Genomic DNA, 60,000 nt, shown 5'->3' with positions numbered 1-60,000 from the left:
TTTCTGTTCAGCAATTAAAGCTGCATTTTTTAGTTAAGTTCCCGCTCTGGTGAGTTTGCGTTTGGGTCCTTCTCCTGCTTGCACACAACTGTTTTGTGACACACATTTACCCAAAACTTCTTTTCAAATGGGCCCCGTTGCCTAACGTTCGCTCCCCCAGCCTCGCCAACTGATCGAAGTGAGTACTCCCGAACATTAAGCACGTCTGGGTCCACACAGTGTGCAGTGACCAGCAGCCCAACAATGGCTGCCATTGTTGGGCTGCCAGCAGGAGGGTCTCTCGTGGCGGCCACCAACTACTATCAAAGGTGCATCAGCTCTACGTGCAGCAGCAGCTCATGTGGTGAAGTCATCCCTCACATCCAGGACTGCAGCACCTGGTAGTCCAGCTTCTTCTTTGATAAGCAGCCCCACTGGGATGACCCCACTGACTGAGGAGGCACAGCACAAGGCGGGGGTCTTGGGTGTGGTGACGAACAGTCAGATCACCTGTGTTTCCTGGGAGATGGTGATGTAGCAGCAGGCGACTGGGAGCATTGATGCGGGTAGCCCCACCTCCTCGTGATCCTGTGTTCTCTCTTGGTCCACGCCACCACACTTGATGGGGAATCGAACCATCAGCCAATGCTAGGTGACGGGAGGAAGTCGTGTTTACAGCCTTACTTTCTGTTTTTCCTTCTTTCGTCATAGTGTGGCTGCGTCTTCTGTTCCTCTAACCTCACTTTTTAAATTAACAACCAATAATAAACTTAAAAAAAAAACAGAAGCAGCCAATAATGACCTCTCTGTTGGTGCTCGAGCCTGCTTTGGGTTTCTTGGGTTACTGGTGTGGTGCGGATGGCCTAAGCCGGCAGCACAGGCCCTGGTGTAATTTAGATGACCATCCATGTAGGCTCTAATGGGAGGAAGACGAAGGCCACTCTTGAGTCTCTCACCTCCCACTACCCACTGGAATGCCCTCATGACCAACTCCATTGCCGTGATAAATGCCAGAGGGGAAATCGTGCAGCCTGCCATAACTCCAATTCCCAGGTGTTGCCAGGCTGTGGTGGTGTTCTCAGCTGTCACACAAAACTGTAAATCCTTAAAGTGGGTCTTGACCAGTCCTGTGATGTGGTTTGGTACGCTGAAATAGTTGAAGGCCATCCACAAGATCTAATGCAGAACTGACCAAAAGGCATTGGCAAGGTCTAAAAAGACCACGTGATGGTCTCTTTGTTCTTTCTCAGCAGTTTGAATCTGGTGCCAGACGACGCTGGCATGCTCCAGACATCCAGAGAAGCCCCGCCTTCTGCACTGATGTGTCAATATAGTTGTTTCTTTGCAGGAAAGCAGATAGTCTTTGGGCCAAGACACTGAAGGAGATTTTTCCCTCTACGTTCAGCAGGCTGATCTGGCGAAACTGTCTGATGGATGAGGAGTTCTTCTCCTTAGGGATCAGAATACCTCTTTCTCTTCTCCAAGCCTTTGGAATCACTCCTTTCTGCCACGCTACCTTTATCAGCGTCCACAGGTATTTGAGGACTCGTGGGGTGTTTTTGTAGAGCCTATATGAGATGCCATTAGGTCCTGGGGCCGATGCTGCTCTTGCCTGCTTCACTACCTTCTCCACTTCACTCCATGTTGGTGGTCTTATGTCCATTTGGTGTTCAGGTGCCTGGATAGGTGGCATATCAGTCGGAATGATAACTGGTTCATGCCTCTATCAATTTCCTGCTGTCTCCTGGAATTTAACTGGTTGAAATGGCCTTTCTGCTCTGAGTCTTGTTCTTTACCCCACATCGCTCAGCCCCATAGCTGTAGATGATGGTTCCCAGGTTCTCCAGCTTCCTTTCAACTGGACCCTTTTGTTGATCTAGTATAAGAGCCAGACCCACTCTCTTTTCTCACTGGATCTGGGCCACAGAATCTGATCTTTCCTACCTTCCATCTTCCTTTCCCTTGCTGGTAGTGGTTGGCTAGACTCAGTGTTGGAAGACTCTGTTAGCTGTTTCTGAATGAGCTCTGGGCTGGTTGATGGTGTTGATTGTGGCTGGCTTGGAAATGTGTTGCTAGCTGTTGGTGGCTAAACTCCAAGCTAGCGGCTGATATTAAGCTAGAGCTAGAATCTAATATTTCAAGGCCCATGTCAGTTGTTAGTTTTGGCCAGCCACAAATGCAGTCCTGCAGCTTCTTTCCTACCATCATTGATGGTCCATTATTTGCAATGCTGGTTGATCTATTCATCGGTGGTACCGTTCCGTGGTTCGTTGCCATTAAATCCGTCCGGAAAGGGTCTTCTTTCACCCCTGCTCTCGCAGACCCTTCTCTTTTGAGACTTCTGTAGCAATAATGGGTGTACCCAGGTACGCTAAAAAACGCTGGGTCCTGCTGGTATGAGGCACTAACCCACACCAGCCCCATTAGGGTCTATTCCCTCCTGTCAGCAGTCTTTCCAGGCTGTCATCTGGTCTTTCCCTGATTCTCAGCTGCCCATTCGCAGCGGTCACTGGTGGTAAAAAACTACATTTCCGCGAAAATGACGTCACTTCCAATTTCGGGCAGAACATGGCGGACATGCGATAGTTCGTGCTGATGGACGGAGGAAGTGTTATGAACAGCTGATCGGATCGGCAAAGCGTGTTTCTGGAATATTATGTTTTTGTTGCTGCAAGTGCTTTTTATGCAGTTTTTGCAAAGCTTTATGTGGAAGGAAACTGTGACCGAGGACAAGCTGATGGCATAAGATGTAAGTACAACTCCTCCGGTTTCATATGCAAAAAAATTTTTTGCGCTAGCTCACGTGGTTGCAGTGCTACCGGGATTTAAAAATAGTTACGCAAAACGGAGCGTGCTGCTCTGACCGGTTTTAAAGGGTTAAAATCTCCACATATCCTTTCTTCAGGACTCCTTCCACCTTAACAAGAATCTCAGTTCCAGATGTACTGACGCATAATACTCATACTATAATGTTTCACTGTGCTGCACTGTGTCCTGTTGAACTGTGTTTGATCTGTGTACAGTCAACAAGGTAATAAAGATGCAGTCCTGTATGATTAGGACCTGTTTACTCTGTCTGTGCGCGCGTATGTGTGTGTATCTGTCGGTGCACAAGCACCTACCAATGACCCTGGCCTGGAGTCTGACCTTTAGACTGCTGTCTTTTCTCCCTCTGGTTACCATGGTGATCTCCTCCTGTTGCACCCCCTCCTGGTGAGTTCTGTATTCACATGTTACCTTTACACCTCCTAAAGAGAACGAGGGAGTGAGGAAGGAGACAAGTTATTCATACGCAGTCTGCACCACGCTGAGTCCAATGAACTTTAGAAACATCATCAATGCAGTTAAAGGAATACTTTAGCCCCAGGTGTACCAACCCTGTGCTGCGGCATATCTATGTCTAATGTATCAAAGACTGCATTTACCTCAAGCAGCAAAGAACAAAACATTCAGCACTCCTAACTCTAACAAGCACAGACTCAGTAACTCTGATGCCATCTTAACCCTGAGTGACGATGTTCTAATGTAATGCTTAAATAAGTTGTAGACAGTCTTCTTCAAACGTTTTGCTATAAAAGGAAACTTTGAGATTGGTATTCGGCTCGACGGCCGTCTGGTTTTTTTTAGGTGTGGTTGCACAAAAGCTGAAGTATTCTGGGACACAGCCAGAGGACAGACAGTTGGTAAGTGCAGAAACAAACAGTGACATCCAAAGCTTGAAGAACGTTTTCGTTGCACCACAGATCTTTAAAGCTCGTCCTCAGAGACTCAGTCTGTTCACTGAAAGCCATCAGTGCTTTCATTTCTTGTTATTGTAGCTGAACACTCTTCTCCTTACCCTCCCTCTTATCTTTTATGATTGAAAATGTCTTTATTCATCCAGGGTAGCCATTTTGGACACTGTGGACCGGCATGTCTATTACACACTTTGCTGTGACAGTGGGTTGAACGTCCACACTCCAGTGAACTCATGTGTTGGTATCTTCCCCTCTAATTACAACCCAGTTCTTGCTTATCCAGGACATTGAAGCTGTTCCTGGACGGGGAAATTCAGGAATGTGGTTGATTTATTTTTTTGTGGCTGTTCCTTTGAAGACTAGATCCATGCAGCTGCAATGAAGGAGAGCTGACTGGTTTGTTTGGTTTAGCTCCTTAGTGCTAAACCAAGCCTGGGAGGTGTTGAGCTGCTAGAGAGATGAATCCAGCTGTTTCTGCTGAGACACTGGCAACAGCAGTCAGCTGACTCTTGATCTCAAACCTGCTCGAGAGCAGAGATCTGTTATTGCGGTACTGAGATGCTTGGGTCAGGCAGAGACAGTGTCACAGCTGTATGGAGAGCTGAGCTTTGGCATACTATTACAGACGAGAGCTCAAATACTGGGCCTGCTGACACGAGGCAGACTCGAGTTTTGTTCTACGTAGGCTTCCAGGATCGCTTTTAACCCAAGATGGCTTATGCTCAGTTTATTCACACGGGCTAATCAGTGTAATGTAATACAATCATTCAGTTACTCAGGGTTTTAATTTAGGTTCGTACTTTCAAAAATAGCAAGGTGTTACCAATATTCTCAGCACAGAGACGCAGACGCTGCCACAGACAGTAGACACTAACGCCATATTTTGGTTTCGTTTTTAGGTTTTCACTTCCTGGTGTTGGGAAATGTGACCATGCATATACATTTTCCTTAGGATGTCTTTCTCCCCTAACCCCAATCAGTCGCAGCAGATGGCCCCGCCCCTCCCTGAGCCTGGTTCTGCCGGAGGTTTCTTCCTGTTAAAAGGGAGTTTTTCCTTCCCACTGTCACCAAAGTGCTTGCTCATAGGGGGTCATATGATTATTGTGGGGTCTTTACCTTATAATATAAAGCACCTTGAGGCGACTGTCGTGATTTGGTGATATATAAATTGGAATTTCAAAATACATTTCTTGGTTACAGACTTGTGTTGTGCTCGTGTGAAAAGATTCCACAGAAACATTAGTCCCAAAAAGTAATCTTCAATTCAATTCAATTCTATTTTATTTATATAGCGCCAAATCACAACATAAGTCGCCTCAAGGCGCCTCATAGATACAGAGAAAAACCCAACAATCATATGACCCCCTATGAGCAGCACTTTGGCGACAGTGGGAAGGAAAAACTCCCTTTTAACAGGAAGAAACCTCCAGCAGAACCAGGCTCAGGGAGGGGCGGGGCCATCTGCTGCGACTGGTTGGGGTGAGAGAAGGAAGACAGGATAAAGACATGCTGTGGAAGAGAGACAGAGGTTAATAACAGATATGATTCAATGCAGAGAGGTCTGTTAACACATAGTGAGTGAGAAAGGTGACTGGAAAGGAAAAACTCAATGCATCATGGGAATCCCCGGCAGCCTACGTCTATTGCAGCATAACTAAGGGAGGATTCAGGGTCACCTGGTCCAGCCCTAACTATATGCTTTAGCACAAGTGAGGACGCTGGTGGACAGAGTCTAAGGAGCTCCTTAGACTAGCATGACCTGGATTACTGAGAACCTACAGACTTACTGCTGGGCAGAGAACCTAACCCACCATGGTCACCTGCTCTGTGCAGCAACAGTCTGCTCCACAACACTGCAGGTTAGACATATGTGCAAGCATGTCCTGAAGGATGCCTGTACACCTATACTTACCCTCCAGTGTGGAGTTAATACGCTGGACCCGCAGGCTGGGCGACCTCCGAGATGGAGAAGAGGAGGGAAGACATGAGAGCTCTTTGCCCAGTGTGGGGACATCTGGGACAGTGAAGACAATCTCATAACAGTGGTGGCTCTTCAGGAAACCAGCCTTGACAGAGGAGCGACGTGTTAGAGGCAAAGAGTAGAAAACATTGGATCAAATAGCTCAGGAGGATGTGGGCTAACACAGCCCGTGGTGTCACATTTTCATGGCTCAGTTTAATGTTGTTTTGTTGTTCCACCATTCCTCAGCCGGACTTTACATTTTACAAATGTATCCGGATGAAACATCCATGAACATGGAAATCAATCAAATCGTAAACCAGGAGACTTTCTCTGCTCATTCATGAAAACACCTTGTGGTCATTTTATCAACACTTCACCTGAAAAATCGCTTACAATGATGAAATCATGACGAACAACTGTGTTCGTTTGACGGTGTGCAGACACACCTTCACCAAGTAGCTGCCATCCTTCTCTGAGACAGCAATGAGCGTAGCGACGTTCGACTGGTCATCTCTCCGTGTTGGAGAGCCAGGGGGCTCGTCATCGTCAGGGAAACGCACCCCACCTGCTTTGGACGTAGAGCCTGGGGACAGACAGGTAACATCAAACCACGGCAACCGTAGAAATGAACACAACTGCTGTCAACGTGTTTGCTGAGATGGAGAACAGCAAACCGATACAATCTGAGAGCATAACACCAACTACTGTACTGTCACATTATTAGGTACACCTGTTCCACTGCTCATCACAGCAATCCAAACATCTAATCAGCCTTTGACATCAGCAGGAATTTAAAGCATTTAGACAGGACGGCCTGCTGGAGCTCAAACTGAGCATCAAAGTAAGAAAGATGAACGTGGCATGGTTCATGATGTCAGGCGGGCTGCTGTGAGTATTTCAGACATTGTCGATGGGCTGGGTTTATCCTGCATAATCATGTCTGCTATCACCAAGGTTAGACAAGAGGAGACGGACTCCAACAGCCTCGACAGTCACCAGATTTCAGTCCAGCACAGCATCCTTGGGATGTGCATGAAAGGGAAATTTGGATGAGCAGGAATTTGATTGAAAGCATAAATGCAATGCTGGACTGTATTCAGGAAAGTGAGCGATCTGGAGCTGTGGCTGACAAAAGTACAAAATGCTTAAGTGAGAAGTGCATCAACACAGTAGCAAATGAAAATCTTTAGTAGTGAAGCACGTGTAGAGACAGCAAAGGTGTGTGTGAAGACAATAAGATTGTTTGATGTGGGTGAGGAGGTGTGTTACTGACTTTTGTGCTGTGGGCCAGTTGAGCCAAAACAACCTAAAAAATTGTAGTAAAACAATTCAGTTCCATTTTATACAGTGGCGACTCACAGCAACAGCTGCTTCAAAGAAACATCTGGATGGACTATGTGCTGGACCAGTGCTTCCTACAGCACAGCACCAACTGCAACTCATCAGATGCAGAACGATGCAGCACAGACACAATGTGATAGTCCCATGTGTGTCTCAGTTAGACATTACAGCTTTCTCTACAGTTTGTGAATCAATATGAAAAATGCTTCCAAACTGGTTGTAGGACACACACCGATTGTCATGTGGTACTTTTCTACTCTGCTTAAGCACTCAGAGAACAGCTGGTAGCAGCTGTGGCTCAGCAGACCATCGACAAATCAGAAGGTAGGTGATTTAGATTCTCCTGCTCTTAGATTGCAAAGACGAGCAGAAGGTGCGAGGCTGATGAGAATCTGTGACCAAAACAACACAAGTGACAGACGGACCAAAGGACCCCGTCATTGTGATTCACTGATGCTAAAACTTCAGTGTTGGATGGGTTACAGCAGAGAGAATGTAAACTACATGGCATAACGCAGTCAGAACATTTTGATGAGCTGGATTGTTTTTGGTGCTCATTTTCAGTGCAGACACATATTTTTAGAAACATACAGGAAAAAAACAACAAACACAAACAGAGCCGTTAAAAGCACAGTGAGAAAATATCATGTGCTTTCTGCATTTGCCAGGCCCTCTGCTCATTCAAATCACCTGTACCTGTACTACTTGCCACTTTATCACGAAACGGGATACAGCGCCCCCTGGTGGTTTCAAATAAAGGCCAGTCACAAGTAGCATTCATAAACACACAAGCAGCATCACACTCACCTTTTCTTCCTGTTGCCATGGTGATGTGGTTAGGCTTTAGGTTAGACAAAACCCGAGTACTGTCATCACTGACCTGAGTGTGAGAGCACAGGGAGACAGAGAGCACGGTGTCACAGCTCTGTGGTGGAGATGGACAGTACAGACCGATATCACATGGTCTCTTCCTCCACGTCCTTCTTTGTCCTGTTGTCCCATTTTTACTTTAGTCTATTATATCCCTTGGATATGAATACCAGTCAAATATAATCTGTCACTGATTTTTTTTTCATCAGTCCGAGACCACAAATTGATTATTTGAATAGAGTACAACTGCCACTCTGATTTTTAAAGCTCAGTCACTGCAACCTGACCAGGCTCTCCTTTATGACCTGCAGCTGGTCTGATCTGGAGAACTAAGGAGCAGGAGCCGAAGTTCATTTTGATCAATTTCTAATTTCAGCACAAAGCAACAGCCTTGTAAAGGAAAAGTATGTGCAGAGATAAAACTGGTGACAGAAAAGAGCCACAGGACGAGCCCTGGAGCCATGGGCAGAGAGGGGAACAAGAACAAGCGCGCACAAAAGTTTGCTGTTGCTTTCAGTAGTTTTTCTACAGAGTCAGATAAACACACAACACGGAGACATGCACAGCACATGACACTGTGTGCTGTTCTGGCCCACAGACAGGTGAGCTGTCAGCATCACAGGTCATGGGTTGTCTTATTTCACTGCTAGTAAAAAAATAAATATGATCCATGTATTTATTGCTATTTCACTGTCACATAGGCGTTTTTATTATGGTAGTTTTTGTTTTTTATTGCACATGATGAAAACTCTTTGCTGCCACAGGTTTTCACTGTTGTGTGGTCTGATTACCAGCACTGATATCTCCTCTCTTCTACTATGTAAAGCTTCCCTATTTAAATTAAATAAATGAGAAAATATTCTTTTAAAAAATTAGTAAAATTCAAGAAATTCAACTGAAATGAGTTGAATGATGATTACTCGATATTGTAGCCTGCCCATTAAATTATTAGAGGCTTTCTTCTAATTCCAAGATTATCAGTAACAATTACAACACAGTAATCCAGCGATTATTTGTCTTACAATACATTTAAATGGCTTTTTGCTGCAGTGCTTTACAAATGAAGCTGGATCCCGTACAGCGCGCTGCTGTGTCCGCGCTACACACAGAAATCAAAAAGGTGAAAATCCTCTGTGCTGTTTTTATCACAGCGTGTCCAGAAGTCACAAAGCTTTTGGAAGCACTTTAATATCGAGAGCTGAAACGTCTCAGTGTCACGGGAGCTTAAAGAGGACAACACCCATCCTGCTCAGCTGTACGGAGGGACGCAGGCACCTGAGGGCTTTGTAACACTGGGCAATAATGCGCTACATAACCATTCGGGATGCATAATAATAAAAGCAGGGTGCTACTTACAGGGACTGTGTCAACCCGTCAAACACAGATCCACACCCATCCAGGCTGCATCCTGCACCAACCTGCTGGTATAGCTAAACGCACGCAGTCACATAGGAAGTACGTACCGCTTAGTTCAGATCATCCGAGCTGCGCGCTTCCCGCTCTGGCGTCCGTCTTTGGGCAGCTGGCAGGATGCTGCTGTGCTCTACATGCACACTCACGTGTCCCGCGCGCGGACTGCTCGGCGGACACGCGCGTGTAGCAGACAGCCACACAGCGGGCACAGATGGTCACCGTTACATAACAAGGCGCGTCAGATGGGTCCAAATGTCCGGTTTCCACCGCGGCGTTAAGGCCTCACACGTGTAAGACTCAAAGCAGAGTGTACCTGGTAAAATGTCTGTTTCTACTATTTCCATCTATTATTTCAGGATTTTACTCAGAAATGTTAACTGTATGTTAACCAAGTCTTGCCACTTACATATGATCAAACCTCCAACCTTGCCATTAGTAGATGACCTGCCCAAATCTCCTGAGACACAGCCATCCCATTTATGTAGAATGTATCATTTAGAGGCACTCTGAACAACCTGAAGATGTGCCGAGTCAAAAGTCACCCAAGGTAGGCACGAATCTGTCAGTGGCACAAACACAAACAATGACTTCTTTTTTCACTTCATTAAGTTGGAGAAAGCTGCACTCTAAAAAGTAACCAGGCCTTTTACCTCCACTTGATTAAATCCATGGCTGCAACATAAAAATTCTAATTTATTGATTAAGACAGACCTTCTAAGTTGCAAACTTTCTTTTTTGGTTGTGTTGAAATAATAATGTTGGTAATTACATTAAATTAATTTTATATGTAATTTCAAATTAAATCCCAATGTTAGTGGGTTCAAAATAAAATTCAAGCTGTAATTACTTAAAGAAATTGAATAGATAACTTATTTTATTTCCACTGTAACTTCTGATTTCAAGTTCCCACTTAACTAGCCCGGACAAATTCACATACGGTGCGTTGCATGGTGGACTTGCAAGCTTTTGTAAAAGACATTTCCAGGTAAATAACATGTGCTGCTTATAAGATTGAAACCTGCAGTCAGCTGAGACTGAAGACGTCAGTAGGATGATGACGAAACATTTGTCCCACTGAAAACATCCAGATGAACAGAATCAACCTTTTGGGATTTCCTGCCCTGGATGATTGAGCGTGCATCGAGACATTCCAGAGCAGTTAGCTGGCTCCGGTTGCTTAGAGCAGTCCGTCTCTGGTTGCTCAGGTTGTGGTGTGGGCAGAGTCTCTAGGGCAGGGCTGCCCAATCCCAGTCCTCGAGAGCTACTATCCTGCAGCTTTTAGATGCATCCCTACTCCAACACAGCTGAATCAAATGGTTTGATTACCTCTTCAGCATGCCATCATGTTTGGCAAAGGCCTGATAACAAGCCATTCATTTGATTCGGGTGTGTGGGAACAAGGATGCATCTAAAAGCTGCAGGACGGTAGCTCTCGAGGACTGGGATTGGGCAGCCCTGCTCTAGGGCAACTCCTGCAGATTCAAACTGCTCCAGCTCAGTTCGTGAGGCGGCGCTGGATGGAGCCATCTCAGGGATTCCCTGCTGAAAACACTCTGAAAGTCTCTTTACTTTGACCAACACTGAAACTCAAAACTAATTTTCACTATTTGCTAGCTGAGACGTCTGAGATGGCTTGCATAAACAGTGGAAGAGTGCGAGGTAATAACTTATCTTTACTATCTTTACAGAGCACCCGGCACTGGCAGATCCAGTCCAACAGGCTGTTGAACCATGCTTCCTTTCCATTATAGGCTGGAAGACAGTATTGTACTGGCTGCTGCAGCATTGGCGGTGATCCACATGAGCTTGGTTGCAGAGGTGAAGAAATGTGTTTTTCAACAAGGCTGCTAAACAGTTCATACCCAATGATACTCTTTAAAAAATACAAGAACCAGGAACTATAAAGGAAGACACATTTAATCTACGATTTACTTTAGAATAAACTGAAAGTAAAAACTAAGAATATGTGTCTCATGGGCTGTCAGAATGGGGTCATTAGGCCCAGATACGACACCACAGCTCTGTGCAAAACACACCTCAACATGAAAACACAGGGAGAGCAGACAGACATGTGGACATGACCAGGGAGAAAGATGACAAAACACAGAGACGAGACTAGAGACAGACTGGACACAAAAGGGAACTAAGGTAATAAAACAAGAACCAGGAACCAGAGAAAAACATAAACTTTTATTTAATGTTGAATTAACTGAAAGTAAAAACTAAAAATGTATTACTCATAGCTCCTTAGGCCCAGGTACAAGTGCAAAACACACCTGAACACAAGCAAGGTAAAGAGAGAGGAAGCATACAGCAAGAATACAAAGGAAATGTGACTATCAAAATAAAATAGGAAATAACTAGACTGGGAAACATAAAACAGGACTGATACAGGAGGGAGAACAATTAACAAATAACTGTAACCACAACTAGAAACTTATTCTCTCCCTTTGATCATGATTATTTATTAATTATCATCGTTATCATTTTATCCTAACACTTTCACAGATCGTCACATTTATATGACACCACAATGTAATGTATAACGTACACAAAACATATACTGCTGGATATCAGATTCCATCAACTACCAAGCAGAAAACAAAAGGCAGCTCCTCGATACTTTATTATGAAATCAGCAGAAAGTAGCTTATGTCCTGTGGAAAACGTAAACATACACAGTACCTTACAATAACAGCACTAAATAAACAAACAAACAAAACATGAAATATGAATTTGTAAGTTTATTCAGACTCCGGGCGTAGCACTTAAACAGAACCTTTAAATGGGCAACAATGATTAGTGTAACAAGGGTTTAGTCTTGTCAGCATATCTTTATTTTAAGTTCAGGTCAGCACGTGAACACATCAAAGTGATTCATAACTAGGTTTTTAACGAGACGTACAGTAAACATTTCCTTGGAATTAATTTTAAAATATGCACTGTGAACACTAGGTGGCAGTGTGGGACAATGACTGCATGTCATTAGATATAAGTGAGCCTCGGTCTTTAAATCTGTGACATTCCTGCTTTTATTTGAACAGGCTGCTCTTCCCAGTTGTTTCATTTCTCCAACAATCTTCTTCCCGCATCAACTACTAATTTTAACAAGTGAAACTGTTCGCTGGTGTTTCCTTGTCTGGTCCATCACTGGCCTTGGGAGACCCTACCAGGAGGTGCGGCTATCAAGATCAGCAGCACAGGTCAGCTCCACAGACTTCAAAGACCAAAACAAAGGATTATGTGAATGATTACTGAAAAGTAAATATATTTATTAGTTAATTATACTGGGTGATTTAACTAATTTCTTTATATGAACTGAGAATACAGGAAAATGAAAATGTGAGTATGGGGCACTTAGGCTACGTTCACACTGCAGATCTTAATGCTCAATTCCGATTTTTAGATCAAATCCGATTATTTTGTCTGCTCCGGCGCTGATAATTGGCGTCTGTCTTGTGACGTAAAAAACAGATTTAATGCGACGTGACCATCAAACAGCAGCTTTCTAAAACATCAGATATGTATCGGATTCAGCACCACATACGAAAGTGACCCAGATCGGATTTGAAAATATCGGATTTGTGCCGTTCACGCTGTCAGACCATGACCGGATATGGGTCGCAGAGGGTCAGAAAAGTCGGATTTGATGCGCTTTCGCCTGCAGTGGGAACGTAGCCTATGAGACCAAAAAAAAGGCTTTCCAAGAAATTTGAACTCTTCCGGTTTTTGGTTTATTACCTACACAGCAAAATCTCCAGTGTTAAATTAACACTATAGAGTGTCTATATGGGTCCACACCTCTGAGTGTTAAATTAACACTTTTGACAGTGTTATATGTTTGAAAGTAACCTAGTCAGTTTTGAAGATTAACAAAGGCTAACACTGAGCAGTGCTGATTTTCTAACACTGGAAAATAACTCAAAATGTTAGAAATATTCCAGTGTTAGAAAATCAGCACTGCTCATTGTTAGCCTTTGTTAATCAGACCCATATAGACACTCTATAGTGTTAATTTAACACTGGAGATTTTGCTGTGTAAAAACAACCAGAGTGAATGTTGCTGGTTGCAAAACCTCCCATGCCTCCAGCAGATCATATCGACATATAATATTTGTATAGGCTCCAAAGCACCTTAAGACTTTGTTTTTCCCTTAAAGACCTCCAAGAGTCATCCCCTCCTCCACTATGTCATCTCCCCACAGCAAAGGTTAAAAAGCAGCACTCAAAGAATCCACAGTTATATTTGTTTATTACCAGATGATTGCACACAGGGTTCTAGCTGTACAGCAGGAACAGAACTTGGAAATAAGGTAAGAAATTAAGGGATAAAAGATTATCCTGTGAGTATACATCACTCTACCTTTCGCTCCAAAGCACATACACACACACAGTGTGTGAAATGATTTGTATAATAAATATGCATACCGGTTTCATGTTTTCCAGTTACAACAGTGTAATCAAAATGAACATGTAGATAAGTAACATGCACTGGAGGATATCTGAGCTGGGTAGTTTGTTGAGCCAGAAATACATGCACACGCAGATAAACATAAAAAAATCAGCTGTAGCACAGATTTAAATAAAGCCCCATCTAACAGAAGCCTGGTGTCTTACTGCAAAGTGCTCCACGCTCAAGTGCAAAAATAAAGAGTCTAAATGAAGAGCTTCTTCCTTCAACAAATACCAGTCTCTCCATCTCAAACACACATACACACAAATGTGTACTTCTGTAAAAAACAAAACATAGGAAGCAGGTCATCTTTATTAACTTTATAAATACTCCCCGTCAGCTACAGTCACACAAAGTCAAAAGCATGTGGTTATCTTCCTGCGTCCAGACTGCTGGGAGCAGTAAGGCTCATCACATCTTCCAGTTTGTGGCCACTCCGTAGCAGCGCTGTACTGTTTCCATCAGGGATGCTGCATCAGAGCTGCAACGCACGTTCATCTTCCTCTTTACATGTCAGCAAAATGAGGTGTACAAATACAGCTCCTCCCTACCACACCAAAAACTACAACACAGTTTAGAAGAGCGTCCTGGTTTAAGTCTTTTCTGTAATAATACGTCGTCTAAATCTCTTACAGTCGTCTGACTCACAGCATGTGGACATTTCATTCTTTATACCATCTGCTTGTCACCACACTCAAAATCTACCAACCACACATCAAATGGTTTTTGACAATGGTTTGGAAACTATTCATAAAAGCAAATATTTTGGTCTCTATGGATCGTTCCTACCTTCATAGCTGTATTGCAAGTGAATTTCCGAATAACTCCAGTTTTATTAAGGCTTAATGTTAGAGGTAAGGTCGCTTTCACTATGTGCTGACACAACCGGCTGTAGCTGGTATCTGTCTGTTCGACCTTACTTCCCCCAGCTGAGTCACTAAAACTGGACCTCTCAGCCGTGAGCGTGCTAATAAAATGATCATGCGGTACAGACTGTATCAGAAGTTCATCCTCCAGCTTTAGTGACTGGAATTCTAATAATATTATAGCCTCTTAATTAGCAAGTATGTGTATCAATGCACCGCATCTATGCATTTTAGCTGATATCTTATTACAAAAGTCTCAGGTCTAAATATGCTAACGTCTGGCTCCAAAGAATCAACATGGCACCAGCCAAAGCACTATAGCTAAAGGCTTTAAAATGAAGAATCCACAAACCAATGGTTGATATCACAGTTGCTTCATCCATCTTTTATATACAATATAAATTAAAGATCGGTGTGTATAAATTGCAGAAAACCAATCCCTACCAACACTCTTTTGCAGGGATTAGTGGTGTCCAAGTTAGTTTGAAGAAATGCAGACATGAATTTTTGCCCTACACTGAACGATAATGGTTGCAGCTGACCATACTCCAGTGGTGCACAGTGCTAGGGATGTAGGTCTGGATATACAAATAATCCTCCAGCATCACACTAGCTAATAGAGGCTAGTATATATTCTATACCTGAGTATCAGCATCATGAAAACTACATTTGGGGCAACCAATGCTAGGAATGGGCTACATAGCTTATAGTAAGGTTAGGATTATGAATCACATTCCTTGGTAAAGCAATTTGACAAACTAACCAGCTGTAACAAACACTTTAGTTACTAAAGCTGATAAAGTAATTTTAAGTTAAGTTCAGCTAAGTTACCATCAGCCCGAGGAGTTTGAATGCATCACTCATCCTTATCCAAATCAAACTAGCATTTTGTTACATGGGCTAGCTTGCAATTTGCACATGTTAGCAGGAACGCTAGTACTGATAAAAAAAAAAAAAAAAAAAAAAACAGAGGAAAGACAGAAAAAACAAATGTTCCTACTATAAACTGAATGCCCTGGCAGTAGAATACTGCCAGTAGTTTCAGAGTTTACATTTGTGAGAGAGAACTAACATTCCTCTAGCTAATGTTAGCTCACGTTAGCATCCCTGCCAAATTTCTTGTTACTAAGTATAAAAGCTAGTTGTTTAGCCTCAGCTGATTTGCTATTGTCACTAGCAAAATATTATGTGAAGTTACATAAATGTTTTTTTTGTCTTTATGTGAAGTTTGTGAAGACCTTGATGTTTGTTGACATTCCTGGATTTGACTTCTAAGCTAGCACCAGCAGCTCTATATGTAGTGGTTTACACATTTGCCTAACACGTGAATGGTTGTTGGTATGAGACCAAGAGTACAGTCTATCTCTGCCTCATAAAGGGTATAAAATTCTGCCAAATCAGAAACACAGAGCCATCTGCTGTGGCGACCCCTGGTTAATAAGGGAGCAGCAAAAAGGAGCTGTTTCTTTAAAGCTACCCTTAGCTAGTGTTGGCACTAGGAAGGGAAAACAAGCAAGGCACTTGGGAGTATAAGCATCTCATCTTATGGACTTCTGCAGAAAATGGAGGTCTGGATTAAAAAAAGAAGAAGGTGGTAATTTTAATAATATTATTATCAAAATTGGCAGCACTATTGCCTTTCAGCAAGAAGGTCCTGAGTTCAATTCCACCATCAGGCCGGGGTCTTCCTATGTGGGTTCTCCTTAGGTAGAGGCTCCTTCCTCCCATAGTTCAAACACATGCAGTTAGTGGGGTTAGGTTAACTGGTAACTCTAAATTGCCCATAGGTGTGAATGTGAATGGTTGTCTGTCTCTATGTGTTTGTCCTCTGACAGACTGGTGACCTGTCCAGGGTGTACCCTGCCCTTTGCCCTAAGACAGCTGTGATAGGCTCCAGCGACCCTGACAAAGAATAAGAGGATGGATGGATAACCAACATCTAACTTTCTGCATTGGAGACGTTACAGTCCTACAAGGTGTGACATCAGCTGCTTGCACATGAAAATTTCAAGTTTCTAATTAATGTTAGGATACATGTGTCATCAAGGGAGTATGCCAAGTTATAAATCATTTACTGATTAATTACTACTCATAAACACAGTTAGCTAATTTACACTTATTTTATTAGAAAACTGATTTTTCCCAATTCAAATGTATTATTGACACAATCTTTGTGAAAACTAAAACATCTAGAAATTGTCTATACAGAGATGTAAATAAATAATTTAAATAATTTAGCCATTTAGCTCTCGTCACTCATCACTGAGGACACAGTATAAAATATGGATGTAGCTTCCTGTTAGGAAAAATGAAGCCAATGTGGAAGTGCCTGTAAACCTGCATTCATCTCAAGGGAGCCGATGATGATAGCTGTGGTTGCAAAAAAGATTTCCAGTCCTCTGGAGGCACTTTGCTGCCGAGTTCAGTCACTCGATTTGACGTCATACTGAATAAAAAATGGAATCGATTTTGTAAGGTGATTATGCCACGTTTCAAAAAGGAGGATTAGCTCGTTGGCTAATGACTGCCCAGTTGGCAAGTGGATTCAGTCAGGCCTGCCCCTCTTTGTCACATGTCTGGAAACCAGTTCCACATAGAGCGTGTTTGCTTCAGTGGAGATGGGAGTTCAGTGTAAGCCAGACTAGCTGCTCTGTCTGAACGAGCACCATCCCAGAGGCAGTAACGTTAACCCTGACTGGTTAGATGTATAGATCTGCTCAGCATACAATGTTGGAAGTAATAAAGTAAGCAGCTAAACCCTGGCCACCTCTTCCTTTATGCCACCATGCTTCTCACTGTGACAGTTATGTTTAATCCTCCAGCCCAATAGATGGCGCTCTAATCAGCAGTGTGTTAGCACAGGCTACAGTGACTGCACAGCTGCTAGAGTCAGTATTAAGCATTGAGTACCCACTACATTTATTGTTTATGCCTTTGTCCACTTCACTTTGCCACGAGTTCAAAACAAGCACCTTCGAGGATTCTTACGACTGGGCTTCTGGCAGGGAGCGGCCGGGCTCACACGACACAGAGGGCCCCGCACCCACTAATCCATTTGTGTTGTGACACAGTAATGTTTTGGTTGTGACTGCTGACGACGAAGCGCTGCCACCAGTTATGGTACCGTTGAGGTTCCGGTAGGGCCGCTGCCGTGGTAACGAAGCCCTTCTGCGGGGGGCAGGTATGGCAGCTGAACCACGGAGGCACACCGAAGGGAAACTCAGGCCTACCAGGCAGCAGCCTGGACAGGAAATTGCCTCGTCCTGCTCAGAGGGCCCCCTTGGGTCTGAGGACAGGGCTCCACTGTAGTCACTTGAGCGGCCTCCTCGACCCCACTGCACTTGCTGACTGATTACCAGGCCTGAGCCGTTGTTGTTGTTGAGTCGTGGCAGAGGAGGCAAGGCAGACGTTGAGAAGGGAAGCCGCCAGCCCTTGGTCCGTATGGAGTTGCAGGAGGTAGAGGTGAGCAATGGTCTTTCAGGTGTAGCGTTCACGATCCTGTCTGTTGCCTCAGGAGATTTGGTGCAGTCCATGGCTTCTGTAAAACTTATGCTCTCCTCCTCTTCTTCGTCATCTTCCTCTTCCAATCGCTCCAGAGACACCATTTCCAATTCTACAGGAAAACCAGGATCCTCTGCCACCTGTATTTCCTTTCCAAAAGACTCTCTCCTCACACTTGGCTCATGTCTCATGTCTGCATGGTCAACGTGCAGCCTTCCTTGTATTCTCTCTGAAACCTTCGTCCCCTTCCTTGTGTCATCCTTCATATCCTCCCACGTCCTGTGCTTCATGGCCGCCTCTCGAGCGTCCTCATCCTTTTTTTCTTCCTCCCCCGCTGCGTGTCTGGGCAGAGCCACAGTCCGGCTGAGCTCTGGGGTGCAGGGCAGAGACTGGCACCTTCTTGGAGGCACTCTCATCCCTGACGCTTTTTTAAGAAGGTGGGGGGAGGTGCACATGTCAGGAAGTGCAGGTAGGGTAAAGGTCAGCGAGATGACGGACTTGCTGGGAGTGTCCAACAGTTTGCACCGTCCTCCGTTTAAGTCCTGTCTGAGAGAGAACGGGTTGACCCTTGCTGGGGTCCCGAGTAAAGGAGAAGGCAGGCTTCCTGGAGGTATCGTGTCTGACTGGCTCCTGGCCAAGCCTTGCCATAGCTGAGTGTGGTCCGCAGGGTGATAGGGAGAGCTTCGGCATCGGTACGGGCTGACGTCTGCTGCCACAGGCTCTAACCAAGGGAAACAAGGTGGAAGATGGAACAAGAGTCAGAGAGCACGACAGGTCACGAACCACAGAAAATACAAAGACAACATAACGTGTAAGAACATTCTTTTTTTCACTGGCAGCAAGGCGGCATCACCCCGTGACAAGGTCTCGCTATGCTCCTCTGTCTTCTCTTTGCCCTCACCTCCTACCAGCTGCAGCCAACGGCTGCTCTGTCCTCAGCCTCGTTCTGCTGGAGCTCATTATTATTGCACTGGTATCATTATCCCTCGTGTCACTCACAGGGTAACGTCACATCGTTGGGTTCTTTTTAAATTTTTGACAGGAGATAGATAAAACGGAAAATAATACCTCACTGTAACTGCTCTTTACCTGCCTCTTCTACAGTGCTGCAGCTCCAGTGGTGGCCAATGAGCCGGCCCCAAAAGTGAGGCAAAAAGTACATAAAGTACATGCAAATGAAAAATACATGAGTCTGAAAAACAGTCTGCAGTGTAAAGACCTGACTAGGCTCCATCCTGCAAAGCTGATCCATCAGCTTCATTGGTCAGAACACCCTGAGGTCTGTTTGTTTTAATCCGTGTCTCAAAGTATTCAGACCAGCATAAAGGTTTGAGGACCGAGCTACAAACATGTTTATTATTCTGTAAGGTCTTTCCTTGATGTGAAAAAAATATGAGCTATAATTTCATAGTTTCATGTATGTTTCAGACAGCAACTCAACATATATAGCTGTGACTTATTTATGTGCTACAAACATCCTTAAACATCCTTTAAGACTAACGATAGCATGTTAAAGCTTTACGGTCAATCAAAGGCAGCAGGTGAGGTTTTGTCTCCTTGTTCAGAATCCAGCTGTAGTAAATAAAACTAAGTAGAAGCTCAGTTTTCACAAAAACTACAGTTTTACTTTGGATTTTTACTTTTCGAGTTTTTGCTAGAACATGTTAGCATCCCTAACATCATCAGCAGCCTCGTTCCAATGCAGTGCAGTTTTCAGCAGCAGCATGGCAGCTGGGCTCAAGCGGTGACAGCATGTGTAGTTCTGTATTATACATCTTTGTTGATTAAAACATGAGAACAACAATGCAGCAAGATGAAACACGAAACCCGGTTAGCTGTGGCCGTGATGTCTGAACATGCTTCAAAGCATCGCAGGGACACATCAGGGGGTCGGGCTTTAACCTGCTCTAAGACCCAGAGAGAGTGAAACATTCAGAACAGTAGAACTTTAAAAATAAGTAGATAAAAAGGGTCTTTTTACCAAGTGCAACAGGCGTCTCTCCCTGCTGCTCTCTCTCCAGGGCCTCCAACGTGAAGACGATGTCAGAGAACGAGGGTCGACTCTCTGCATTCATCTGAAACGACACAGACGAACAGAGCCACGGTTTAGGATGCAGACAAAGCTTCAGTAGCTCCCGGTCGTGTTTGGGTTGTGACACGCTGTGCGTATACTTACGTTACAGCAGGTCACGGCGAGATTAAAGAATGCTGGTGGGCAGTCCCCGGCCATGTTCTCGAATGCATCCACATCCAAACCAAAGTCCTAGAGACAAACACACAGCTGGGAGAGTTAGCAGTTTCAAAATGCTTCAGGTCAAAGCTTTAGCCTGGATTAGGTCTGACATGTCCCACGCCGTATGACTGGTTTTGGGTATACGTGAGCTAACCCTGTGTATCTCTAGCTCAGGTGGGCCGACTACTAATTGGCAGGTTGGTGTTCAGCCTGCATATCACAGGACGCTGAACCTCCAGTTCCTCGATTGCATCCCTCACAGTGTGAATGTTAGATAAGGTGCAGAGCAAAGTGCTGTATGAATGTGCGTGACTGTGGGGACAGATTTATTTCCTACCTCTGTCCTCGGTAAAAAATCAGGATCAGCTTCAATCCGGCCAATGATCTCACACAGGATGATGCCATAAGCAAACACATCCACCTAAGAGAGAGGAGGTCCCGTTAGTTCTGGCTGTGTTAGGGCTCCAACTAGATTTCATACAGAAGTAAAATTCAAAACCAGACGGATGAAACTAACTCTTAACATCATCAGATGAACATGATGTCTTTGATCAGTTCCATGTGAAACAGGCAGGTATTCACTCATACAGGTCGAGGTGGCAGCATCGTGCCCTGGAGCTAGGTTGCTGCCAGTTGTACTGGAAACAACCTGCTAATAACAAATTATTCAACTTCACCAGTTGAAACATGGATAACAAACATACACCAAAGCTACTTTTGGAATTGATAAAACAGGAGACTAAGCTTCTGGAACAGCATTCCCAAAGCCCTGAAATCAACCTTATTGGAAACGTGTGGACTAAGCTTAAAAGCGGGACTTTGGCAGGAAACCAACTCACTTAAATGAGCTCTATGAAGTCTGCCAAGACCAAAAACAAACAACCTGGAGAATTTGGGGGCAGAGTCTAATGGTTGGTAACTTTAAATGCAATTACACAAACATGACCTTATGATTGACAGTTACACTGTGGTAGATTTCATTTTACAGTAAGTTTGTCTGGGAAAGTTGTTAGGCTGCTTTGGTACAGTTAATGTTAAGTAGAAGTATCCATTCAGTGTAGCCCTTATTAAGGTTTCCCCAGTCTCACGTTTGGATCGATATCTGTGATCCGGACGTAAACGAACTGATCAGGTCTTTGATGACGTGCTATGATGTGTGCATTGATTCTGACATGGAGAGCTAAGATGAGACGACGGCAAAGGGCTGTATAAATGTTATTTATACAGCGTCAAATCAGAACAACAACTGCCTCAGGGTGCTTTATATTATAAGGTAGAGACCCTACAATGATATGACCTCTATGAGCAACAGTGCTTTGGCAACAGTGGGGGAAAACCCTCCTTTTTAACAGGAAGAAACCTACAACAGAACAACGCTCTGGTAGCAATCTGCCGTGACTGGGTGGGTGGGGGGTAAGACAAACATACAAAGGGATCTTTTAGCTGCTTTGTATGTTTGCAATAATGTCTGCAATAAATTTCATCTTAACTGCAAACTCGACGTGGCTGAAAGAGGAAACGGCAACGATGCGTTTCCTATCAGCGTCTGACTCTGACTGGGGTCCCTGTCAGCTCAACTCCACATGCAATTGGTGAACGGTGTTGAACTCAGAGTGAGATTAAGAAGGAACATTTCAAACTAAGAGAAAGGAATAACCTTCATTTTTGGTCATCTGTTGGAAGAACGCTCAGCCACAGACTGTGGAAACACTTCACACATGCTTTTATGGTTTCAGGGGGAGTCAGAACTGAATTCTGAATCTATTACTTGTTGTAACTTTGTTGCGATTTATTGTTTTGATAACAGCATTTTGGTTATGTGGTAAATGATTTCTTGCCAGCCACATATTTAGCGAGAGCTGTTAATTATAGATTTCATTTTCTGCCAAAAAAGAGCATTTAATACTTATTTTCATTCGAGACTTCATTTCCCAGGATCCTTTGTTGTAGAGATGGAAGTTATTCATATTTAACTAAAAGGTTTGCGGGACCCATTATGATATGTTGCTCTGATGTTGGTCAGTTTTTGTGTTGTACACCCTTTTTCGAAGTCTTATATAAAGACTATCGCTTCTATAACTGATGTCTGACCCATTTTTCTTGGATCAGTGGATTTGCCACAACATTATGTGGCTTTGCTTGGCTGCTTATACTGAGAAATGTTCCTATAGTTACACATTGTTGTAGCAGCTGCTAGTTACAGCACACAGTTAGCACAGTTGTAAGCTAGCCCCAACCCATCATATGTGACTGTGTGAAAGGATACTGGTCACTCAGTATCCTGCGTTTCTACAAACGCACAAAGACAACACAAATACCAACATATTCAAAATAACAAGTTCAAATAAAAAAAGAAGAGAAAACAGAGGGTAAGACAAACACGAGGAATCCAGACAGTCTGTTAACATCAGCTAATATTAGCCACTGGCTCGTACCGAGTAAAGAGTTCATTGCTTATAATTAAATAAAGGAAGGAGGGTCACAAAAAGATTACACTCTAATACTGTACTCCAGTTTTACAGAAGCAAAGACGCTCACCTTCTCGTTGTAAAGTTCTCCTCTCAGAACCTCAGGGGCCATCCAGTACGGAGAGCCCACAATGGCCAGAGGCTGCTTCTCTGAACCTTCACTGTAAAGAGAGGGGAGTGGACCGGTCTGTCATTAGGAACCTAATGTGAATGCTCTTCATGATCTATCTAATCACACTTAAAAAAATCCTGCCAATGATCACTTTGTAGATCATACATGAAAACAAGGAATATAACGTTTGAATATTAATTCCCGTTTATTTTAACGTGAGAACGATCAGAGCTGGAGTGGAGAATCGCTGGATTTGACTTTTTAATAGAAGGTTACGATGTTTCCACTTTCCTTTTAATGTCTGGGACACATTCTGGTACCTGTGCACAAACAGACCACGCTCTCTAACACAGACAAAACAGCTGCTTTGATCAAATTTATAGAAGCTCAGGAGAGAAAAGATTTGTCCTGCACCTGTAATCAGGGATCTTCTCTGCCAGGCCAAAGTCTCCCACCACAGCAGTGAACGTGCCATTCTCACAGCGAACCAGACAATTCTGCAACAGATAAACAGTCGAGAAATGAATATATGCAAACAACAGCTGGTAAAAACAGTCTCATTCTATAAAGAACAATGAGAGAGACAGAAGTACAATTTAAAAAGTTTCATTTTTGTCGTCGCTTTCATCAGTGCAGGTACGCGACTCGTGTGCCGTACCTTAGATGTGAGGTCCCTGTGGAATATGCCCTTACTGTGCAGGTACTGCAGTCCTCGGGCGATATCCAGAGACAGAGCCATCCTGACTCCCCACGACAGATACAGGTCACTGTCCAACAGCTGCTCCAGGTTACCCCCGTTTATGTACTGCACAGAAAGAGACGATAGGGTGAGCCAGACACAAGCAAGATCCAGAAATGCTGCAAGCTCATTTATCTCAAGAGGGAAGCTGTCCTGTGGTCTGACCAACTCAGGTGCCATGTCTCCCACTGTAAACCAGTCAGGGGATTCTTCCCAGCACACAGTTTAAAACATGTGTCCCAACCTCAGACCTGCTACCCAGTGCAAGAATTCACTGCATTAAGGAAAATATATGAATCAGGAAAGCTGCCCAAACACATGCAGAGCTGCTAAACGTGGGCTGGTTTAATCCCCTGGTCCTCCGGGGACCCTGATGGGCCTCTCTAAATGGGACTTAGCATTTCTTGCTTTTGAATGTTTGAATGTCGTCTTTGCACAACTTCTAAATGAATATAGGAGGAGAGACATGAGAATAAGGTGTAGCTGTGGAAACCTGGAAATGTTGTCAGCACGAAGAGGACAAAACAAAAGTCTTACCTCAGTCAAAGCGTGCAGCTGACCTTCATGCACACAAACCCCGAGAAACCTGACAGGAAGTCAAGAAACACGATTTAATCACTTCTACGTGTCAGTAACCATGGCGCCCATCCATCGATGGACAGCTTGGAATGTGTTGATGTGGCACCCCCTTGTGTCCCTCAGAGGAACGACAGAACATTTGTGTCACAACTTCAAAACTTTAGACTTTGTAAATTGTTATTATTACACATTTTAAGCTTCAATATGATTTGTTTTTGATCGGCCTTTTATGAGGGGAAATGAGATTTCCATTTTAAAGTCTACAAAAATAAAGTGTAAAAAACCTTTTTTTGATTTTTTCTTTTGAGTGAACCTGTTAAAATGTGCTGAAGTTAACTCTGGCAAAGGTCTTATTCATGCAATAAATATAGAACAAACATTAATGTACAACATATACACAGTGCTTTTAAAAGCTATTTGCCCCCTTGCTCATTTGTATCTTTTTGGTATATGTCACACTTACATATTTCAGATTATCGAACAGATGTTAATATTAGACAAAGATCAGCAGAGTAAATACAAAAAGCATTTTTTAAAGGATGATTTTATTTATTTAAGGGGCAAAATGTTCTTCGAATCTCACTGTAATCAAAATCGAACATTGAATTTTTAATCAGCACATTTACACCTACCTAAGAATGTTGGGATGGCACAGCCTGTTCATAAGCTGCACTTCTCGTAGCATGTTAGCTTTGTTGCTAGCCAGCGTGTTCATTTTCAGTGCCATGACCTGCCCTGTGATCCTGTGCTGCACCTGGTACAGAGAAAGAGAAAGCCAAAGGCAGAGAATGATTGTTCACAGACTAACAGTGTGAACGTCTCTCCACCTCTGCTTCAACAAAGTCTGCCACAAAACCTCAAGTTGTGAAATTTAAGACCAGCATGTAACACAATCCTGTAACGTTGGACCCCGAGAACGCTGATTCTGTTCATCTGAATGTTTCATTGGGAGAAACGTTTGGTACAAGTGACTCGTCACAGCTGCACATTTTAGCACAATAGCCTCACGAGGCCATAAACTCGGTCTCCCTCGCCTTATTTTGATACGTACAGTTTGAGCTGCAGCTACAGTAGGTCATGTGGTCACCAGGGTCACTGACTGGTGCTTGCAAAGTTGATACAGTGTCTGCACCTCCAAGCACTTGCATGCGTTTGTGTTTGTGTGCGTATATTAATAGTACAGCTAATAGGCTTTCTGGATTTCCCATCACTCCTCCTGATCTGCACAAATCCACTGGGCTGCTACTGAGCAGAGCGCATGTGTGTGCACGCACGCACACACATACACACAACCAGTGCTTGTTAACAGTCTGAATGGCCCGGGAGTCTGGAGGTGTGGGACCTGATTGACCTAAAGCCAACCAGGGGGCAGCGGGTCAAACAGGTGGTGGGCGGGGTGTAGGGGACACCTGTGATGGCCCTGGTTTACCTGAGACAGGAGGACCTGGTGATGGCCTCCAGGGGGGGCAGAGGGCAGCCAATGACTTTTTAGGCGGTGTTAATGACTCTCTGTGCAGCCTTCCTGTTCTCAGTCGTGGCTCCTGAGTATCAAACACCACTGAGGAGCTGTAGAAGGCCAGCAGCAGCTCCTGGTCCAGGTTATTTTTCCTCGGGGGAGGTGCAGTCCCTGTAAGGCCTTCTTTACTGGGTGATAGTGTTGTGGGTCCAGCTGAGATCAGCAGAGATGTGGGTGCCCAGAACCCACCAGTTCTCCACTTATAATGAGAGGGGAGTGGACCTGTCTGTGCCTCCTGAAGTCCATTATGAGTTCTTTGGTTTTAAGGATGTTTAGCTTCAGGTTGTTCTCTACCTCCACCCTGTACGCCAGCTCACCTCCATCAGAGATGCTACTGTTGAGTTGGGTGCTGTGATTGGACCTTCAAACTGACAAGAAGGAGACTTAAGTCCTGATACTGATAGAACGTGTTTATTGTAAAGTAAAAGTGAAAACATATGAAATAAAAACTGTTAAAGACTAACACTGCAGCAGCTGTCTCTGCTCCTCTGGTTGCATTTTGTGTGGTCTTTGTGCTGTTGTTGCTTATTGTGCACTGTAATGGAGTTCTTACACGAATAATATGCTCTGCTGTGTGACACAGAAAATCCAAGAACTCTACTGTAGTTTTATTGGGTGAAATTAGTTAGTAAACATGTTATTACTGTGTTTGCCACTTTCCTAATTTACTTTTTTGTATGTTTGTCACACTTAAATGCTTCAGACCATCAAACAAATTTAAATATTAGACAAAGATAACACAAGTAAACACAAAATGCAGTTTCCAGATGAAGGTGTTTAGCCCTGTGTTAAAGAGTGATCGCCTTCCAAACCTAATAAGTGGTTGGGCCACCCTTAGCAGAAGAACTGCAATCAAGCGTTTGCAGTAACTGTTAATGAGTCTCTTGCAGCACTGCTGGCCCACTCATCTTTGCAGATTTGTTGTAATTCAGCCACATTGGGGGGTTTTCAAGGACAAACCACCTTTCAAAGGTCATGCCACAGCATCTCAATCGGATACAGGTCAGGACTCAGCCATGCAGAGGACTCAGAGGACTCAGCCATGCACAGGTAGACTTGCTGGTGTGTTTCGGATCATTGTCAAGTGAGCTTCAGCTTGAGGTCATGAACAGATGTGCGGACATTCTCCATCATGTTTTGGTAAACAGCAGAACTCGTGCTTCCATTTACCACAGCAAGTCTTCCAGGTGCTGATGCAGCAAAACAGCCCCAGACCATCACACTGACACCAACAAATGTTACTGTGGTATGATGTTTTCTGAAATGCTGTTACTGTTACTCCAGATGTAATGGGACACACACCTTCAACATTTGTCTCGTCAGTCCACAGAGTGTTTTTCCAAAAGTCTGGGCTAGGGCTGGGCCATATCATACCGTTCACGGTAATACCAGTATAATGTTGGGCAACGATAGGAAAATGAAACATGGCGATAGAATATGGGTAAAATGCACAGGCGCAGTGCCTTTGTTTACATACGCACACGGTGGCAAAAGCATGCCGGCGACGCAGAATGAGGAGGGTGAAAGTGGATCGTTGAATGAAACCATGAACCTGAACTGGTTTGTAAAAATGCTGCAGCTTCACTGGTGTGGAACTGGTTTAGCTTTTGTCCATCAGATACACAACAAAGCACTATTTTTGGTAGCGCATGCTAGCGGGCCGTCGTTATTACCGTGTTGTTTGGAAAATACGGCACACTTAAAATCAATCCTTTGATTTTTCTGAAAGTCGACAGAGCCCCTTATAATCCCGTGTGCCTTATGTATGAACTCTGGTTGTGTTTACTGACCTCGAAACGATTTTATGTACACGGCGCTCGAAAATCTGTCAAATGTTTTAGTACGACTTTGCTAAGCTACGAAGCCGCACCGCTTGATGGATTGTGGGAGCGTTACGGCTATCGTAGGCGGAGCCTCGCGGAGTGATACGTGCTGTGCTTCAACATAATGTTACCGTATTGTGTGTGTATAAGCTCTTTTTAAGTTTTGTGGATGTTATACAAGGTTATGCTGAGGATGTGTCGGCCAGTTTCCACTGGAAATGCCTTTTGGTTAAACTGTCAGCGAGGAATTTGCACTGTTACATTTTTATATAACTTTAATGCAGATAAAAAACAGCTGCTTGTTTAAGTAAAAATACATTGATGGTTTTTGCACTAATAAAGTTGTGGAGTTGTAAAGTATTTTGTCTCGTGTCGATTATATCATCAGTTATATCGTTATCGCAAAATATCGTGATAAATATTTTTGGTCACATCGCCCTGCTCTAGTCTGGGGGATCATCAAGATGTTTTCTGGTAAACGAGTCTTTATGGTTCTTTTGCTCAGCAGTGGGTTTCGTCTTTGAACTCTGCCATAAGAAAGACTCTGGGCAATAATGGCCTGGAGTCATGAACACTGACCATAACTCTCTCCTGTACTCACTCTACACCTACGGCTGCACGGCCACTAGCAACTCCAACATCATTGTGAAGTAGGGCTGAACGATTATGGAAAATAATCTAATTGCGATTTTTTGCCCCAATATTGCGATTGCGATGCGATATGCGATTATTTTTTAAGGTCTTTGTCTTCTGTATTATTAAACAAAGACAAGCAATACATCATATAGTATGGCCAATACTATATTACATTAATTTTAAACTGTTCTTTCCTGGAAGACAGACCTCTGTTATGATGACATGAGGTGATGCATGAATTGATGACTGACATTTTTATTTAACTTCTTCAATCACAACAGTATATTTGAACATACACAATAGTTTATTTTTAGCTTACAAACATCTGAGCATAAAGTGCTGACAAGGAACCCTGGTGTAAACATTAAAATGAAAGTCAGTACAATGTGCAGATTGCAGAAATATACATAAACAAAATCAGTGGCTTTACCACACTCAGTTTTTCGACATCTGTGAACTACTAGACAGTCATTCAATTAAAAAATAATATTAAATAAATAAAACTAATAAATAAAAAATACACACATCTTACTGATCTCTGCAGTCAGTAACATTACACATAAAGTGCAAACATAATAGCAATTGTATAAACACACACACAAACACGCCTTTAAAGTTTAAAGGCGTGAAATTGGACGGTCTAGTTCTGATTAGCGTCACCGCTGTCTCGGTGGAGTTTAATAAACTCGGCCGTCTGCTTCTTGCTATCTAAAATATAACCAGACACTGGTGTAAATTCTCGACTGTCTCATACTTCTGTTTAATAAGTTTTCTGTTTGACGTTTAGTCAGCTGTGTGAAAACCAAGGAGGAACCCACCCGGGGGATTAATAAAGTTTTATTTTATCTAATCTAATAACTTTAATCTCAGCCAAACCGATTTACTCACGAACAAACAAAACACTGAAAAAAGCCCAACAATAACATTTTTAGGTTGTCTAAGTGACATATATATTACGTTTAACCCGAGCAGCGAAACTCCGCGGTGATCTGAAAATGATGTGCCGGGAGTTGTGCCGTTCTCGGCCGCATCAGTAACCCTCGAGCTCCCGGCTAGCTGTCGAGCTGGTGGGTAGCAGACGCCTCCGAAAACGTCGAAGCACTTTTGCAAATATGGGATATCTTGATAAACCGAGCAGATATTTGATGTTTACACAGCTACTCTCTCGCCTGAAAATATGTTAAAAGTTTATTTTGTGACCCAGAAAGATTAGTATGAGTAATTTTAAAACTTAGTAGCGGCCGCCATTGTTGGAAACTGGAGTTTGGCTGGGCCGCGCTATGAATTCTGGGATATGGTAGTAATTTGGACAGCCTTCGGCGCGTCGCTGTGACATAATCGGTCTACAAATGCGGCCTCAGGAGGATGCAGCCCATGAATTTGGACATGTCCAGAGTATAATCGCAGCCTTTGCGGTTAGAAAATTGCACTTGATCATGTCGCGATATTATCGCAAATGCGATATATCGTTCAGCCCTATTGTGAAGTATGCAGAGGACACTACAGTGGTGGGTCTTATCACCAAAGGTGATGAGACGGCTTACTGCTGTGCCATTGAGAGCGTCCTCACTGGATGCATCACCACCTGGTACGGCAACAGCACCGCTTACAACCAGAAAGCTCTCCAGAGAGTAGTGCGGTGTGCCGAAAGGATAATTGGAGGTGAGCTTCCCTCCCTCCAGGACATCTACAGGCAGCGGTGCCTGAAGAAAGTGAGGAGGAACCGAACCAGCAGACAGAGCCTTTTCCATCAGGCCATCAGGCTGCTGAACACTTCATAGACACCTCATCTTCTCTTATCAGTACACTATGCACTCCACAATGTAGATGAATGCCATTTGTCTTGCACATTTTCAACTGCTAACCTCTGTAGATTTAATTTTTATATCTATAGAGATCTACATAGAGATCTAGATAGATAGATAGAGATCTAGATAGAGATCTAGATAGATAGATAGATAGATAGAGATCTAGATAGATAGATAGATAGATAGAGATCTAGATAGATAGATAGATAGATAGATAGAGATCTAGATAGATAGATAGATAGATCGATAGATAGATCGATAGATAGATAGATAGATAGATAGATAGATATACATATTCAGTAATGCACACATATTCATTCTTATAATTCTCAGATTCCCATCCTTATATTTTGCTTGTTCTTCTATTATTGCATTTTGCACCTCTGTTGCTTGTGAAGCTCACACACAACAATGACACTCGCAGTGCTGTACCAGTGTACATGTGATGTGACAACAAAACTGGTTTGCTTTGATTTTGATTTGATTTAACTAAGGCAAGTGAGGCCTGCAGTTCTTTGGATGTTGGGCTCTTTTGTGACCCGTTGGATGAGTCGTCGCTCTTTCAGCTGTTCCATGTTTTCATCATTGGTGGATGATGGCTCTCACGGAGCTTTAGAAATGACTTTATAACCCTTTCCAGACTGAGAGATCTCAGTAACTTTGTTTCTCAGCTGTTCCTGCATTTCCTTGGATCGCGGCATGTCGTCCGGCTTTTGAGGATCTTCTGGTCTGCTTTGTCAGGCACGTCCTATTTATGTGATCTCTTGATCTGGAACAGCTGTGGCAGTAATCAGGCCTGGGTTTGGATTTTTGTTCCCCCTTTATAATTAACGCCTTCAATAACAAACTGCATTTTCTATTTAGTTGTGTTATCTTTGTCTAATATTTAAATTTGTTTGACGGTCTGAAACATTTAAGTAACAAACATACAAAAAATAGGACGTCAGGAAGGGCCAAACAGCACTGCAGCAGACCTCATCTGTGTGTAGCATCTACACAGTTTATAGATGTAGCTGACTCATCATGCTTGCTACCATTATTTGATTATTAGAGCTCAGCCACGTTGCTGAATATGCAATCTTAAATATGTTGTCTTTAGCTACAAAACAAACAAAACAATAAACATGGAAGAAGTGCTCCCAGCATGTGGTAAAATTATTAATTACTTTAACAAACATGCATTTGTGAAACTTAAACACAGTCTCATTTCAAAATGGAATAAAAGAAGTGGACACGATGCATTTGACCCTACGGTCCACCCAGTCTGTCCCCGCTGGTCCCCATGTCCAAACCTAAGAAGACCTGCACAGCAGCCATTGCTTTGCTTTTACCTCTTAACCCTCTCAGGCTCAAATTAAACTTTTTGTTGCTAATGCACAACCAAGTCCTGCAGTGGTACTTCTGAGTAAAAGAAACTCATAATTTATGTATGTGGGGTGATCAGGTTGTTCATTTTTAACTGTTGCAAATCTGCAACGCCTGCCCTGAGAGGGTTAAAATGTGACTTGTCCTAGAGAGCTCTGCACAAGAATTAAAATGTGCACAAATGGCAAATAAAAATCTTGAATTTTTTCCTTTTTAGAGAATGAAACCATGCGCAAACTGAGTTTTCTGGTGAGCAAACAAGAACAAGCTGCAAAATATCCAAGTTTAAGTGTGGAAAAGCATTCATTCATTTAAGTGTGAGACAATTAAACTGGTGACGTTTCCACACTCACGTCTGCACAATAAAAGCTTTTGCTCTTTCTTTGGCTCTGGGGGGTAAATCTTTGGCTTAGAAGAAGAAAAATCTCCACTTTGTATAAACCTCTCCCTGAGCAAATAATAAGGCGTGCTGCTTTTCATGCCTTCACATCTTCTTGAGCCTCCGCTCAGGAGGCGATCACTCATGTACACACACGGTTACCTGGAAGAAAAGTGAACTGTGGTGCAAAAGGGGAAAGTTGTTGATGCCCCTAAATGTGCTTCCATCCATCTTCTGCATATTTGTTATTTCTTACAAAAAGAAGTATTAAAAAAAGAAGGACTGAAATAAAGAAAGAAGGTTTTACACTCGGCTTTTTGTGTAACAGCACCAAGTTTGCAGGCATGCGAGCAGCAGACACAAAGCTCTACACTGTAGTCACACAGCAGCTTTACTTAATGCGATTGAGCTGCTCTACTTTGGGGGAAGTGATGCAGTGCAGCAGGAAACTTCACGCTACAGGTGCAGCTGTTTACAATAATGACACACATGCTCGTAACTATTCTGTCTTTAGCCAGGTTACATGTAGAAATGTCAGCTGTTTGATGAGCTCTGGAAACCCAACCACATCTGAGACTTTTTGAATAATCCTGGTATCAAACCACACGTGTGAAAGTTGACCACACAAGTCTTGGTACCACATTTAATGAACCGTCCCATTTACCCAGGCTAGGACTACAGCAGCTTGTGACCACCCTCGGCTGGGCTTGTGTCTCCTCTCAACCTCTAACCAGTGCTCCTTTGCATGTAAGGCAGACGTCTTATACGCATACATAATGTGATAACAAGAATATGGGGAAATAGTTGATGTTGGAAGCTGGTTGTAGCTCACACATGAGTATACGACTACGTATGGCTAAATCAGAGTAGCAGCAGGGTAACCCACCAACAGGGTGACGCACCTGTACGGCAACACGTGTAATACAAACAATACCAACAGTGACAATTCTGAAAATGGGAGCAACATAACTTTAAAGGTATAAATAATAATAAACACGTTTTTAGGTAGAGCTGTTTTTTATGCTGCTACTGTTTCTTCAAACTGCAGCGACACACAGATGCATTAGCCTGGTAAATGAACACTGTCCATTAATGCAGATGGATGGGACTGGTAGCATTTGCTGCCTAGCTCCCACATTAGCATTACTGTTGTGCTATGGCAATGATAAGAGACCACTAATGTACAGCGATAACTAAACCTGAAGCAGAAGAGTTGTGTGACTGTTGGTACTGACACTGCTGCACGGCTCCACCGTGGCTGCAACATAAGCTGCTCTATTTCACACTCTTGCCAACATGCACATTGCTCTGGATGCAAGAGTGGATGGAGTTGGTGGAGTATAAGAACTGCTGAGAGGGACCAAGGCCCAGGAGCATCCGAGTGATTATCTTCAACTACACAACAGACGACAACAGCGGCTTCTTCTTTCTTGCTGAGCATAAAATAAAAGTCTACACGAGACAAAAAAAGAGCGAGTGGTCACATGAGGTCATTAAGGTCACAGGTTCGCTGTGCTCGCTCGTAGGAGGCCGTTGGGGTTCTCTCAGTCATTTAAGGACCTCTACCTTACAGCGTGAAGGCCCTGGGGCAACTGTTGTTGTGATTTGGTGCTTTCACAGGCTACCATTAGGACAAGGTGACAACCTCACTGGGGGTAAATATCTGGAACTTCACATCAGCTGTTTGGATGAGAACTGAAACAGTCTTTGGAAAAATAAAAAAAGGATGCTGGCAGCCTTCAGCTTGCCTGCTGTAGGTGCAGCATCAAATATTGCTTGATGTTTGGTAAACCAGGGACAGACCTTGCACTTGCTTACCTACTGCAGAGTAACGGCTATGCAAGGTTTAAGGGAGCTACATCACCAGGCACTAACCGAGGCAGTCGTGTCAGCCTCTATGCTGAGCGTCACTTAGAGCTGTCAGCAGCTGATGCAAACCTCAATCCATGGATGAGACAACATCCAGGGCTGGAGGCATCTGTTGCTCCGCCCCATGGAGTTTTAAATTGCACACATACCATTCACTAAATCTGACCACAGGAAAGTTTCTGTTTCTATACGAGGCTAAAATCAGAAATGTAAAATGTAGATTCAAATCAATGTTTTACAAGCTAACTCGTGTATTTCCGAATAATATTTTTTCTTTTGGGAAATTGTTAAACTGTGTCTTTGCTGAAAAAGAGCTATGGAGAAGTTTGCTAAGATGTCAGTCTGACTTCTGTACAGTCAAAAAGAAATAAAAGCTCTAACACTGACTGACTGACACAGGAACAGCTGTTTCCTGTATTTGAAAACTCAAGTAGTTAATGAGATATTTCCAATTGATGATGCCAAATGAAGAAACATGCTAATTTAAGTGTCCACTGCTACGCTGAATGAAGGCTTTAAAGGAAAACTTTGCCCGTTTATTAAAAAACGAGGAGCGATCGTCAGTGAGGAATCACTCATCTGTGCTGTTCTGAACATTAACACAAACATAAACACACTGGAGTGAAGACCTGCTGTGAGTGGTTTGCTGAATAGCTGCGATAATGTTTTCTATTCCTGGAAAGGAAGAAGAAAACAAGTCTTAAAAGCTTTGCACATGTTTGGTTTTGCTTTGTCTCCTCAGTTCAATACAATCTCATTTGTATATCACCAGTTTAGAATGGTTCATAATGGTTCCCTCATACAGCACTGAAATCAGATGATCTCCTGCGATGACTGTGGGGAGGAAGAACTCCCTTTTTAAAAGTCAGAGAGTCTCTGATGGCAGTCGGTGCTCGTACTATCTGAAACAGGTTCCATGTAATTGCTAACTTTGAGTTTGATATCAGACCGACAGCAGGACGACTCCTTCTTATGGCAACATTGACGCCAGGTTTCAGTGACAGCGCTTGACAATACCACAACTTTGTCATGTTGGATCAAACAGATACTGTCAAAGTTCAACTTTGACGACATCATTTGTACTAAAAAAAAAAAAAAAGGTGAAATTGCCATAATATAGTATCGTGAGTGAAGTACAGTGATATCGTGATAGCGCTGGCAAAACCTGGGGTAAGTGTCCTGCAGTCACCAGTGAATTTATTGGGGTAGCCCTTCCCATAGCCACAGATCAACTGGCACCAGTTGATGTAAATCTGGTCCGAGTGGGTACCGGAGCCGTAAAACAGGTCCAAGCTTGTGCCTCGAGCACAGCTGGTGCCACTAATAACTCAGAGTTGGACAAGTTGGAAAAACTCCTCAACAGGAAATGAAATCCTCTCAGGAACACTTTGATCAATCAAAACCAAACTGCCAAAATGGGCCTGTGACTCCGCCCACACACATATGCTCTGTTTAACCTTCTGTATCCCACTGTTGACTAATAACAACTGCCACTGGCCGACAAGCGTATACCACAGACTGGAGACACTTAATCATAAATTAGGATTAAAAACAGATATATGTGCATCAAATAGTTTCCATGTTTCCCCGACAAATCAAAACACACTGGCTGTAGTTTGTATCCTGTCAGAAGGCTGTTTAGCTCCGCTGTCAACAAGCCCAGTGTGAAGCATCCATGTCTGTGAGGCAGTGAAACAGGTCAGAGAGCGTCTGCTGCAACGATAACCAAGGGGTGACGAGGATATCCCAAACCGCTGGTCTTACTGAAGCTTTGAGGTGCAGCATCGTCGCTCTGACGTCATCAGCAAGTAAACTCTCAGATGATGTGCCAGTGTAATCAGACCCTTTATCACAAGGAAGTGTGGCTTTTTAAAGACACTGTGGGCTGCATCTGTGGTCCTAGCATCACATCACAGGTGGCTAGCTGTCAGGTTTTTAGAGACTACTTTATTTTCTCTATAGAGAAGGGTTGCACATCTAGTCTGCTGGCAATAACTGCAAATATATCATGACTAAATCATTCTGCATGTTTATGCACAGTTTCCTTCATTACAGCTCTGACGTCAGCTAAGGAGGTAAGGGCTCAGGTCAGGAGGAAGAGAATGAGGTGACGAGGGAGCAGTGGAGGAGGAGTGTGATGAAGCTCATGCCATCCAGCCATGTGTTGTTCAGCCAGCTCCAAACTACACGGTCGTTCTCTTTATTATGGTCTTGTGCTGATGATTGACTAACTTTATTATTCAGCTCATATACAGTTCAGTTTTATTTACACAGCCCCAAATCACAACAACAGTCGCCTCAAGGCGCTTTATACTGTAAGGTCGACCCTACAATAACACATACAGAGAAAACCCAACAATCATATGACCCCCTATGAGCAGCACTTTGGTGACAGTGGGAAGGAAAAACTCCCTTTTAACAGGAAGAAACCTCAGACAGAACCAGGCTCAGGGAGGGGCGGCGCCATCTGCTGCGACCGGCTGAGGTGAACACTTCTCCTACACCCCGCCCATCTAAAATCCCACCGTACCCTCATGGAAAATATAAATTAACACTTTTCAGTGGTTTATTCGATACGTTCAAGTGTTTCCTTCAAAGTTCTGGACGCTCTGTGGGAATACTAACCGGGTACAGAGGGTTAACCTGCACCAGTTCATATTTCATTTAGTCTCACAAACACTACAGTGCAGGGACACATGACTGTCACCAAGGGTGGCTTTATGTGCCGTCACATATTCTTTTCAGGTTGTGGATCATGGCATAAGTAATAAATCAATAGCTTATTAGCTGACAACAAAGCATTACTAATAACAACTGCAAACTCACAGCAGGAAGAACATTTTAACTGTCTGATGTCTAATAAACGAATATAACTTAGAGTACGTGACTGAAAATCACCTAAAACTAAACTAAAAGGCTAAAAATGATCCGGGGGAGCAACTGGCTGTATCTATGGCAACAGCACGGCTTCGTAGTACAAGAGTCAAGATGGTGCACTGACCTGTCGGCTCTCCAGCTGTCACCGAGGAATGGAAAACAGAAAAATACAATAAAGACGACCCAGGACTATTGAGCAGCTACGATCCTCTATTAGACAGCGGGCCCATAGTCCTCTCCCAAACATCCAGGTACTAGTCTGGTCCCAGACTTGAACCTTCTCTCGGAGAATAGAGGGGGATGCTGCACAGGGGGAATCACAGCCCTGTCCCAAGAGTTTGAGCTGTACAGCTGCCATCAAATTACAAACGGGCTAATATTTTCCTTAAATGGTCCGTTTTCTTAGTTTAAAAGTTGTATTTCTTTTCTAGTAAAAAAGTAAGTAAGTAAAATTTATTTATATAGCACATTTCACAGATAAAAATCACAAAGTGCTTTACAGTAAGATCAGACATACAAGTTAAAATTAATTAAATTAGTTAAAAGCCCGTTTGTATAAAAATGTCTTCAGCTGCTTTTTAAAGGAGTCAGTAGAGTCTAGACAGCGTAAAGACAACGGCAGAGAGTTCCACAGCCTGTGTTCTACTGTGAATAAAGTCTGTGAGTGACAAAACGAATCGTGTCACTGCTAAACCCTCAACTCTCCAAATGTGGTCTTTTTGCAAAGTCTTATTAAAACGTGTGCTCAGAGAATCAAAAATTCACGTGCAGGAAAATTCTACTTCAGAAACATCTATTAATACAATAAATGCCATCCTACTTTCCAAACGCCTGTCAGTCTGCATTAGTTGACAATAAACTGTCCCGCACACCTTTCACCTCCAACATCTAAAGCTAGCAGAAATCTAGCAAAAACAAAAGCAGGACAAACTGATTTTCTCAGCAGAGGAAACTCATCTGTAAAGGCTATAAAGCAGAGCAGGGAGGGCCGGCGTCCTGCAGGTTGTAGATATCACCTGAATCACATGATTAGTTCATCATCAGGCCTCTGGAGAACTTTAAGACATGTTGAGGAGGTCATGTGGATCATCTGTGTTGGGTCAAGAACACATCTAAAAGCTGCAGGACACCGGCCCTCGAGGAGTTCCCCACACCTGCTATAAAGTGTCAGACCCCAGCCACTGTCTGTCTATCTGAATGTGTGGGAAGATGAAGGAAACGTGGCTTCTTCACGGGGGGATTATGGGGCACACCAGCAGAGGACTACTCTGACGCTGCAGTTGACTCAGGTGAGGTCACATACCTTGAAGACCTCCGAGAAGAAGCCTGAACCGATCTTCTCACAGAAGAAGTCATCGATGCGGGCCAGGCTGGACACAGCACTCCTCAAGGCTCGGTACGAGGAGGGCCGGATCCGGTTGGGTGCGTGGATGCTATGCAGAGCTGGCTCATCGAGGCTGCCGTGACCCTCCTCAGGGTCACAGAAGCAGCACTCGGAGTGGTAGTCCATAGTGCTGACAGTTCTCCAGATGCTCTGAAACCCTGATTCTCAGACCACCGCAGTCCTCGGGTACGAGGTGATGGTGCCTCCCACCATCATAGTGTCACAGAGACCAATGAGCCGACAGTATTGTTTAACCACGGCGCTGCTGTGGTCGCCCCAGTGTGTGCTGTAGGTTACTGCTCAGTTTATGTCCTTCTTCCGTTACTGAGCCAAACGTCTCATCTGTTCATCACCCCCCCATGCTGCCCCAACAGCTCCTGCCTGACAAAGTTTCAACTCGTTCAAGTCACGCAGTGTTTGGAATTCCCGCTGCCCATGAACGCCTCCTCAGCGTGTGGGTGAGAGAGGAGGCTCGGTTCCTTCCGTCATCCCGCACGTTTGATGGATGCCGCAGTTCCACGGCACCGGGAGCCGGCCATACACGCAGAGCCCTGCGGAAGCATTAAAGGCACATTATTAGGAACAGCAGCCCTTACGGTGGCTGCAGGTGGATTTACAGCAAGAGATCCGCATCACCGCGTATCACTGCGCTGTTTGCGCCGACGAACAAGAGCTCGGGCCCATCTCCGACTGGAACCATGACACCAGCAGCCAGAGTGACCACCACCTCCACCCAATCACATCGGGCCGGCTCCACCAGACTGCCTGACTAACTAAGACTGACAGGCCCCATTAAACCTGCTGCTTTAGAATAAAGAGTCCCGCTGATGCAGCGTGCTGAGCCTCCCTGTAATGCGCCTCCCTCGCTGCTGATAACGGGAGCTTCCACAGGCACAGGTAGACACGTCGGTGTGACCGGGGACGTCCTGCGCTCCGAGGACCGGAGCATCTGCTGCTCCTAATCCCGTGTGTCTCCGTGCTTCGCCGGGAGCAGGCTGGGACGGATACCACAAACGGAAGTGGCCGAACCAAGCGCCCGAGAGGCACTCGGACTGCTTCCTGCTCGACACTTCACAGCAAAACTCTTAATCGAGTATTTATTCAGTGTGTGTGTGTGTGTGTGTGTGTGTGTGTGTGTGTGTGTGTGTGTGTGTGTGTTTGATGGATTAGATTGAATATACAGCAACAAAGCCTAAGCTGAGTTACTGAGTTCTGCGGCCAACAACACAAACGGAAGGTTTGCAGAGACAGAGGGACTAACTAACGCTACAAAACAGGAGTGTTTACTGGGAAGATGCTTTCTACGTGATGCATGTATGGAACAAGTTCGGTCAGGACAGGGCTGCTTAAACCTACACGGTTGCACAAATCACACAACAGGTTATTAGCAAGAATATTATTGAAAGAGTTGATACATCATCATGCTTTATGTGGTAATATTTGGTATTTCTTTTTTCTCCATTTTTGTAAGGTTACCCTGAGGGTTCAGTTCAAGACTCTTATTTTGAAGACCAAGTGGTACGACTTCCTTTATACCCCCCTCTCCCTCCCACCTCTGTCGAGCTCAACACTTGGCACAGACAGGACGGAGCTGTGATTGGAGAAGATGGGGAGGCAGAGGCTAACCCCAACAGCTGATCTGAGGTCCGTCTGTGGCGGGAACACTTGCGCCTTACTGCAGGAAACCGATCCCGAACCAGCAGTTGAGCCGGAAGTGCAGCAATGACACACATTTTGAAATTAAAATAAATAAATGAACAAACCGATGAAGAAAGATAAACGAACAGATGAAATAAGTATTAAATAAAAACGAAACACAGCAGCTGCTGTAACATGACATCATTTATTTTGAAGGATCATTTCTCAGTTAAACATAAAAAACAACCCCCACCATATTCATAGGAGTGACGACCCCCCACGCCCCCCGGTCCTCTCTCTGTGTCCTACTGACATGTTTTTCCTGTTCACGTTGGCGGAAGTGATGAGGGAACTATCTGCACACCAGCTACTGCACCATCAAACAAACACATCATTACAGTGTAAATTCAGTGCTTGAAATACAGCTCATGTGTTTGATATAAGGCTGTGAAATAGGAATAAATAAAAAATAAATAATAATAAAAGATTTTTAAAAATAAAATAAGCAAAGGGTTAAAAATGATGTCAGCTACGAGGATGACATCATGGGTTTGGATTCACCAACAGAGGCAATGTTTCCCTCTTTCTATGACATGATGGAGTGAGCAGATATATTTGGAAAAAATAAAAAATAAATGTGGAAATAACTGTATTGGAAACAGGTGTGAATAGAAAATATCCACTGATTGTAATAATGTCACTATAACAGTTGTTAATTATTGAGCAGGTCATGGAAGAGATCTCAGAACCGCTAATCAACATCTGCATCGCATCAACAGGAAATGAGTCATGTTGTGCTGTAACTGCAGATACACATCACTAGAAATATGTTATTAGAAAAGTTCTGAGATAAACATAAATTACTCTCTGACAATCAATACAGATTCAGATCACACAGTTACACATCACCAGCATTAACTGACTCGATGAGATTACAGGTACAGTATGCATGAGTCTTTCTAGAGCAGGGGTCGGCAACATTCTGATGATGAGTGCATCTAAACTTTCCTCAGAGGTCAGTGTGCCATATGATTGCATTAGCAATAAATGTAATAATGCTCTATATCAACAGTTACACACTAGATAGAACCACTTTATAGGATTATATTTGTTCACAGATGTTGGCAGCTATCAGCTACTTAGAAAAGGATCCTGGTGTTATTTATCTCTCAGAAACAGCTCATAACTTCAACTCATTCATGTCACCTAAAAGGTAAACCTGTTTCTCCATCACCTGTTCAGCTCTGATGATTCAGTAAGGACATCTCCTGGTTTCATCTTCATGTTTCCCTCTCACCACATATCCAAACCGACATCATGACCAGCAGCTTTACAGCTGTGGCTCCAGCAAACATCAGCTGATACTAGAAATTAATATTAAATAAATTCTAACAACAGCTGATCAAGCTTAAACGTGCTGCTGTTGTTTAGCGCGACATCGGCTGGTTTCATCTTTCTGGCACAAAGTGGGCGATAAACAAACAAGAGAGAAAAGCCGATCAGCTGATCATTGATCAGTTTCATGATTGAAGTAGAAACAGGAGAGAAGAAGAGGCAGCTGTGCAGCGTAACGACAGAATAAATCCAGCTTTGTGTCTTTTTTCATTCTAGCTGAAGTCCGGGACAAACTGTTCCTTTCAGCTCAACATGAAACGCGTAATATTTTCTCTGAATACGAGACGATTCTGTTTTTTACGGGACGGTTGGCAACTCTGCTAACTAACCTTATGAATAAAGTTCACTATCAGTAACATCATAGCACCCAACCAGCTGTATAGAAACTCCGTCATGCTAGCTAGTAGCAGTACGAGTTATTGTAACTGAGGGTAAAAAGTCAGCACAGCTAAAATAAACTCCACCTGAACTTGGTTCATATCTGACCCAGATACACTGCAGGTCAGAACTTCTTACCTGATGTTCAGTTCACCTGACACTCGGCCGCCTCGGGGCTCTCCTCCTGCCTCACCTTTCTCTCATCCACCTGTTGCCTCTGTGGAAGCTCCGCCACAGCCACCACCAAACAACTGAGTTATTTTTACACATCTGCCAGCATCTGGCCAATCCACCACCTCTCATTGTTTATACTGTTATAAAAAAAAAAAAAAAAAAACAACCATCGGGCCACCCAGTCCAGCTATGGTCGTGCCATCAATTATCCTGGCACGCGTGCCTAGGGTTGCCGACCCCTGTTCTAGAGGGAGGGGTGAAATTATTGTTATTTAAGCGAAACACTGTGACAGGAAATGACAGGAAGTTGAGAGAATATTCCTCATTAAGCTTGGAAATTTCTTGTGATGTCCCCCAGGGGTGGTCTGTAATGGAGCCAATACTGTTCATTGTTTATATTATGTGATGGACCGAGTTGAAAAACAGGAGGAGTCCCAGGAATTATTAGAAAAATATAGTTTCCATTTATTTAACCCCCAAAAATTATATTTACAAGACTAATAAATGTTGAGCTCATAAAAGAGGTCAAAGAAACAAAACTGAACTCAGGCACAGACTGCAACCTTAACAAACCAAATGACTGCCCAAACATACATAATTGACCTAAACATGAATGACATACAAGGGTATATATATATAATGGCTGATCAGACCATTGTGACACATGAGGGGTAACAGACAAAACACAATCATAAATCACAAACGATGCAGTACAATCTAGTTTGTTAATAAACTAAACACTAAAGAAGAAAATCAAAAACCCCATTAAACCCTAAACTCAAATATTTAATTAAATACAAATACTTTGTTTTTAAAGTAAAGAAAACACACATTCCCCCTTCAGCAGGAAGTGGTGGTGTGGTCCAATTATCTTCCTTTGTATTTAATGGTTTCAAACCCTGGCTACCATCTTCTGTCCAGCAACTCCCAGGGATGATGGCAGGTAAGAAATAAAAAGACAAAGGTTAGTCAGAAAGCAAAGAAATTTAGTATGAATACATAAGTAAACTAAATGTGCGCGCTTACAAATAGAACAGATGTATCCAAACCAATCAATGAAGTTATTGGCAACTAAAATGTATTACTATGTTCAAATGAAGAATGAAAATACAAAAGTTACCAACTTTAGAGTGTGGCCACGGGTTTGGCCATCACTAGTGATGGGCAGATGAAGCCCCATGAAGCACTGAAGCTTTTCATCCAATTGGTTCACCCCAACGCGAAGCTTCATGAAGCTTCATTTGCTCTAGCAGGACACCTACTGGACGTAAAAATAATAGCTGGCATGAATTTGAAGAGTGTGGCATTTTGCACACAGCCTGTAAATGTCAACAACAAAAGGAGTGTGTAAAACATGTATATTGTAGTGATGGCAGTATACTCTGTATATTTATAGTGGCAGTATGGGAAATGATTATTTGGAAATGCTTGAAATGGAAATGATCATTTACTGTGAGGTGAGGTGTGGTTGGGGTGTGGACAGTAGTTGTGCTTTTGTAACGTTGAGGTATGGACAGCTACACACTGAGGCTTTGAGCCTCAGTCCTGCCTGTTCACATTTTATTCTGTAAAAACTAAATGTTCACTGCTTTTATGACCTTTTTAGTGGGGAGAACATAGCTAGGATTTAATGATTTAACAAATCTTTTGAATCCTTTGTCCTCCACAATGCTAAATGGCTGGGAGTCCTCAATCACCATGCTGACCAGGTCTTCATCTATTTGAGATTGTTCTCCTGAGGAAAGACAATAAAGACAAAGCACAAATATAAATATCACACACGTAACTTATTACAGTTGTATAATATTGTTATATTATTTAGTAACATTACTGCATGCTATATTATCATTGCATTTGATGGCTCACCTGGTCTTGCTCCACAATCGGTGTTCCCCTTATTCTCATGCAAAGCTCTGTAGTGCCTAAGCATGGATGAGGTGTTGTTGTTATATCCCAGCTCCCTGGCACATAGCAAACACCTCACCTTGTACAAAAGTACAGACAGCTTAACATAGGTTTTATTGCACCATCAGTATTATGAAAATACATCTTCTGTAGAAATTTACATACCTTGTTGGGAGGAATAAGATCAAAATGTTCCCACACAGGGGAGGACATCCTCCTCTTCTTAGCTGGCTCCATTCTCTCCTGACTTTCTCTCCTCACTCTCATAAACCTCCAAACTGTCTCCAAACTCTCACTAACCGCAACTCTCCATCAAACACCCACATTTTGAATGAAGTCTGAGGGGTTTATATCGCTGTCATATCTCGCGGCAAAGTTCGAACCACTTCATGAACCAGTCACGTGGTACAGCCGGGCAGCGAGGCTTCGGACGTCATCATTTTCAGCTCCTCCCATAAATGAAGCAAGCCTCGATACGCGCATCGCGGAAACGCCCCCTCCATTACTCGACACAAGCTTCGAAGCCTCGATACAGAACGTCCCATCAGTGGTTCCCAAACTTTTTTTGCTGGGCCCCCCTTTGTTTTACAAGAAAATCTTTCGTCCCTCCCCCCTTTCTCGCGCGTGCACACGCACAACCACATCCTCCAACCACACGCCCATATTTTGCTCCATTGCTGTTTATTTCACACCTCAAACATTTAGTGAACAATTAAGCAAATACAAGTAATCTGCAGGAAGTAATAAAATAAACTACTAACTCTGTCACGCTGCGTCCGCACCTACACGGGTGATTTTGAACACGCAGCTGTTTCGCCCACTTAAACGATATTTCGATTCACCGAAAACTGAGATTTTTTAAAACTCCTTTTTTTGCGTTTCCGTGTGGACGAGGAATACAGAGTTCGTCATGCAACGTCAAAGGTATGTGCCTTTTTCCACGTCACGCTGTGGCCACGTTATTGTTTACATGAGATGAACTGCAGAATGGCAGATAGAGACTAAATACTGTTAATCTGACTATCTGCAGGTTTACACGCAGTTACTGTCCCTCCATTTACAAAGGCAGAGGCGTCACAGTGTGATTGTTTTACTGTATGTGTAATAATATTCAACATTGCTATCAATGCATTTTTCAAAAAATGCCTCTCTGTGCAAAATGGGTTTAAAAACACAAACAGCTGTGGGATCCTGTTTGTCCGTGGTTTAAACAGCCCAGCGCTGCTCCTGAAGAAGGGGAACCTGCAGGGAGACCTACCTCAGCACCTGTGCAGGTGAAGCCAAAGGGCAGATTTGCTTCACCATATTTTCTAGTCTTTGGCTCAGAATGAAGTTGGTTTGGAAACATATTCAGCGACGCTTCATCTCCTGCTTTGTGTTTGTGTGGGCGCCCCGTGCTAGCAGTGTCCAAGAGTTTTGTTTTTTCTTCCCCCCCTTTTCATACCGCGCCCCCCTGCAATGGCTCTGCGCCCCCCCAGGGAGGCAGGCCCCACACTTTGGGAAGGTCTGATATATATGATGATGTATAACTCGGTAAAAATCCACGATCATAGCACCAAAAAATATGATCCCAATAATATGGCGGTGGACTAGCATGATGACAACGTTTTCAGGGCACGTGTGTGTGTGTGTGTGTGTGTGTGTGTGTGTGTGTAAGAACTTCTGTTCTTATGCTTTGAAAGTGTCAGAGTGTCATAAAACTTTTTTGACTATGTTATAATGTTGTTTTGCACGAGTCATCATGTATCTTTGATAAAATATTTACTCTTGTATTTGTGTTATTGGTTTTTACAAAAAAAATATTAGTCACATATCACACTGATAAACAGATGACTGAAAGAAATGTTTGATGGGAAAAGGAAACAGTGTTGTGCTGCTAAATTTTCAGCTTCCGACGTTTAAATAAGAAAATGTCAAGAGGAGACAAGCAGCCCGAGTCTGCACGTAAAACATTAAACTCCTCAGCAGTGATACTCGTTGTTATAGGTGCACTTATTCTTTGTCATCGTACTTTATTGTTCCAATGAAACAAGAATCTCATTTCAAAGTACATTTTTGGCCATCCTGTGATCTCGCTGTCTTAATATCTTACAGCTATTTCCAGGGGCAATAACCTTTATGTTAGATTGCGTTTTTAATCAGGCTGTGATCTTAAAGTCACTCTCACAGCACTGATTTTACAGTAATGCACAACAATTGTAATGTCACTGAAATTTCCAAACTGCCTTTTCTGCAGTAAGAGTTGTGTGATTGCACACGGGCCATGACAGGACTCCTTAGTATCTGTACAGCACAATCCAGTTTTATCTATATGTCACCAGATTGCAACAACAGCCACCTGGAGGTGAGACTGTTAGTCACACAAATGGTGGACAGAAAAGTATTTTCCAATTTAGAATAAATCCGATGACTTGATTAACATTTTTGATTTATTTATTAGTACACCTTTTTTTACGAGTCCTCTTATATCCATGACAAAGTGTGTACAGGCTTAACATTTGATGTCTGCATCAATTACTGACATAACATCAGCATATCAAGGAGTTTAGGACTTATCTGTTTGTCTAATACATTTGGAGAAATTGGGCTGTAACTTCACATATTGTGAAAGTTTCTTTTCCTTGTTTTTCTAGATGTTTCCCTTGAGGAGTCTCATTCATGGCTTTTAACCAGGAGCTCAGTGCAACATTTACTTTCACCTCATGTCAACATGTGATGGAGTGCCATACAAATCTTTCTGATGAGGTCTTTCAGGTCCTGGACATGATACAGTTTATCTGTTGAAGATGAAGTTTTTGAGGCCTGTCAATTCTTTCTCTTCTCTTTTTCTCCAGTTTCCTTCAAATATTTTAAGAACACAATGTCTATCTTTTTAAAAAAATATAGATTGAATAAAAGAAATCCTAACACATAACTGCAACAGGCTGTTAGTAACAAAATGCCTGAAGATGCTATTTCAAATCGGTTGTTTGTTTATTTCTCTTTCATGTGTAGACACATCATCGTGCCCAGGTCATTTATTTCTGAGTTGCGCATGCGTTGAGCCTGTGAGCGCTATCTACTGACGTAATAATGAGTACAGAACTTAGATAACTCACACAAAAAACAAACAAACAAAAAAACTTAGATAATTCACAGCTGTAAACAAAAGAATCGCACGCGCACAAAAACGTGAAACACAATTTTTGCTCGTGCTCCATAAAACTGAACGTGCAGCATCTTCCAGCTTACACTTACACAGGACGTTAGTCCTGCCAGCTTCAAATTAAAAGGCGACATGAGTCATTTTAGGCCTAGAAACAGCGGCAGTGCGTTTAAATATCTATCGCACCGTTATTTTTTCCATTAAATGACTACAAAGATATACAAAAAGGTTGAATCCAAAAGTAACGATCCACAATATAAAATTCAATGCTTTTATTTTTAACATCTATGTCGGAAGCTGTGGTTCCGACCCCCTTCACGTTGCTCTGCTAGCGCAGAGCCATTTATACTAAGCTAACGGTTTAGCACTGCTGACCTCCGTCTTTGCGGGGTTTATTTCCCGGGTTAGTTGTTGTACGACAGTTAGCTTCAAGATGGCTTTGTTGACGCCATTATTCGCTTTTCTGTACCATCTACCGCAGGTGTACAAGTGGCTGCTGAAGCCATATTACGTAGCATCTCTCTTCATGTCTGTAGCATTTCTAGCTGTCCGCAAGACGCCCGGCATCTGTGACCGTCTGGCCACACAGCGAGAAGACGGCAACTCCTGCGACTTCGACTGGGTCCGTAGAAAAAGCCAGAAAGTCTGGTCGTTTTCCCGAATGTGTTAGCAGCTAGCCGGTCAGTGAATGCTGGACCAATGCACAGGCTGTGGTAACGAGGGCCAGATGACTTTAGCTGTCAGGCCAAACAGCGGCCAAAAAGCAACTCATTGATGTTCCTGGACTTGTTGACTAAGATACACAAGTGAAAACGATTCATTTGTAGTTTTCCGCTGTTGATTAATGTGTTTTATTGCTTACGGCATATCAATGAAGGTCTGTTAAAATACAAGAATGAACATGGGGTGTCAGTGTTACTGTGTTGGTCCTGAAGGTTGCAGGAGGGGAGGCAAAATCGGGGTATCACAGAATGAGGGTTGTTGTTGTAATAATAATAAAAGCCAAATGGAACCGAATTTAATGTCCCGTTAGAGCTCTTACAGTTTATATACACTCATGAATGTTGTGGTGAAGTTGGGCTTTTAATGGTTCTTTAAGCTGTTCTTTGGTGTACTGCATAGATCTCTAGTGACTTTAAAAAAAAAAGAATATATGTGTCTTACAAAGTTGCACCCCAACCAGACACTTGGTTAATGAGCTTCTGGCATAATCTAGTCTGGATATTTGACCACTTTTCTTTACGAAACTGGAAGAATTCATTTAAATTGGTTTGTTTCTTAGCCCAGGCATAGTCCACAAATTGGGGTCAGAGGTCAAACTTAACATTAGTCTGCAGAACCAGTTGTGATGTTCCTGGGTTCCTCATCCTGGTAGAACATCATATTGCTTCTAAGTTTCAACCATCTAGCCACTGATCTGAGGTGAAGTTGAAGAATTTGCATGTAGTCCTTCTCCTCTGTCTTCATTATTCCATCCACATTGTGCAGGGTACCAGTACCACTGGCAGCAACAGCCCTAGAGCGTGATGCTACTGCCGCCATGCCTGACAGTTGCTACGGTGTTCTTAGGTTTCCCTCAACTTGACTCCTCCAAACATGAGTCTTGTTAATATAGCCAAAGAGCTCAATCTTCATCATGTCCGGGCACAAGACCTTTCTCAAGAAGCCTTCGGCTTGTCCAAATGGGAAGCTGCAAAATTGAGTGGAGCTTTCTGTGGAGAGGGTGAAGCCCCTCCACAGCAAAGACAGACACTGGTGTTCTAGCAGTTTCCAGGTCATGAGGCTTGAGCCCTGCTGGTTTCTGGACTGTTTCCTCTCGTTTGTGGGAGACAGATTGGTCTTCTTGTAGATGTAGACTGTGACTAGAGCAGGGCGATATGACCAAAAATATTTATCACGATATACATTTGAAAATTTGCGATAACGATATAACTGACGATATAATTGAGACGAGACAAAATACTTTACAACTCCACAACTTTATTAGTGCAAAAACCATCAATGTATTTTCACTTAAACAAGCAGCTGTTTTTTATCTGCATTAAAGTTATATAAAAACGTAACAGTGCAAACTCCTCGCTGACAGTTTAACCAAAAGGCATTTCCAGTGGAAACTGGCCGACACATCCTCAGCATCACCATGTATAATATCCACAAAACTTAAAAAGAGGTTATACACACACAATACGGTAACATTATGTTGAAGCACAGCACGTATCACTCCGCGAGGCTCCGCCTACGATAGCCGTAACGCTCCCACAATCCATCAAGCGGTGCGGCTTCGTAGCTCAGCAAAGTCGTACTGAAACATTTGACAGATTTTCGAGCGCCGTGCACATAAAATCGTTTCGAGGTCAGTAAACACAACCAGAGTTCATACATAAGGCACACGGGATTATAAGGGGCTCTGTCGACTTTCAGAAAAATCAAAGGATTGATTTTAAGTGCGCCGTATTTTCCAAACAGCACGGTAATAGCGACGGCCCGCTAGCATGCGCTACCAAAAATAGTGCTTTGTTGTGTATCTGATGGACGAAAGCTAAACCAGTTCCACACCAGTGAAGCTGCAGCATTTTTACAAACCAGTTCAGGTTCATGGTTTCATTCAACGATCCACTTTCGCTCTTCTCATTCTGCGTCCCCGCCATGTGCGTATGAAAACAAAGGCACTGCGCATGCGCGTTTTACCCATATTCTATCGCCATGTTTCATTTTCCTATCGTTGCCCAACATTGCACCGGTATTACCGTGAACGGTACGATATAGCCCAGCCCTAGTGGTGACATATCTGAGTAACTTGTACTTGGGCACAACTGTTTGTACTGATGGTCTGGCCTCATGCAATCCTGTGTTTCACATCTATGAGAACAATGTGTCCAAATTGGAATTAGAAACAAGTGTTCATGCTTTTGTTTCCTCACAGTCTGACTGGTGTACATCACTGTAAATGACTTATTTGGCAGATGTGGTGCTTTATTTGCAGTTGCTGTTTTGACAGAAGAGATACAGCACCTGTGCAAGTATCAGAACAGGGCTTTAAAATCTGTTCAGAGCTAAAATGAAAATCATCTTAGTGTTCTCTCTGCTCATCTCACAGTTTTGTTTGTTTCTGAAATCAGCTGAGTAACAAAGGTGTAAACAACAACCAGTCAAATGGGAAAAGCTGTGTTAGCAAATCGTGTCAGAGCTGTAGAGGCTGTGCGAGTGGAGCAGAGACGGCAGAGTAACAAAGGCCATGTTTGTGTTCTCAGAGAGAGGTGGAGATCCTCATGTTCCTCAGTGCCATCGTGATGATGAAGAACCGCCGGGCGAGTGAGTAAATGTCTTTTTCATAGTGTGGATGAGTTGTGTGCTATCCAGCGCTCTGTGATGTTCTCTGTCAGGAGGCTTTTAAATTGGCTGTTCAGTGAATTCCTCAAGATTCAGCCCGTTACAGAGCTCTGTTTCACATTTAGTAGTGAATTTGAAAGATGTTGCATCACCGCGTTCATCAGGGCTGTGCGATATGACCACAATCTCATATCCCATCGCCCCGATAACGATATAAATCACAAACATTTAACATTTTCTGTAAGTTCTGTGAATCTCGGGCAGCTCGACTTGCAGGAAGTGTTTCCAGCTGGGCGTCATGTAGCTGGAGTCGAGTGTTTTAATCGATGCATGAAACGATACATTTTTAGTCATAAGTTGTAACGGCGCCATTTTCTTTGTATTTATTACACGGCGTGCTGCGGGGAAAAGCCTAGGGCTGTTCGATGTAACGATATATATCGGATGACGATATAAAAACATCTGTCGTTTCATTTTACGCTGTCATTTGTTTCATGCTGTCGCAAAATAAACTGTTTACAGCAATATTTGTTCATGGTTCTGATGTCCCTGTAGTTATTATTAATTTCTTCAAGTTCTCTCTTTCTCTTATATTTAATAGAACCACACTACGGACGGACAAGCGCCTGTTTTTATGCGTTGTCGTTAGCAACAACGACGGTAACAGCATCGTGTGTCCGCTTGTTTATGTTCCACATAAACCTTTCACAATAAAGCTCAAGATCCTGTTGAGACTTTTCAAAATAAACTGAATGACGTGAAACAGTATGCAGAGTGTTTACGGATGAGAAGCAAAAAGAGCCGCCAGGTGCTAAAAAATAAACCTCAGACTCAAACGTTTTATATCGTCATCCGATATATATCGTTATATCGAACAGCCCAAGTGTTCATCATTGATTAGGGCTGTTTATTATCTGCTGCTAATCTGTTTTAAAGCATTGACTAAAACATGAAAGTGTCTCTGTGTTGTTTGTGTCAGTAACTGTGGAGCAACATGTGGGCAACATCATCCTGTTCAGCAAAGTGGCCAATGTGATCCTGTTCTTCAGACTGGACATCAGGATGGGGCTGCTCTACCTGACGCTCTGCATAGGTCTGTCAGCTCATTGTTTAGACAGTAGCACCTCACAGAAACCGTCTGGTCCCACAGGATCACTGAGACTGTTGGTGGGGAGAACTCCACGTTAACAGGAAGAACAGGGCCAAACAAACTACAGGAGAGAGAAGGCTAAAGACCATTTGTTCATCCCGCAAAGGAGTTTGTTACCGCAGTAGGATAAAAAAAACAGTACAAGTGCCACGGGCCTTAGAGAGTGCAAACATGTATATATGCAACAGTAAGCAAGCAATTTCTTTATATAGCACTTTCAGAACAACTCCCCAGCTGAACACTAAGTGCTGTACACCTGACATGCCAGAAATGATATTTTCAGTAAGTTAAAAAAAATATATATAAAAGGATAAAAATATAAAAATAAGATGATAATTAAAATGATATTTAAATGAATAAAATTAGCACAAATAGCAAAAAGTAAAATAATATAAAATGAGAATTAGAATTACATTTAAAACAATAAAATCATTTTTACTCCTTGTCATGAGCCAAGGAGTAAAAATGGGTTTTAAGACGCGTTTTAAAAGTGGACAGTGAAGGGGCCTCTCTAATGTGCTGCAGAGAAGGCCCCGCCCCCTCTGAGCTTCCTCTTGGACCTGGGTACCTCCAGGAGCAGCTTGTCAGCTGACCTGAGAAACCTGGGGGGGAGTAAGGATGCAGAAGCTCAGAGAGGTAAGGTGGGGCAAGACCGTTTAACCATTTGAAAACAGAGTTTTAAAATGAACTCTAAGATATACAGGCAGCCAATGGAGTGAGGCGAGGATGGGAGTCATGTGCTCTCTTTTACCAGTTCAGCTGCAGATGAGAGAGAAGACGCCGACTAACTCCACAATACAGCACATTACAGTAATGCAAACGAGATGAAGTAAAAGCACGCATTACTGTTTCAAAATGCGGCCTGGATAAAATAGTCTTACCTTTGCCAAACACCTTAAATGATAAAAACTGGACTTGACAGGTTTAAAGTACTCTGCCAGGGGTCAATAGTGGAGGGTTCACAAGGTCCACTGGGACCAAACACAATCACCTCTCTTTTGCTTGAATTACATCTTAGAAAGTTTAGGAACATCCAAGATTTGATAAAGTGGTTTAATAGAGAAGGCATCGTTCTGCTTCAGAGGCAGATAAATCTGACAGTCGTCAGCATAGCAGTGGAAGGATAATCCGTGCCTTCTGAGGATGGTTCCCAGGGGCTGTAAATATAATGAAAAAAGCAGAGGCCCTAAAATTGAGCCCTGTGGGACCCCAAGCTGAAGAGCGGCAGAGAAGGACTCAACCTTAAAAAGTTAACACTAAAAGTTCTGTCACAAAGATAGATGTCATTTCAAGGCAGTACCACGAATGCCTGCAAGATGGTGAAGCGAGACAGCAAAATGTTGTGGTCTACAGTGTCAAAGGCAGCTGTTAGGTCAAGGAGGACAAGAACAACATGATTACCAGAGGATATCAGTAAAAACCTTTAAGAGTGCTGACTCCGTGCTATGAAAGTTTTTAAAACCTGACTGGAAGACTAAGAAACCGTTCTCATTTAAAAATCCATCAGTTGGCAGTGTACAATTTTCTCTAAGATTTTAGACATAAAAGACAACTTGGAGAGAGGCCTGAAGTTAGCCAACACAGTGTGGTCCAGGGCAGGTTTCTTAAGCAGGGGTTGTACTGATGCATGCTTGAAATGAGCAGGGACTACACCACATCTGCTGTATATAACAGTGAGAACAGCCTGGCCTATGCTAGGAAACATCTCCTGAAAAAGCTGTGGTGGGACAGGATCATTTGGAGAACCGGAGGGCCTCAGGTGGCCGACCACATCCTCCAAAGAAGAAAGAGTCACAGGCTCAAACCGGTTAAAACAGCAGAGCAAGGGATCGAGACAGAGGGGTCGGAGTTTGAACGTCATCTACTTGTCCAGTTGTCCATTCTAAGATTGTGATGAATTAACGGATCAAAGGCCTTTAGAGTTGTCATGAGTTGATGTTTAGTGTGCTACGATCAGTCATAGAAATCTGAAACGAGAAGCTGGAAGTGAGTTACACTGAAAACTGGAGATATAAGAAAATAAGGTGTGTTTCATTGGATGCTTAGTGGGCTGACGTTCCCTCAGACAAGGGAAATAATATGTTAACATACAAAGACACAGTAAGTTCACTAATATGTGAGATCCTGCTGAGAGCAGTTCACTGGAGTCAGCTGAAAAAGCAGCAGACTGAGTGTGAGATGCTGTGATCTTCTGTGTGTTTCAGTGTTTTTGATGACCTGTAAGCCTCCTCTGTACATGGGACCCGAGTACATCAAATACTTCAGTGACAAAACTATTGATGTGAGTACAAGTGGAAGAGTTGGTGGTAGAGGTTTGGTTGTTGGTGAAACACACTTACGTCCAGTTGTTTTAAAGTGTGTGTTTACCGTGTGTGCGCAGGATGAACTGGCGAGAGACGGCCGTGTGACGTGGATCGTCGAGTTTTTTGCCAACTGGTCTCCAGAGTGCCAGTCCTTCGCTTCTGTGTACGCTGATCTCTCTCTCAAGTAAGGCTGAGACCGTCCTCTGGTGAAATCGTGGCGTGTCTTCATCTGCGTTCAGGAGTAACTTCAGTGCCTTCTGTTCTGTGGAATAGGTATAACTGTGCTGGCCTAAAGTTTGGCAAAGTGGACATTGGACGCTATGGAGAGGTTTCCAAAAAGTAAGACCCTTTTAAATCAGTTTTCTCGGTGACGTTTGGCTCCCCACATACATATGAGCACTCCCTGTTCTGCAGGTACAAGGTGTCAGCATCTCCACTCTCCAAGCAGCTTCCATCATTGGTGCTGTTCCAAGGAGGGAAGGAAGTTATGCGGCGCCCTCAGGTGGACAAGAAGGGCAGGGCTGTGTCATGGAGCTTCACTGAGGTGAGACTGCTGCTGCTGGTGTGCTAAAGGTGAACACCTGTAATATCAAAGATGTTCTTTTTCTCAGTAACACCTGGACTTGGTCGCATGGCACTGTGGCCTCCTGTTTGTCCGTTAAAACGTGCGAAGTAATCTAAAAAAGAGAAAACAAGTTCGCAGTGCGTCGTCTGACCCTGGGGTCACCGTTTGTTCCATCAGTGTGCGATTGTTACACAGAATCCTATTTACATTTACTCCAATTATAGAAAATAAGGAAATATCTGAAATGCTGAAGGTAAGCGGTGTTAATCAGAACATTTATGTTTTACAAATATTTACATCTGTGCATGAGAAAGTAACTTTGTATCTTCTTCTTTGCAGGGTTGACATGGGATAAGAAACATGTTTCTTTAAAAACTTCAGACTGAAATTAAAAATTGAGTTGTTGTAATTATGTTCAATAAGTGACAGAAGCCCAATATTAACACAGTCCTCTGTGAGTAAGCACCTGGCCACAGTGGAGAGGAAAAACTCCCCTTTAACAGGAAGATCCCTTCATTCTAACCAGGGTCAGGCTTGACTGGTTGGGCTGAGGGGAAAGGCAGAGCTTAGGCAGAGCTGTGAGCTCCAGAAACTTGCACACCAGTTATAGTGTCAGCTGTTCCCCTCCTGATCCATATACTTGACACTTAGAGTCTTTATATTTAAGACTTTGCATGCTTGTTTCCATCAGGAGAACATCATCCGAGAGTTCAACCTGAACGAACTCTACCAGAAGTCCAAGAAGCTCAGCAAGACCAGAGGAGACAAGGTCAGCCAATCCCAGTTCCCCCCAGTGCCCGAGGAGGAGGAGCCAGAGCAGCAGGGAGTTGAAGCCCAGGGGGTGGAGTCTGAATCCAAGAAGGACAAATAGGACCATTTGTATTACTCACACTGGACTTGTTAATGGAATCTGTGGGTCCACTGTGGGTCAGCTAGCTCCTCCTCCACCTTTGTCTTCATGCTCCTCTTCAGAGTGTTCTGTTTACTTGTGAATCAGGCCCCGCCCCTTTCCCTGAATGTCCCTAATATGTAATTTAGCAGAGTATCAAAGCAAACTGCAGTAAACCATCCCAGTTGTGTGAAGAGGACCTGAGGTCACTCTTTGGTGGAGGAGCTTGGCTGGTGGGGGCTGATGATGGAGACGTCCAACACAGGAGCAGAACATGTTTTATGCTACTAATGACTTATTTTAATCTTTAATAATTTAAATGCAGTTAGTTAGTTACTGATGTGGACCATTTAGCAGCTTCGTCACACACATTCCATCAGCTTCTGTCGTGTTTTCTTCTTTGAGTGTTTTTACCTGCTGACCGTGACTGTGTGCAGCTCCCAGTCAGCTGTTTCTTTCTTTGGACACACCTTACAGGCCCTGACTGGCAGCACTTAGTAGTCAGGTTGATTTAAAGTAGCGGTGATTCAGTGATCCTACGCTTCCCCCCAGTTTCTCACCTGGTCTCCAGTCTGCTGTGTATGACCCGTGTTCTGCAGTTGCCTTTAACAGATGGTGTAAAACACGTTCAGGTGTAACTCCCTACCTGACGAGCCCACCTTTGTTTTTAGTTTGACTTCGTAAAACTCTAAATGCAAAGGACTTTTTTCTTAAACTTGACTACATGCATGTGCAAGTTTACATTTTAATCTAATAGACTAAATAATACATCAAATAATTGCTGGCTTGGGATCAGTGAAGCAGTTCCAGGCTTCTCGGCTGTGCTTGGTTCCTGCTCGTGCAGAAACCTGAAAATGAGGCATTGAATCTGTGTGAACTGCAGTAACCCCCTAAGAACCATGCAGCAGTGTGGCAGCACTGTTTGCTGCTCCAACGCCAGGACACGGGGCGGTGCACACGAACACAGCTCACTGCAGACGCTGACCTGAGCAGTGAGCTGCTGTAGACTATAAGTAGCTGATGATTCAACCACTGCAAAGAAAGTAGCAGTGAGTCAGGCCGAAGTTTGGGGTTCGTTCAACAGGAGTTTCATTTCTTTCTTCCTTCTTCATTGTGGTATTTGTGTGTAGTTGCCATTGAATGTAGGTTTCTAAACCCTGCTGTGTTTTATCCACCCATCATTTTGCTTTCAAACAGAGAAGGCTTCGGTTTCTGCCTTAACGTGTAATTGATGACTTAAACATTCTGATAAATGATAAAGAGCCATGTGATAAATCTGTGGAGACCCTCAAATACATTTTCTTTTCTAAAAAAAAGTATATCTAATAACAACAATCCAATAATTGGGATGCTCCATGGAGGGGGAGTCACTGTTTGGTCAGTCTCATCCATGAGGAAACTGGATTATATCCATCTTGTCCACAAACTTCATATCTACAGGTCCCAGCCGGGGTGTTGAGCCCCGGGTTGAGAAACTGCACACAGTGACTAACAGAGTGTGCATGATGGAAACACAGCTGGTGGATCCAGGAGCCTCTGCGCTCCTTACCCAGATGATGGCAGATGTGTCCTGCACATTGATTGGCTGACCCCTGGACTCCATGGAGATAAAACGAGCGTGTTTCCACAGCCTGAGGATCATCTGGGTCACTGGCATCGCTGCATTCATGTCTTTGTTACAAACCTTTTGAATATTGATGATCAGAACTGTTATTTGTTACATAGTGAACCAATTTTCTGACACGTTTTTCCTTTTTTACATTCAGTAAGCACACTGTAGTTTTACAGATGTTTGTTCCTGATTTAACCTGTTGTTACAAAACCGGTTTGGTTTATTATTCATGTTGACCATGTCTAACCTCTGTGGCGTGTTACATTTCATTCAGAAAAGTCTGGCCTGTTTGCTGTTCATGCAGTAAAGACAACATGAAGCGCTGTGATGCTGTCGTCCTCCTTCCTTTTAGCTCAGACTTTGGTCACCACCCTCACAGTGACATGTGACGACTCTGTGCCAGGGTCTTTGTGTAGCCCAATTATCTGCAGATGTTTCATCTGTGGTGAAATGACTATAGCCAGCTAAGCTTGTAGAAGATGAATGAGCTAAACCAATTAACTATGTCCATTAGAAAGACTCATATTGAACTTTTTCAGCTAGTTTGGGCCGAGTTGCCGTCTTTTTGATTTTATAAGTTCCCTGGATTTAAAAAATCTGTTCACAAACCGCGCTTGTTGCAGGTATACATACATATTCTCTTGCAAAGATATAAAGGTTTGGATATACAATGTGTCATTCCTAACGATTAGCTAGTGGATCATGTTTTAGTGGGGTGACCTCTACAGCAGCGGTCCCCAGGCCTCGGACCGGCACCGGTCCGTGAGTCGTTTGGTACCGGGCCGCGAGAGTTGAGGCTCAGGTGTGAAATGTGTGGTTTTCAGGGTTTTATCGGTTTTCAGTGTTATTTTGTTATCGTTTTTATCGTTAACTCGGTTTTCCTGGGTCTTTTACGTGTGTTATGAGTAAATCTTTTTGTCGGTACTGGTACTGGTTTTATTTTGTTGTATTTATCCGCGACACCTTGAAGGCCGGTCCGTGGAAATATTGTCGGGCATAAACCGGTCCGTGGTGCAAAAAAGTTTGGGGACCGCTGCTCTACAGTGTGGGCGACGTCAGGCGAGGGCAATTTCTAATGGGGCAAAATGAGAAAGGACAGTTTTGGAGGGCTGCACAATAAGCTGAAGTTAATTCTGCTGAAATTCTGGTTAGAGTAGATTTTAGAATTGATCAATGAAAATGTACGCCATGCCTTCAAATGATGTTACCACATTTATTGTTCAAGGCTAAAACCTGTGAGGCAGCTTTCTGTCATTTCTTCAAAGCTCTTTGAATGGCGATCTTCTGTTCTTTGTCAAGCTGATCCCACACTGCTTAATGTCCAGGTCCTGCTGTAATGTGTGTTTTTCTATTCAGATATACTTTTGTGTTTGGGATCATTATGCTGCAAAAGCAAACTCATACCAATCAGATGCTTTCTAGGTGGGACTGCATAATGGATCAAATCTGATGGTACTTGTCCTGTGTTCAGAATAAATCCAGTTTCAACATTACTGACTTGAATGCAACACATCTTTGGTTCAAACTGCTGACAGTTGGCTGACCAAACCCAGCTTCCAGGAGCAGAGAGCAGTTTTGTTTTTGCTTCCAAGACAGCAAATGAAGCGTCACCATGTAGATAAAAACGTCAGACGTGTTCACACAGTTACTGCTCATCTGCTACTTCCTTTGGTCGCCTCCTTCCCTCTATCAGGCCACACTGTTGGATTTGATAAAGGAGGATGTCACTGCTTGTACTTTAAAAACCTGGGTTCGCTCAAAACCTGACCTGATTGTGACCCACACCTGTTTTCACACCTCGGCTCATGTGATGAGGCAGAGGAGGATCAATAGGGGGTCCATGACCCTCTTGGGGACACTCCCACCAATTACTCTTAGTGCTGAAGAAGCTTCTTGGATGAAACTTGGTCAGGGACACTTAAAAAAACGCTTTCCTTTCCCAGCTCATTGGACTACAATGAGCTGGATGACTGAGAACCTTCTCAGAATTCAGGTATGAAAGTTCTTGGTCTCAGTGATGAACTCGTAGTGATCCATGTTCACCTGTTTGTTCTGCAACTTTAACGTTCTGGTATGAGAGCAGCTCACTAACCTCATTTCCTACGTACAGTAGCTAACAGCTCCAATGAAGCACCTGCAGAAAACACCAACTATCACTGGGATGTACAGTGGGGCAAAAAAGTATTTAGTCAGCCACCGCTTGTGCAAGTTCCCCCACTTAAAATGATGACAGAGGTCAGTAATTTGCACCAGAGGTACACTTCAACTGTGAGAGACAGAATGTGAAAAAAAAATCCATGAATCCACATGGTAGGATTTGTAAAGAATTTATTTGTAAATCAGGGTGGAAAATAAGTATTTGGTCACCTCAAACAAGGAAAATCTCTGGCTCTCACAGACCTGTAACGTCTTCTGTAAGAAGCTTTTCTGTCCCCCACTCGTTACCTGTATGAATGGCACCTGTTTGAACTCATCATCTGTATAAAAGACACCTGTCCACAGCCTCAAACAGTCAGACTCCAAACTCCGCCATGGCCAAGACCAAAGAGCTTTCGAAGGACACCAGGAAAAGTATTGTAGACCTGCACCAGACTGGGAAGAGTGAATCTACAATAGGCAAGCAGCTTGGTGTGAAAAAATCAACTGTGGGAGCAATCATCAGAAAATGGAAGACATACAAGACCACTGATAATCTCCCTCGATCTGGGGCTCCACGCAAGATCTCATCCCGTGGGGTCAAAATGATCATGAGAACGGTGAGCAAAGATCCCAGAACCACACGGGGGGACCTGGTGAATGACCTGCAGAGAGCTGGGACCAAAGTAACAAAGGTCACCATCAGTAACACACTACAACGGCAGGGAATCAAATCCCGCAGTGCCAGACGTGTTCCGCTGCTGAAGCCAGTGCATGTCCAGGCCCGTCTGAAGTTTGCCAGAGAGCACATGGATGATACAGCAGAGGATTGGGAGAATGTCATGTGGTCAGATGAAACCAAAGTAGAACTTTTTGGTATAAACTCAACTTGTCGTGTTTGGAGGAAGAAGAACACTGAGTTGCATCCCAAGAACACCATACCTACTGTGAAGCATGGGGGTGGAAACATCATGCTATGGGGCTGTTTTTCTGCCAAGGGGACAGGACGACTGATCCGTGTTAAGGACAGAATGAATGGGGCCATGTATCGTGAGATTTTGAGCCAAAACCTCCTTCCATCAGTGAGAACTTTGAAGATGAAACGAGGCTGGGTCTTCTAACATGACAATGATCCAAAACACACCGCCCGGGCAACAAAGGAGTGGCTCCGTAAGAAGCATTTGAAAGTCCTGGAGTGGCCTAGCCAGTCTCCAGACCTCAACCCCATAGAAAATCTGTGGCGGGAGTTGAAAGTCCGTGTTGCTCGGCGACAGCCCCAAAACATCACTGCTCTCGAGAAGATCTGCATGGAGGAATGGGCCAAAATACCAGCTACTGTGTGTGCAAACCTGGTAAAGACCTATAGTAAACGTTTGATCTCTGTTATTGCCAACAAAGGTTATGTTACAAAGTATTGAGTTGTATTTTTGTTATTGACCAAATACTTATTTTCCACCCTGATTTACCAA

At 43.4% G+C, this 60,000-nt stretch overlaps 3 protein-coding genes and 1 pseudogene across 7 annotated transcripts in view; 2 read left to right on the top strand and 2 right to left on the bottom strand.

The window, feature by feature from the left end:
* The window catches only part of adisspa (adipose secreted signaling protein a), a 14,043-nt gene extending 4,543 nt beyond the window's left edge, over positions 1-9,500 (bottom strand). Inside the window, exons 1-5 of one of the 3 annotated variants that reach the window (XM_086294580.1) lie at positions 9,354-9,500; positions 7,828-7,900; positions 6,126-6,262; positions 5,629-5,782; positions 3,102-3,227 (exon numbers count right to left, since the gene is read on the bottom strand). In XM_086294580.1, the coding sequence (XP_086150706.1) occupies positions 3,102-3,227; positions 5,629-5,782; positions 6,126-6,262; positions 7,828-7,846 (436 nt within the window). In that variant the 5' untranslated portion in view covers positions 7,847-7,900; positions 9,354-9,500. Of the gene's footprint in view, positions 1-3,101; positions 3,228-5,628; positions 5,783-6,125; positions 6,263-7,827; positions 7,901-9,246 lie in introns of all 3 variants that reach the window. The other 2 variants (XM_086294582.1, XM_086294581.1) reach the window with 2 other exon arrangements.
* LOC147326984 (pancreatic progenitor cell differentiation and proliferation factor B pseudogene) lies at positions 244-565 on the top strand (annotated as a pseudogene).
* Positions 9,501-13,515: 4,015 nt separating the features above from the next.
* On the bottom strand, positions 13,516-38,963 carry LOC147326982 (dual specificity testis-specific protein kinase 2-like). 3 transcript variants are annotated; one of them, XM_086294574.1, is made up of 12 exons: positions 38,548-38,963; positions 37,831-38,462; positions 36,652-36,666; positions 24,887-25,008; positions 24,213-24,261; positions 23,595-23,741; positions 23,351-23,433; positions 22,895-22,985; positions 20,694-20,777; positions 20,300-20,386; positions 20,105-20,198; positions 13,516-18,844 (listed from the first exon to the last, which is right to left on the bottom strand). In XM_086294574.1, exons 2-12 carry the CDS (start codon positions 38,035-38,037, stop codon positions 17,607-17,609), a joined length of 2,217 nt encoding a protein of 738 aa, XP_086150700.1. In that variant the 5' UTR covers positions 38,038-38,462; positions 38,548-38,963; the 3' UTR covers positions 13,516-17,606. The 3 variants fall into 3 exon arrangements, with proteins under 3 accessions (XP_086150700.1, XP_086150701.1, XP_086150702.1); XM_086294575.1 differs by lacking the exon at positions 36,652-36,666 and having other exon boundaries at positions 13,518-18,844; positions 37,831-38,962; XM_086294576.1 differs by lacking the exons at positions 36,652-36,666; positions 37,831-38,462; positions 38,548-38,963 and adding an exon at positions 25,684-28,383 and having other exon boundaries at positions 13,518-18,844.
* Positions 38,964-46,854: 7,891 nt separating this feature from the next.
* tmx2b (thioredoxin-related transmembrane protein 2b) lies at positions 46,855-56,720 on the top strand. The gene is made up of 8 exons (XM_086294579.1): positions 46,855-47,168; positions 49,798-49,858; positions 50,856-50,969; positions 53,231-53,307; positions 53,407-53,513; positions 53,603-53,668; positions 53,744-53,873; positions 54,586-56,720. Exons 1-8 carry the CDS (start codon positions 46,980-46,982, stop codon positions 54,763-54,765), a joined length of 924 nt encoding a protein of 307 aa, XP_086150705.1. The 5' UTR covers positions 46,855-46,979; the 3' UTR covers positions 54,766-56,720.
* The last annotated feature ends 3,280 nt before the right edge of the window (positions 56,721-60,000 follow it).

Source organism: Aulonocara sp. 'chitande type north' Nkhata Bay, linkage group LG6 (assembly GCF_057382095.1).
Source record: "Aulonocara sp. 'chitande type north' Nkhata Bay isolate Kocher_YH1m ecotype deep benthic linkage group LG6, A_spYH_male_GT1.1, whole genome shotgun sequence".
Lineage (NCBI taxonomy): Eukaryota > Metazoa > Chordata > Actinopteri > Cichliformes > Cichlidae > Aulonocara > Aulonocara sp. 'chitande type north' Nkhata Bay.
This window is presented reverse-complemented; position numbering and strand designations above follow the sequence as displayed.

Excerpts from the sequence above, each read along its gene's own strand:
- LOC147326982 (XM_086294574.1), bottom strand. The coding sequence starts at position 38,037 with ATGGACTACCACTCCGAGTGCTGCTTCTGTGACCCTGAGGAGGGTCAC. Across the intron at positions 23,434-23,594 it reads ACAGGGACCTCACATCTAAG|AATTGTCTGGTTCGCTGTGA; the intron begins GTACGGCACACG and ends TATCTGTTGCAG. Across the intron at positions 20,199-20,299 it reads TCGCCGTGACCTGCTGTAAC|ATGAATGCAGAGAGTCGACC; the intron begins GTAAGTATACGC and ends GTGTCGTTTCAG.
- tmx2b (XM_086294579.1), top strand. The coding sequence starts at position 46,980 with ATGGCTTTGTTGACGCCATTATTCGCTTTTCTGTACCATCTACCGCAG. Across the intron at positions 49,859-50,855 it reads GATGAAGAACCGCCGGGCGA|TAACTGTGGAGCAACATGTG; the intron begins GTGAGTAAATGT and ends TGTTTGTGTCAG. Across the intron at positions 53,308-53,406 it reads TCAGTGACAAAACTATTGAT|GATGAACTGGCGAGAGACGG; the intron begins GTGAGTACAAGT and ends GTGTGTGCGCAG.